General features: G+C 45.8%; 2 protein-coding genes across 6 annotated transcripts; one reads left to right on the top strand and one right to left on the bottom strand.

Annotated features, from left to right (window-relative positions):
• Window positions 1-11855: 11855 nt before the first annotated feature.
• Window positions 11856-33263, top strand: LOC132387111 (NACHT, LRR and PYD domains-containing protein 3-like). 5 transcript variants are annotated; one of them, XM_059959464.1, is made up of 11 exons: window positions 11856-12054; window positions 15267-15363; window positions 19604-19770; window positions 22659-22830; window positions 22929-22994; window positions 27071-28808; window positions 29619-29705; window positions 31081-31251; window positions 31775-31945; window positions 32101-32268; window positions 32433-33263. In XM_059959464.1, exons 2-11 carry the CDS (start codon window positions 15354-15356, stop codon window positions 32521-32523), a joined length of 2841 nt encoding a protein of 946 aa, XP_059815447.1. In that variant the 5' UTR covers window positions 11856-12054; window positions 15267-15353; the 3' UTR covers window positions 32524-33263. The 5 variants fall into 5 exon arrangements, with proteins under 5 accessions (XP_059815447.1, XP_059815446.1, XP_059815445.1 ...); XM_059959463.1 differs by having other exon boundaries at window positions 11856-12079; XM_059959462.1 differs by lacking the exon at window positions 11856-12054 and adding an exon at window positions 13586-13920.
• Window positions 33264-57205: 23942 nt separating this feature from the next.
• On the bottom strand, window positions 57206-66519 carry LOC132387112 (zinc finger protein 229-like). Its single transcript, XM_059959465.1, has 2 exons — window positions 66465-66519; window positions 57206-62608 (listed from the first exon to the last, which is right to left on the bottom strand). Exon 2 carries the CDS (start codon window positions 62278-62280, stop codon window positions 60889-60891), a length of 1392 nt encoding a protein of 463 aa, XP_059815448.1. The 5' UTR covers window positions 62281-62608; window positions 66465-66519; the 3' UTR covers window positions 57206-60888.
• Between the last annotated feature and the right edge of the window lie 5570 nt (window positions 66520-72089).

Raw genomic sequence — 72089 nt, 5'->3', positions numbered from 1 at the left:
TCCTGCAGGTAGTTGAGCCCAACCGTACACAATATTCCAAATTAAGCCCCAATAAAGCCTTAAGCGACAGCAACCTAAGATCCAAACTCCGGTACTCCGTACTTTGGTCCAGGAAGGCCAACGTGCGAAAAGTTCAGGGCGCTCTCTAACTGTGCCGCAAATTCCATTGAATTATGGTCCTGCATTCCCAGATTCGTTTGCTCTATCGTACTCCTCAGTGCCCTATTGCTCATTGTGTCAGACCAAACCTGGCTGGTCCTCCCAAAGTGCAACATCTAACAGTTGTGTGCGTTAAATTCGATCTGACAGTTTTCAACCCATTTTCCCTGCTGGTCCAGATCCTGACTTATGCTCCGGTACTCTTTCCGCCCTCGACTACACCCGTAATGTTGTTGTCATCGGCCAACTTGCTGATCCAGTTGATGACATGATTATCCAGATCGTTGATATAGATTACAAATAACAACGGACACTGCAAGGATCCCAATTTACTTCCTCATTGTGAAAGCCAATCGACTGACCCATCCCGAGCATCCTCCCATGTGAAACCTTTCAAGTTCCTCGCTGAAGTCCCTGCAGACGGTATCCACTGCCTTACCGTCAACACCATTGCTGGTAACTACCTCGTAAAACTTTGTACGTTTCGGTAGACATGACCTACTACACACTGGCCCATCCCGACTATCGCTAATGTTCCTGTCTGTTCATATACTTCCCTTCATACCCCATGACCAGGGTAGATTTAACACCGAGGACAATTCCTCCTTACGTAGAACTTGACGAGTCCCTTCGCGGCAAAACTATCACTATCATCCTGTGGCTGTCACTGATATTTATGGCCTATTGATAAATGATCCTGCAATATTATCAGGCGGATTGAGAGTAGTCTGGAAACGAAGGTGTCGTAGCTTTAAATAAATAATCGACTGGACTTAAATAGTGAGATGCGGTACAGTAGATGGAGCACAGAACATAGAATATTACAGCACAGTACAACCCTTCATCTAACGAGGTTCTGACATACTTTCAACTAATTCAGAATGACACATCCCCGCTGCAAGTGAATCAGAATTAGAAACAAATTTAATATCACAGGCATACGTCGTGAAATTTGTTAACTTTACGGTAGCAGTACAATTAATCTCCCTCCCGGTGGTAACACTGTGTCGAGGGCATGTCCTGTTGGTGGGCAACTTTAGTGATGGACGCCACTGTTACAAAAATCATCCCTGTAATAATGATAAGTGATGTACAGAGAATCTGCACTATCAGCAAGTATATTTTATTATTTCAGCTATAAAACACGAAGGTTCAGACGCCGTCTTCACTCCACGACACTCCATGAGCAGTCAATGAACAGAAAAGTCATTACCCGGGAACCGATTAGAGGCTGGCCAGAGCGAGGGACTCGGGAGAAAGAGACGGGGACAGAGACTGGAGAGGTAGCGAGAGAAAGACCCTGGGGAGTTCGAGGTATCTGATGTAGAGAGAGATCAGGGTTTCGAGACTGACATTAGATGTGGAGTGAGATCGGAGTCGGGAATTTGGTGTCGGTAGAAATCGGGAGGGGGATAGCTGGGAGAGAGAAACGCGACGGAGAGGGGGACGGAGCAGATACCAGAGGCCGATAAAAAGACTGAATGACAACCAGATTTGCGGAGTGAATCTCCAGAGGAGGTCGAAGGGTTGGGGTAGGTAGAGACAGAGAGAGAGAGAGGCAAGGAAAGAGAGGCCGTGGTTACGGAGGGATCGGTTAGAGAGAGTGTGAGAGACTGGTGGGGTGAGAAAGAGACTGGCGAATGTAGAGAGACGGCGGCGAGTGTCTGAGAATAGAAGGATGGTGGGGGGGGGGGAGAAGAGAGATGCCGCCGAGATTCTAGGAGAGGAGAACGGCAGAAGTAGAGGGAAACTGAGCGAGACAGAGTGGGGCGGGGTAAAGTGAGAATTGTATGACAGAGATGAGGCAGAGACTTGGGACGAAATGACTGAGGGGAGAGTCTGGGAGAGAGACCGGTGAAGTAGAGAGAGATCGACGGGGAGGGGGCAGGGGAAGTCGAGAGTTCTGGGGTGAGGAGCGATATTTGGGAATCGGGGTGTGGAGGGAGATTCGAAGAGAACTCAGAAGGGGAGATTCCCAGACGCGGCGGTGTGATGGGTAGAGTAGGTGTGTCGGCATGTAGAGAAAGAAACTCGTGTGAGGGAGAAACCAGGATTGGGGAGTCAATGGAGAGAGGGAGGAGGGAGAGGTGGCTTTAGGTACTGGTGGCCAGAGGAGTTCGGGAGATGGGTGAATACAGGGAGACGGAATATTATAAGAGCTGGGGAGGGAAACAGACACTGGGGTTGAGAGAGAGAGAGCGAGAGAGAGAGAGAGAGAGAGAGACAGACAGAGAGAGAGAGAGAGAGAGAGAGAGAGAGAGAGAGAGAGAGAGAGAGAGAGAGAGAGAGAGAGAGAGAGAGAGAGAGAGAGAGACTTGGATGAGGTAGGGAAGTGTGAGTCAGAGAATACTGTACATAAATACACTGAGCGATTTTGACTTTCCCCCTGCGGGGTATTCTGGGATTACAGCGCTTACGTTCTATAGTCCCTCTGAAACAAGCAACCCGTGCCATCTCTCTGACCTCTCCCACCCCGCCTGCTTGACCCGAGTCCTTCCCACACCGTATCCGCGATCTCACTTTCTACAACCGGTCTTCGCGATATTCATCCTCCCTCCCCGTCTCTGTGACCACAAAATACTGCTGATGTAACGAAAGCGCAGAGTGGTATGATGAAACTCTCATACAGAGTCATGTTAGTAACGGAACACTCTGGGCAATTTCTAGCGTTGGAGGCAGGAACCGAACCCACCCGAGAAGAAAAATACGGAGACTCGAAAGCCGGCACAGAGACAGCGCCTAGTACGCGCAAGAGGTCCAATCGACCATGGTGGTTCAACTCTGCTTTGCTTCAGAATTTAAATTTTGTTAATTTCATTAAAGAACAAATTGTATTTTTCTTTTCAACTAACTCAACGGAATAAATTTCCAGTGGAACATTATGGGATACCTTTAAACTATATAGCCGTGGGCAAATTTTTTCTACTTTGCAGGAAGAAAGCAGAGGGTAGCAGTGGAAAGAAAGTATTCTGCCTGGAGGTCGGTGACTGGTGGAGTGCCGCAAGGATCTGTCCTGGGATGCCGGCTGTTTGTGATTATTATAAATGACCTGGATGAAGAGGTGGATGGAAGTTTGCAGATAACACGAAGATTGGAGGAGTTGTGGGTGGAGCTGTAGGTTATCGAAGGTTACAGGATGCAGAATTGGTTGAAAAGCGGCAGATGGAGTTCAATCCGGGAAAGTGTGAGTTGATGTATTTTGGAAGGACAAACCAGAAGGCTGAGTGCAGGGTTATTAGTCGGTTACTTAAGAGTGTGGATGAACAGAGGGACTTTGGGGTTGAAATCCATATATTCCTCAATGTCGCTGCACAGGTTGATAGGATGGATAAGAAGGCCTATCGGATCATAGGGGGATTGAGTTCAAGAGTAGAGAGGCCATGTTGCAAATCTACAAACCTCTGGCGAGAGCACACTTACACTATTGTGTTCAGTTGTGGTCACCTCATTACAGGAAGGATGTGGAAGCTATGGAGACAGTACAGAGAAGATTTACCAGGATGCTGTTTGGATTTGAAATCAAGTCTTATGAGACAAGTTTAGCAGAGCTGGGACTTTTCACTTTGGTGCGTAGAAGAATGAGAGGGGACTTGCTAGAGATTTACAAGATTTTGAGAGGTATAGATCATATGGATATTCAGTAACTGTTCCCCAGGGCACGAATAGCAAACACCAGAGGGCATATGTACAAGTTTAAAGGAGGGAAGCTTAGGGGAGATATCGGGGGTAAGTTTATTACACAGAGGTTTGTGAGTGCCTGGAATGACTAGCCAGGGATGATGGCGGAGGCTAAAACATTAGGGGTATTTAAGAGCCCCTTGGACATGCACATGGATGAAAGAAATATAGATTACGGGGTAATGTGTGTTGAGTACATTTTTAAGGAATATATGGGTCAGCACAACATCGAGGGCTGAAGGGCGTGTACTGTGCTGTATTATTCGAGCGTCTAGTGCCTAGGAGTCCCACTCATAGCAGATAATTCAGAGGTTAATTTGTTATCAAAACATGTATCCATATACACCTCCGATTTTTTTCTTCTTCAGACAGCCATGAAACAGAGAAAGAACATGAACGACGTTCAGAGAGGAAAATACAACCCCCCCCCCCCCACACACACACAAACATAAATAGAATGACAAACCGATCGTCAACCTCAAAAAACTCCTCTCCCCGCACAAAACGCAACAACTATATCGACACCCCTCCCCGCAAAAATAAAACCTAACGCCGCACAAATGTGGAGGAGTTGGTGTCACCAGTGTAGAGGAGGCTGCATCGAATTAGGCGACCCCAGGGGGATTCGCAACTGAACTGTTGCCTCATCTGGAAGGATGTTTGGACAATGGAGAGATTTCAGCCGTCCGGCCCTTTCACTGTGACACCCCGAACTCAAAACTAAATTCTTCCAACCAAGTCTGGGCGAGGTTTTATGACCAATAAACTCAATTCCTTTCTGCTCTCAGCTGTCCAAAAGATTCACTGACTTTTAGATTAAGGGGTATCTATCGTCCACATGTTACGGTTGTTGAGTTTACCAGGAGACAAAGGCTGCAGAGACGAGAGGTTTTCTGTTGACTAATACACTGTGTGTGGAGCCAGCTGGCAATTCTGGTGTTGTGACCCGAATCGAGACAAACACCACGCTGCCCACTCCACCATCAACACGGCACAGCTGGACACATAACAGTTGACTTTACATCCCACAACACAGGATTCAGTGATGAAACCCGTGATTAATGTTGTTGTCCCACTGAAATCATAAGAATCTTCCATTCAGGTGTTTTTAAATACGAGCTCTCTCACACAAGTGACTTCACTCATACACGGCCGTCAAAAGAGGATTCTGGGGCTGAGCTATCCCATTGGTGCGAAGTGTTGTCAATCACTGGTTAAACCCAATAGCGGATGGAGAGCATCCAAGAGGGCGGTAACCCCGCTGAATCCGTCTCCCGCTCCCTCAGCGAGCACCCCGTCAAAGCGGAGTCAACCCCAAAGTAAATGTCCCTCTTTTTGATTTATTTCCATTTCCCTCCCAGGGAATTTCCGGCGCTTGTGAAGTGCCTCCTGAGGCCGGATTTTGATGTCTCGCTGATAGGTTGGAGGAAACAGCTCGGCCCATCGGCTTGAATCAGCTCCCGGGGGAGTTAGGGATCCCGGCAGAAGACGGAGGGGAGGGGATTTTATTGAGAGGATACCAGTGGTGTGAGAAGGAGCAAACACGATATTTGTCCCGGTGGGGATAGGAGGGGTTCAGCTGTGGAAATGTCTGAGACCATGGTGGTGGTGAGCTGGTGGACAAACACCGAAAGACTGTTGACCTCCAAATCCGGCCAATGGTTTTAGAAAAAGTGGGGATGGGAGTGCAATGATGGACTGGCCCGGGATCTTATTGAATGAAAGTACAGGCTGGAAGGGCCGACTGGCTTGCTCCTGTTCCTGTTGTCTCTGTCTTTAAGGAGATGGGATAACCAAATCCTTCCTGAGTCTGCAAGATGTTTCAGTGTGTGTTGTAAGGACCGGTGGTTGGAGCCCAGTTTTTCCCAAACTCTATCAGCAATCTGACCGAGGGACCAAATCCAACATTTCTAAGTCTGTTACAGACACGAAAGTATAGTTATATACTGATAATGACACAAATGTATATTAAGATATTGTTAAGGACATAAAACTCATATATCTACTTTGTTAATGAGATTTCTAAGTCTGTTATTGATACAGTGTATATATATATATATATATATTATATAATATCATTGCATACAACCTGTATTTAAAAACATAAAACATATTTCGATATTGTTAATGACAGAGAATCGTATTATTTGTGTTCCGTGTGTTATCTGAATGTACTTCCCTGTGATGCTGCCACAGGTCAGTGTTTCTCTGTACCTGTCCCTTCCCGTACTTGTGCACTTCGTTATGAATTCCACAGGACCCCACAAAACTCAGTGAGATTTGATTATATTCTTGTCATCTCAGTGGGAGAAATGTAAAGAGACAGTACACTGATAAATACAAGAACCTGAACATTGTTGATGAGTGGTTGGATCCTGGAGTCCAAGTTCACCGCTCCCTAAAAGTGACTACTCAGATCGACAGAGAGGTTAAGAATGCAAACGGCATGTTTACCTTTACAATCAAGGCGTTGATTTCAAATGTCAGGAAGTTATGTTACAGCACGACATAGGCCACATCTGGAGTATTTCATACAGTTCTGGTAACCTCATTCTCGGAAGAATGTCGAGGGTTTGGAGCGATTGCAGACGAGCTTTACCAGGAAATTTCCTGGATTACAAGGCATGCATAATTTCAAAGGGCATATGCCAAAGTGTACATTGGTTCGTTCTATCTTTTTCACTTTAGGATCATTTATATCATAGTATGTACTGTTAATTCAGTAACTGTCTATTTCTGTAGGACCATCAGTGATTGTCCTTGATGTGTTCTTCCACCAAGTTATATCTGCTCATTCCGTGCTATATTGTTCATATTGTACCTGTATCTTATCAATAATTATATATCAACAATCTTTCTCCTACTCTCACCTCATTGTGAAGTATTCTGCCTTACTGAGTTAATTCCGCGCTCAGTGCTTGTCACCTAGAACTAGAAGAGGATTTATTGAATGCAGCATGAGGTAGGGTAAAAGCAGCCATTTCAAATTTTAGTTTCAACGGTATGAAATGGCAGCAGTGTTAATTTTATATAAAGACACTTTACAGGACAATGTCAGGGTAGCAGTTTGTCACCTGAAGTTTAATTGAAGTTGGATAACGCAACAAGACAATGTCCGAAAGACAAGAGTAAATAAATAAGACAGTAATTTCAAAAGAAAATTGCGAGTTTTGGAATGGCTGAGCCAAAGCCCTAACAATAATCCCACAGGACAGCCTGTATCCCACCACATCAATAATACATATCAGCTATCATGTTCAAACTCTGTACAGCATTTATCCCACCACCTCAATGATATATATTAACCATCTTGTTCAACCCATGTCCAACCTGTATCCAACCACCTCAATATGTATCAAGCATCTTGTTCAACCTCTGTCCTTACCGTTGATGGTTAGACCAAAATCTGCACTTGTTTGTACTGCTTTGTCTAGGAGGATTTGTAAGCATTCTGCAGCAATTGCTATTAGGGTGGTATCATCTGCATATCTTATATTGTTGATGTAAACATCTCCAATTTTTATCCCATCTAGGTCTTCTATTTCTCTGAGAATCATTTCAGCATAGATATTAAATAATTCCGGTGAGGCAACGCATCTCTAACTCCCCTTTGAATATTAGTCCAACTGCTTATATTATCAACAATTTGTACAGCCACTGTTTGATTCCAATATAAATTTTGAATAAGTTGTTGGTCCCTTCCGTCAATGTTTAGTTAAGTGAGAATTTGAAATAGTTTTTCATGTTACACTTTGTCGAATGCTTTAGTGAAATCAATAAAAAATAAAAAGACATCATTTTGACATCAATTGCCCTTTCTGAAAGCGTTCGTGGTATGAAAGTTGCGTTCCTGGTTCCTCTATCCTCCTTAAGCCCATATTGCAGTTCAGAAGTTTCTGGCCTTAACTTGTTTTTAATTCGACTCAGAACAATTATCAACAAAATCTTTATTATGTGACTCATCAGACTGATTGTTCTATAATTTTCGCAGTCAATAGTTCCAGGAATTTTAGGCAGAGTTATAAATACTGATTTCAAGAGATCGTCAGGCAATACAGCAGACTCATATATGTCATTAAGCTCTTCAAAATGAATATCTACTCCCAGATCTTCTGGGGCTTGTATCATTTCCACTGAAATTCCATTAGGTCCAGAGACTTTACCATGCTTCATGCCTTTCATTGTTTTAGTTCTTTCTTCTTTGGTAATAGGTGGGCCAGGATTAGGATGTTTATTTTATGGGGTTCCCCTCTATTATCTTCAAAAATCTGATCTATATACTGAATTCAACTCTCACATACTTTATCTGGGTCTGTTAGGATGGATCCGTCTGCTGATCCTGTGCATCCTGTAGAGGAGGTTTTCTAAATTGCTGTAACTTCCTTAATTTTCCTGTGCATTTATTTGCTGTTGTTAATATGACCTTCTACTTCATTGCATTTTTGATTCAGCCATTCTTCCTTTCCAATATTGCACAATCGTCTGGTCTGTGACGTTGATTATCTGTCTATAAAGTGACATTAGGCACAGGAGTGTATAGAACTGTCAGGGAATGTTAACCTAGTAGTGGGTGGGGTGTGGAGGGTGTGGTTACTGAGCAGAGGTGTTGATCAGGCTTACTGCCTGTGGAAAATAACCGTTTTGAGACTGCTTGTCCTGGCGTGGATGTTACAGATCCACAATTCCTTTGAGGATTGAAAGTTGCGTTCCTGGTAATACCAGATTTGTAAAGAGATTTTTGGGCTTATTGACCATTAGGAAGAAGTGACGGGATATTAACGCTAAAGTTGTAAAAGTCACAGTGATTCCAAAATATGCAGAATTGTGTGCAGCTGTTGTCCGAACTTGGAGGAAAGATATCGATGAGAGTGGAAGTGTGCAGGGAAAATTACACGGACATTGCTGGTGTTTCAGGAAATAATTATAGTGATAGTTTGAACAGGTTAGGGCTTGATTACCTGGAATACAGGGGAATGAGGGGGTATCCGAGCAGGGTTCCAACTTTTCTACGCCATTTTCCCCTACAATTAAAGAAAGGGTCCATGGGCCCGAGGTTCCAAACCCCCGCTAGAAACATAGAAATCGATGATGGTATAAAAAGGGTGAATGCAGGTATGCATTTTCCCCTCATGTTGAGTAAGATAGTGAACTTAATTGAGAATGTGACACATTTAAAGGGGTTCTGAGGGGGAAGTAAGAGATGAAGGTTCAATTGTAGTATTTGAGAGATGGCTGGGTAGTTACATGGATGAGGGAGGTTTGGAGGGCTATGGTCTAGGTGCAGGGGGCGAACATGACACGGACTGGATGGGCTAATAGTCCCGTGTCTGCGCTCTGAGGGCTCTGTGAATTTAATTTGATCGTTCGACACATATTCGACATTTGTTGCCGACAGATGGTATCCAACAATGTGTTTTTATTTTGGACCAGCGTCTGCAGTGCCGAGAGTTCTGTAGAGCCGGAACCACCATGAGATTTGCTGAATGCCCCTCGTCAGGGTAAAAACAACCAGTGGAATTTTAGGATCACCATCACAAAATGGTTGAATGTTCAGTTCATCTTTGCCGTAATGTCACACTGAGTTTGTTATTTCCCCTCTCGGTTATCTTTGCGAGCCACCTCCTCTGTCACCAGGGCAACAGCTCGCTGGAGCTGCAGAGAGTGTTGAACATGTTACTGACTCTCAGCGGAGAGACAGGGGCCTCAGCAGCCGCGGTTGATACGAGGATGCTTTGAGCTTTCACTGGGCGGGATGGATGATGTCTGTGTTGGAATGAAGAAAGAACTAATGATTGTAGAGATTGCATTTATGCAATTTTGTTCACTGTGTCAAACATCTTGCAGGCTGTCAGTGTTTTGTGCATGAAAAGAACAAAAATATCTCCTATACTTATTATTTTGAAATTTATATTTACAACATTTTGTTCCTGTTACGTAATGGGAAAGTGGCTGCTAATTGACCCGGGCTACAGCGCACTCAACAATAAAAAAAGTAATGAACAAGTGTGCTCAGAGTAACAGTGGAGACAAGTTGAAATGTATCAGCACCCTCTTCGTGACCCAATGCCCATGTTTCCCGGCTGATCCCCGTCCAGAACAAGGATCAACAGGCTCCAGTTCTGTCACGGGTTGGTGTGGGAGGGTAAGTTTTTGAATTGGGATTAGCTGAGACGCTGCCGCATATTACCGGCAGCAAAGAGCTCTGGGAGAGTTGGTGCTTCAGATACAATCTTGGGATGTGGTTTCCAGGAATATGGGACTGTCAGTGTTTGGGCTTCGGTCTACGTTGGTGCTTTTACAGAAGCGGCTGGATGTCCCTCCTTCCGCAACGAAGCAGACGTCTCCGGGGGCTGGATATTGGAAGCGGCTTCTCTCAGTGTGAAACGTGGGAACACCCACCTTGAGATGTGGAAAAGATGTGCGAGGCGGGAGTCAAAGAGAAACTCGAGATGCTGAAGATGGAACAGAACATAGAACAGTACATCACAGGAACAGGCCCTTCGGCCACAGTGGTGTGCCAGACAAGCTGAAAAGTAAATCACCCCCCGCCCCTCAAAAAATCTAATGACTCCTACCTACACAATGTCCAAATCCGCTCAATCTTCCTCACACCCACGTGCCTATCTAAACATCTCTTAAAAGCCTCCGATGTATTTGCTTCCACCACCATAACAGACAGCGCATTCCAGGCATCCACACCTCTCTGAGTAAAACAACTTACCCTCACATTTCCATTGCATCTACTCCCTCACACGTTCATTGCATGTCCTCTGGTATTAGACATTTCAAAAACAGCGAAAAGATACTCCCTGCCTATTCTATCAATGTCTTTCACAATCTTATAAACCTCTATCAGATCTTCCCTGATAGAGAACAACCCGAGATTTTACACAGAAGAAATGGATGACGTTTGAAACCATTCTGACGAATGGTCAGGAAACCGAATCGGTAACTTTTTCCCTCTCCCCGCAGCTGCTCCTTACCTGCTGAGCGTTTCTAGTGATTCCCGTTTCTCTTTATTACATTCACCCTGGAACATTTTAAATCTCCTGCCAATGGATCAGCGCACCAGCGCTCGTTTTGTGACAGTTGATAGAAAAGCGAAGAAACCACCGCTTTTCCCAGTACATTATCCTGGTCCCAATTGTCCTGTTTTCTCCCCTGAAAATGCATTCAGTATTGTTGTTGATAACAAGGTTCAGAGAATAATCCGAGGAATGATAAGCATTATGCATGTGGAGCATTTGATGGCCCTGGGCCTGTGTTCAGTGGAGTTCAAATGGTTGGCGGGTTAAGACGGGGGTGATTATTTACACCGACTGAATGACAAGAAGTTTGGTTGCAGTGAGAATAGAGAGGGTGTCTGGATTAGACGGAGAGTCTGGGATCTGCGAATAAAGAATCTCAGAATAAAGAAGCTTCACTTTAAAACTGAGATGAGAGCAATTACTTTAGCCAAATGTTGGTTGATCTGTGGAATTTGATGCCACAGAGGGTGGTGGAGGGTGTCGTTGGGTACATTCATGTTATGGATTGCTAAATACGTTGCGTGCTATAGTAGGGAAGCAAGAATACGGTGTTGGGAAAAAATCATCCATGATTGATTATGCAGCAGACTAGAATGACCGAGTCACCTAATTCTGCCTCTATGCATAATGATTTTTTATCTTATACCATGACTGAGTGATGACTTCTTTTTATCCCATCACAGACAAAGGAAGATCTTCAGATGCTACCAAGCAACACACACAAAATGCTGGAGGAAATCAGCAGGCCAGGCAGCATCTGTGGAAGAGAGTAGAGTCGACATACAGATGCTGCCTGATCTGATGAGTTCCTGCAGCAATTTTATGTGTGTTTCTTTGTATCCCATGTCAGGTTTTGTAAAGTCGAGGGGCAGTTACAGATTTCTTCACTCGCATCATTACATATGAGTTCAAGATTAAGTTCCAATAAGCTTAATCCTCTGTTCTACTTTGTATGAGTAACATGCTTCATTATCTCTCTGGTTAAAGGTTGACCTGACCTGCGAGATTTATTGGAGGAAAAGCCCACGACTGGAAGAAAATCACAACTGAAGACGAGGGAACAGCAACAATGAACCAGCCCGAAGACGGAGAGCACCAAATGGAGAGAACCCATCTGACTTGGCGTTTCCATTGATTCAGTCAGGGGAAAGATTGGAGAGTCTTATTTACCCGAACACCGGTCCTTTTGGTATTACATTTTTGTACCAAGGAAGGTAGGAAATAGCTGGAGTGGGACTGAATCAGCCTAGGAATACCAATATGCGTCTGTCAGACCCAGCTGCACTCACTGCAGATTTGCTAATTACTCTGTGAAGCCACGCACATTCCCTCATATTGTTTGCTCATTTCAAACTCTTATCAGTTCTGCTTGTTTATTTGCTTGCCTGTGTTACGTCACATTAATCTGAAAATGTGTTGAGAATTTCCTCCCTTTATAAGAGGCCACAGTTTTTTTCCTGTTCTGTTGATTGCGGAAATGTGGAATTACCGTGAACTGCAGCAACATGTCATTGACTCCTCTGTCTATTGCAAGCTGCAATGATACACTTGCCCTCGAGTATATCGTCGAGCAAGCCTCTGCTAAGAGCAAACCCTCTTGAAGCCAAATGTCCCAGCACCATATTTCAGTCTTAACTAGCAAATGCCAAACAATAATTTACATTTGTATACCCTGTCGCCATCAAGTGCTTTTCTACTAATAAATTGTCAGAACGTACGAACCTGTGATTAAGCATATTTAGGTTTTATAATGAAGTTATGTTCCCATTTGGCCCTGTACCAAAGGCATGGGTTATATCTGTACTTGGGATGAATAAATGTCCCTGCAGCCAGGACTGCTGGAGCTGCCGAGGTCGGATTAAACTCAGTGGTTGCGGGTTGGGAAACAGAGCGTTTGGTCAGGTAATAGCAGAGTTGATATAAAGGTAGATGCAAAGTTCACAGAGACTGGTGGAAAGGTCGGATGTGGACAGGACATCATGTAGTCAGCTGGAAACGTGTTTAATTCAATACAATAAGTATTAAGAATAAGAGTAACTTAGAACATGGATGGTGCATATTATCACCATTACACAGACCTGACTGTTATAAGGGTAGGATTGGTGTTTGATGCTTCAGTTTTTAGTTGTTTCAGAATACATATGGAGGATTGTCTTTACTAATTAGGAATGGTATCACAGCTACATAAACAGAGAACATCAACGTAGGTGAAAGTCAGAAACGGGAAGGAGGCTATCAATCTGGGAGCATTCTGTCAGCCTTCCCGAAAGCCACTGGGATAATGAGAGCAGATAACTCGGCAGTTTTGGGAAAGGTGCAAAAGCAACAAGGTTGTTGTCATTGTTGACCTCAACGTTCCTGATGTTGATTCCATCTCCTTGTTCCAAAATGTGTCAAAGGGCCAGAATGCGTTATGTGTCCTGGATGAATTCTTGACATAGTATGTGGCTGGGCGAACTGGAGGAGCTGCCATACTCGATCTAGTATGAGACAATGATGCTGGTCAGGTGACAGATATTACGATGCGTGACACTTTTGAGATAATGACCACAACACCTCAACTTCTATCATGGTCATGGACACGGATGGTAGCGGACGATACGAGGCAGTATTTAATAGTTGCAATGGTATTCGAAGCATCTTGGGAGTGTAAATTGGGAAAAACAGTTTCAAAGGGAAATGCACAATGGAAATCTGAAGTTTGTTTCAGGAACACTTGAATGCGGTTCGGGGAAGATTTGTTCCAGACACCGTGAAAGAATGTTTATATAAACGAACCGTGGTTCACAAGAGATGAGAGCATTTAAGCAAGAAGGAAGCATTATTTAGGTTTAGGAAGCAACATTCAAGCAAGGCTCTAGAGAATTATAAGGTCGCCTGGATGGAACTTAAGAAGTGATTTAGAAGTCGAAGGGAACTTGAGAAGTCCTTGGGAAGTAGGATGAAGGAAAGCCCAAGGCGTTCTACATGTGGGTGAAGAAGAGGAGGGTGAATCGATTGAGTGTAGGACTACGCAGGAGCAAAGGTGGAAACGTGCCGGAGGATACGGTGACAGGTGAGGTGCTTAACGAATGCTTTATTTTAGTGTTACCAATGAGATGGACAGTGATGGTGACGATAGCATAACATTGTCATTCTGCTAAGAAAGAGATGTTGTTCATTCTGCCAATAAACACCACGTTACTACAGGAAGTGACGGGGGGTGGTTACGGGGCACTGATAATGGTCATTGCATCCTCTCTGGCCACAAGGGTAGCAACACATGATTGGAGGCTGTCAAATGTTGTTCTGTAATTCAATAAACACAATGGGCTTAATCCAGGGGATTATAGACCAGTGTGTGTTACATCGGGGGTTGGAAAACCCTTGGAACGGATACTTGAGGACAGGAATTTTGAGCATTTGGAGAAGCATAACCTTACTACGGGTTATCATTTTGGATTTTTGATGGTGAGTAGATAAAATGGAAGGGGATGTGCCCGAGACAATTTTCCACAGTACGGACCAGTCACACACAGAATATCTACCAACATTTGTGTCGACAGAGACTGAGTAGGAGTCACCATGGCATGGTGCATGGAAAGTTGTGTTCAACAATACTTTTTAAGGTTTTTGAAGATGATTGTCAGTGAGGATGGGCGAGTGGATGTTGTACATTGAACTTCAGTAAAGCCTTTAACAAGGTGCCTCATGACAGCTTGGTCTGGAAGACAAGGTCCCATGCGGTACAGAGAGAGAAAGTTAGATGGATTCAAAAATTGCCTTGAAATTAGTAAGCAAAGAGTGATGGATGAAGGTTTCTCCTCAGAATGGAGGCGCGTAAGTAGTGTTGTACCGCAAAGCTACAAGTTGCAATATTTGATATTTGTTATTTGATAGCAATGAATTGAATGCAGGTGCACAAGGCTTGACTGGTAAGTTCGTGGATGACGCAAAATTAGTAGATGGTACCCACGGTGAAGAATATCGTAGCTTGTAGGGGATCTAAATGGGCAGATGAGTGGTATATAGATTGCAAAACCAACATGAGCAGCAACGGTTTCATGCAGCGGCTGGTGATTATGTGCAGGGACCTGCCAGAGGAAGTGGATGAGGCAGGCACAATTGTATAATTCCAGAAGCAGTTGGGATGTGAAGATGGAATAAAGAGGCCAGGGGGGAAATGGGCTCAACACAGGAAATTGGGACCAGCTCTGTGGGCACTGTGGTCGGCATACTTCATCAGTAGGATGAGCCAGATATCACTGGACAGACGTACAGGCATGGTGTGGGAAGTGATGTTAACAGGGAATGTTTGGTTCCTAAACGAACTGCTGCTCAGATGCAGAGGATGCAGATACTGTCACATTTGCACATTTGCACATTTGCTCTCTGACACACTGCTTGTTTTGTGTAATTCAGGGCATCACCAGCGGGTGGAGCTGTCGTGCATCGCGATCAAAGTGTAAACAAGACGACGAAAATCGACAATCATCAGTCAGAATAAGAATGGCTACAGGTATGATCACCGGGATCTTTATAATTAAACTTCTGCCCTGTTGGTGCACAGTAGTTCAGATGAAGAAACTTACACAGGCGCTAACAGGGCAGAGAAGTTTTATCAAACATTGATCCCACTGGTAAAACGGCTTTGTGTTCCAGTTCCAGCGCAGGGACCTGACACCAGTAATGGTCGAATGACTCCGCTCACCAGGCCAAGCTTCACCTGAGTGAAAGGAGCTGGAGACCCTGAATCAGCAGGTTGAGAGTGAAACACATACAGGAATGAGACAGCGGTGTTGTTTGTTACGTAAAAGTCCAGGTTCAGGGTTTGTTGTACATCAGGGCCTGTTTAGAGATGAAAGACATCTCCAATTTTCATTTATAAAATTCAGAGACAGGTGATAAGTGCATTTCCGGGATTTCAGAGATTCTGTGATAACAAAACATTTCAGGATTCGGCAGGGCAGCTATCAACACCCCTCTTGTTGACAAAGTAGATGAGGGGAATTTTCCAAACTCTGTTTTCTGTAGCCGAGCCGAGAACTTTGCCAGACTTGGAAATGGCTGAGGATCAGGAGACCCTTCATTTTAGATAGACTTGTGGTCAGCTTCGGAGCATCACTGTCTGGTTTGGAGGGGCTACTGCACAGGACCGAAAGAAGCTGCAGAAATTTGTAAATCTACTCAGCTCCATCTTGGGTACTAGCCTACAAAGTTCCCAAGACATCTTTGGGAACCAGGGTCTCAGAAAGGCAGCGTCAAATTATTAAGGACCTCCAGCACCCCAGGCATGCCCTTTCCTCACTGTTAGCGTCAGAAAGCAGATACAGAAGCCTAAAGGTACACACTCAGCGATTCAGGAACAGATTCGTCCCTTCTGCCATCTGATTCCGAAATGGACATCCCATCTTTGGACACTTGCTTACTTTTTTTTGATATAGAGTCTTTCTGTTTTTGCATGATTTTAAAGATCTACTCAATATACGCAATTGGTTTATTTGTCTTCTTCTTCTTCTTCTTCTTCTTCTTCTTCTTCTTCTTCTTCTTCTTCTTCTTATTATTATTATTATTATTATTATTATTATTATTATTATTATTATTATTATTATTATTATATATTTTTTATTTTTTTAATATTTCTTTTCCCTGCTAGATTATGTATTGCATTGAACTGCTGTTGCTAAGTTAGCAAATTTCACGTTACATGCCGGTGATAGTAAACTTGATTCTGATACTGTTTTAATACCCCAATCCAGATCTGGTCTGTGACCAAATGGGGAACCTGAGGTCTCATAGTCCCTCATGAGATGATCTGCTACTTGAATTTAAATTCCAAGTATCTCTGATAGGAGACCCGGTATAACCTGTGACCAATTGTCTCTGTCTCCTGTAAGCATTGTGATTGTGCTCAGCTCTGTGATTCCAGGTGGAATAAAATAGAGATTACAGCCTTGAAACAGGTCCTTCTGCCCAAATAAATGCTGTTCTAAATGTCTCCGAGCTTGTCCGATTTCACAGCTGCCCAACTAAATGCTGTTCTAAATGTCTCTGAGCTTGTCCGATTTCACAGCAGCTTTTCCCATGTTTCCCTTGCAGACTTATTCTATCTTTTTTCCTGCCCACATCTTTTCTCAACTTTGTAATTTTATTTGTTTTTACTACCTCATCTGGCTGCATGGGTAATTTATACCCATCACCTACCACGTGAAAAAGTGTATATACCACCTTCGGTCCATTTTAAATTTCTGCCCTCTGGTCTCAGACTCCCTTACCCTGGGAAAAACACTGTCTACACCCTGATTATTTTATGTACGTGTGTAAGGTTTCCCTTCAAGCTCCCGTGATATAACCAGATAACCATATAACAATTACAGCACGGAAACAGGCCATCTCGGCCCTTCTAGTCCGTGCCGATCACTTACTCACACATATCCAAACTGACCTGCACTCAGCCTATAACGCTCCATTCATTTCCTGTCCATATACCTGTCAATTTTTACTTTAAATGACAATACCGAACCTGCCTTTACCACTTCTACTGGAAGCTCAATCCACACAACTACCACTCTCTGAGTAAAGAAAATACCCCTCGTGCTACACTTAACCGTTTGACCCTTAACTCTCAAATCATGTCCTCTTGTTTGAATCTCTCCAATTCTCAATAAAAAATACTATCCACGTCAACTTGATCTATCCCCCTCATTATTCCCTATCAAGTCCCCTCTCAACCTTCTAAGCTCCAAAGAATAAAGAACTAACTTGTTCAAACTTTCCCTGTAACTTAGGTGGTGAAACCCAGGTAACATTCTAGTAAATATCCTCTGCCTCTCTATTTTGTTGACTTCTTTTCTATAATTCAGTGACCAGAACTGTACACAATACTGCAAATTTGGCCTCACCAATGACTTGAGCAATTTTACCATTACATCCCAACCCCCATACTCAATGCTCGGATTTATAAAGGCCAACATACCAAAAGCTTTCTTCACCAGCCTATCCACATGAGATTCGAAAAAAAAATATTGAGGCTCCAGTCGGTCTTGAACTCACAAACTCGTGGTATAACAAAACCAGTGCTTTAATTCACAAAAAAAACAAACAGCCCCATCCAGTAACGTACTTGTCAATCTCCTCCTCACTCTTTCGAGCTGAATACCATCCATCCTCTAGATTAACAATTGCAACTGTATGTAAAGCTCTCTCAGCGTGTCTTTAAGTTTAGCTACTAGAAATGCACGCAAGACTCTTCAATTGCCAATGACTTGTATAGTTGTTCCATGACGATCATCATCCAGGAGACGGGACGGGACCCAGGGGACCAGGCTTCAGGGGCTCAATGTTATGGTCAGTCTGTAACCCAGGGGAATGGACATTGTTCATCACAAGGCAATGGTCAATCTTTGACCCAGGGGACTGGACATTGTTCGTCTCAAGGCAATGGTCAGTCTGTGACCCAGGGGACTGGACATTGTTCGTCTCAAGGCAGTGGTCAGTCTGTGACCCAGGGGACAAGACAGTGTGTGACAAAGCAAACAGAGAACGTGTTACCTACAGGATCGGACCATGAGTAATGCAATGGCGTGTCTGTGTGTGACACAGGTGACTGGACAGTTTGTGATCCAAGAGATTTATGTTTATTTATGCTTGATGATCCCAGTGATAATTCCCGGTATCACCTGATGCCGTTCCATTAATAACCGTTGGTTATCAGGGCATTCAACTAATGCGTATTCCGATAACAGTATTACTGTGTCTATACACTTCTTTTTCTGGGAGTGGATGTGTCCAGACACTGGTTTGTCGTGATGGTCACCTAGCAGGAAGTGTGGTTCACATTCACCAGCACAGTCCCACTCCAAATCTAGTCAGTCAGAGTCTCGGCTTCATTGCAGACACCCATTGTGAAACCTTGTTCGAGTATAAATCACTCCGAACCTGCTATTCATCATTCACTTCCGATGGGAAATTAAAGCGGGTACGAAAAGTAGTCAAGAGGTTTTTACTAGGCAACTCACCGAGGGAAGATCATCGGGACGCGGGAAGCAAGGTACCAAAACAGGGTCAGATTGAGAGCAATGTCACAATGGAATGTGACAGCCGCAGCGGAGGAGGAGCAAAGTCAGCCCGTAGACAGTTACGTCAGAGACACCGAGCAGGACCTTGGAAATGGCACAAGCGAGGCGACTGCCTGTCAGCTCGGAAGCTCACTGAACACGGAGTTGTCAACTCCCAAACAAGAAGCGGGTGAGTGAAATATGAGGGTGATGTGTTTGCAGATTGAATCAGGAAGCAGGTAAATGTGATTCCTTGTTGGAGGGTTATTCAGAGAGGGGAAATGTGTTGGTGTGGTGTATGTGGTGTAGTGAGGCACCCGTTACCCCACAACATGAAATGCAGCTATCTGGATAAGTGATTAGTTCCAGGATTTGAGTTATGGGAAATGTATCTGCCAGGATAGAGAGAGTATATCTCTGGGAAGCGACTATTATGGACAGTCCCAACATTTATTGCCCATCTTAAACTGAAATCAGTGAGTGGGTGGGACGGTAGGAGAGACAGGTTACTACTGAATGTGGTCTTTCTGGTAACGTCATGCCCAGCGCATTGATGGATCGGTTTTAAGGGCGATACGTGTTTTCAGCTGAAAGCAGGTCAACACTGAGATTCAAGACGTGACTGGTTTGTTGAGCAGGGCCAGAGCGGTGGAGACAAGCGATATTTGAGTTTGTGACTACATTCTCTTTTTATATTCACAGAGCCAGAGTTTACAATCTCCGACCTCCTGGCAGAGGGGGGCGAGTATCGACTGTACCAGCTGACAAAATTCTACAGGGACAGACTCAAACAAGCGATTGAAGAAAAGGTTGAAAGACTCGGTTGGATGTTGACAAAGGAGGGACATTTCAGTAGAGAAGAAAATGAGGTGAGTGTATTTAGTGTATTGTCACTGAACTGCTGGTATCAGAGGGAATAGTAATCGATATTAATCTCCTGCACATTCTAGTTCTACATGGTAATGGAAAATTTGCTCTCTGACTTGTCTTCAGCAGATCTGTTTTCAGCTGCTAAGGTGGGGAGCACTGGGAACAACAGGTTCAGCGTCACATTTTCCTCTCACACCTGCTGCATTTATCAGTGTGAAATAAGAGCAGTGGCTGCATATCTGGACTGTTGAACAGACATTCAGTCTAAATTTAATATTGCATCTTATCAGGACCATTGGTCAAATTCGCCTCAGCTTATTAATCCAGGATGAATATTAAACTGTCAGATTGTAAATTGGACCAACCGGCTTCACTGTGGTACTTGAGGGAGGGAAACCTGCTAACCACAGCTGATCTGGTCTCCATCTGAGTTCCCAACGAGTGGCCGACTTGTTATAGAAATAGAAAAGTACAGCACAGAAACAGGCCCTTTCGCCCATCTATTCCATGCCACACTACTGAAACTGCCTATTCCTATTGACTGCACCGTGTCCTGGCGCTCTATACCCTTATCATTCTTGTATCTATCCAGTTCTCTCTTAACCGCTTGTACCATTTGCACTGCTACCTCGTTCCACACTGTCACCACCCCCTGAGTGAAGAAGTTTCCGTTCATTTAACCTATCTATAACGCTCATAATTTAGTGAACCTCTATCAAATCGCCCTTTAATCTTCTGCGTTCCAAGGCTTAAAGCCCTAAACTGTTCAATATTTTCTTATACCTCAGATCCACCAGTCCTGGCAACATTCTTGTAGATTTGCTCTGTACTCTTCCAACATTCTTTGCATCTGTGCTCTAAGTAGATGATTGGATCTGCACACAACGCTGAAAACTAGACCTCACCAACGTTTTATACACGTTCAACATCACATCTCATCTCCTGTACTCAATACCTTCATTTCTGAAGGCTCATGTGCCAAATACTTCCTTTCCGATCTATCTACCTTTGCTGCCACTTTTAATGATTATGGACCTGCATTCCCAGATCACTTTGTTATACCACACACCTCAGTGCCCTACTGTCACTGTATAAGATCGATCCTGCTTGGTCATTCCAAAGTGCAACACGTCTCACTTGTCTGCATTATATTGCATCCGTCATTTTCCAGCCGATATCTCAGCTGGTTTAGACACCACTGCAAGCTTTGGCCGTCTTCTTCACTCTCCACCACACATTCCCACTCTTGGTACCAGCTGCAAATTTGCTGATCCAGTTAACCACATGTTCATCCAGATCGGTGATGCAGATGACAAACAACAAGGGACCCAGCACTGATCCCTGTGGCACCGCACGAGTTACAAACTCCCAGTCAGAGATTCAACAGTCTATAACCACTTTCTGTCTTCTTCCAAATAGCCAATGTCAAATTCAAATTACCATTTTACCTTGAAACCTGAGCAACTGAACATTCTTGCCCACCCTCCTATGCAGTAGCTTGTCAAAGGTCATGCTAAATTACATGGAGACAACACCCACTTCCTTGAATCCGTGAATCCATGCACTTTCCTGGTCACTTCCTGGAAGAACTTTAAGATTGGTTAGACATGAACTACCGCACGTAAAGCTGATATCTTATTGCCCCAAAAATCAATAGGTTGTCCTAAAAGAGTATATATATCAGACAAACCTTTTGATGAACCATTTTACGTTATTAGCTAGCCTACCTTCACATTTCATATTCTGTCCACTTATGGCTTTTTTGTTGTTTTCTGCTGGTTAGTAAAAGCTTCCCAGTCCTCCAGCTTTCGACTATATTTTGCAATATTCTCTGCCCTCTCCTTTGCTTTTGTGCTGCATTGACTTCCTCGTCAGCCACGTTTGATCATCCTCCCTTTGGAATAATTCTTCATCTTTGTGATTATCTACCTCTACCGACGCCTTCCGAATCGCTACGAGAATCTTCATCTACTCCTCACCTACTTTGGTGTTTCCTCTGCTAGTGTCATCTTCCAATTTATTTTTGCCCAGACTGTAATTCCTTTATTCCACTGTAACACAGATGCATCTAAATTTACCTTCTCCCTCCCTTTCTGTTATTTTATGATCAATGCTTCTTATGGGTTTATTTACCTTAAGCTTCCTAACAAATCTGCTGCAATACACAACACCGGATCCAGATCCGCTTTTCCTATAGTGGGCTCAACCACAGGCTTCTCTCAAAAGCCATCTCATAGGCATTCTATAAATTCCCTCACTTGGGATTCAGCACCGACCTGATTTTCCAAAGCTATCTGCATATCGAAATACCCCATGACTATTTTAACACTGAGCTCTTTATTTGCCTCTTCTCTTTCCCACTGGAATTTGTAGCCCACATCCTGGTTACTGTTCCGTCAAGGTCATTTTTCCTGTGCAGTTTCTTAACATCTACATCATCCAATCCAATATCACCTCTTTAGAAGGACTTCTATTTTTCGACGAGAACGGAGTCAAGCCAACCGTTTCACCTACCCGCTTGTCCTTTTGATTAAGTATGTATCCATCTTCTTTTCGCCACAATTCAGTGATGCCTGCCATCCTCTCACTCTCCCACTCTTCCGTTCTTGTTGTCGCATCTTTTTTGATGTAATGTTGCACACTTATGTAAGTTAATCACGTTGAATATACAGCAGGGTGTCAGTAAAATCTTATACTTACAGAATATTGATGTAGAATTTCCTTCAGTTACTGTTTCTCTGTTAATGACTGAACCCAGGGAGGATGAGACAGCAGCCCAGTGACTGCATCTGTTCTGAAACTACCGGGACCATGAACAGATATTTTCCTCCACATTCCCCATGTCTGTCTGTCTGCTCCACAATATATTCATTGTTTTCTTTTATAGAAAGTCACTGAGCTGACAGAGAAGGGAAACCGGGCAGAGAGTTCCAGACTCTTCCTCAGTTTGGTGATGGGCAAAGGCTCCCGGGCCCGGAGGGCGATGTGGGAATCCTTTGTGACATGGAGGACTGAGTTACCGAAGTTGGACAAAATACTGAGGGAAGTACAGGAGCTCGGTATGTTAAAACCACGCACTGAACACAAAGGCACATTGAAATAAACAGTTTTTATTATTCTAGCTCTGTTTTCATGGACATTGTTTTGATTCAAACAGGTCCTGATCCACAAGAATACATGGACATCGGCCAAGTGTTATCTGAGTTACCCTCTCATCTGATAGGTGAGTGATGAAATGCAGAGTTCAAACCAGATCTCAAATGTTTGACTGTGAATTGCTGGAACCTGGGAATCAAAATTCACCATTAATCATTCGCTGATCTCTGGTTCGGTGTACAATTCAGAGAATATCTCGCTGCAGCCTGAATATCCTACATTGCATTTTTCTATTAATCCAGCTGTTGGGTGGGTGTGCTGAACCCTTCACTCCTGTTTCTAATGCTCAAGGAATGCCCACACACCTCAGGCGGGCTCCTGATACACTTTATCGTCCAGCTGAGGTGTCTTTTCTACATTCAGACCTTTCAGATTCCGAAGCCCCTTGCCCTTCGTAACAACAGCTACACTCAATTATGTCTGCTGATGCTCTTTACATTTTGTAATTCCCCTAATGACTTCTACAGAGTGTGTCTGCCATTTCCTTTTCACCCATTACGACATCTACAACATCATTTTTCAGCGCTCCGATATCGACCCTCTCACTGTCTTTTACTCTTTATATATCTGGGAAAGAAAAAAAATACTTTGGTATCCTCTGTTTTTTTATTGACCATACCCTTGCATTTACTGCGCATTTCATGTGTAGACCTCGGAGAATCTATATCATAGTTGCATCCGACATGACGCAGGCAATAAATTCCAGGCACCCACCACCATGTGAAAACTCGACCAATGTGCTGTAACTTTACCCAGTCTAACCCTCACCAAATGCCCTCTGGTACTAGACACCAGTCACATGTGAAAAAAAAACAACAAAATACAGGCTGTGTACCTAAACTCTCATCTCTCAAAATTGTACTCCTCAGTCAGATCTCTATTCTAACTCCAGAGTAAACAAACCAAGTTTTTCAAACCTCTACTTGTAGCACATGTCACCGAATCCAGACAACACCCTGATGAACCTGTTCAGCACCCTTTCCAATCCTTCCAAGAGCTGGACAATCAGAAGTGAATACAATACTGCAGATGCTCCCTAAAACCGTAAGATCCAGGGGCAGAATTAAGCCATTCGGTGCAGTAAATTTGCTCTTCAATTTCTCCCTACTCCATTATCCCAGTAAACATTGACACTCTTCCTAATCAGGAACATATTGACCTGCATTTTACATATACCCAATGACTTGTCTTCCTCAGCTGTCTATTGCAATGATTTCACAGATTCACTACCCGCCAGCGAAATAAATTTCTCCCAATGTGGGTCCCCGGCAGCCAGGACAGTTCACACAGTACTCAAGCATGTTAATTTTCTGTATGAGCCTCCCATGTGGGATCTTGTCAAACATCCGACTAATATTCAAGCAGAAAATATCCATGTGTAACTTCATCCATCGCCTTTGTCACCTCCTGGAGGAACTCAATCAAGTTAGCAAGAAACTACACCCCCCTCCCCCAAAGCCTCACTGCTGAACCCTAACCCACCTCAAACATTCTCTCTTTCATACTCCCATGGGGCAGAAAATATAAAAGGCTGAAGGTATGAACCGACAGCCTCAAGGACAGCTTTAATTCTGCATTTATAAGACTGTTGAATGGTCATCTACTATGTTATTATTGGCTTCTTAATAATAAATCCAATATGTATGTATGTATGCATGTATAATTGTAACATCGTTCATCTCGTCACTAATTACCACTCACATGATAACCACAATAGACATAGAGAAGTGCAGTAAGAATACAGTGTTGGTATGAACGGATTTAAGGAACAACTGCTAATAGATTATGTAATTCGATAGCAAGCCCTGGGGTAAGCAGAAATCTTTCAACATTATATTGTTTATCAAACACCGGTTGATTCTGAGACAATCCTGACGGAAGTACTCGGCCCGAAACGTCGACAGTGCCTGTTCCTGTAGATGCTGCCTGGCCTGCTGCGTTCCACCAACATTTTGTCTGTGTTGCCTGATTCTGTCCCTCGTGTGTTTAAGAGAAGTTCCTAATATATATAAAATGCAACAAATCTTTGTGAAATTTCCACAACGTCTGATGAAGCATCGGCATGAAATAATCGCCCTATTAACATCCACAGAGGAACAGCCACTGTTATAAAAATAAATGGAGGTGTATTCCAGAGCGACTTCCACAGCTCTCTGTGGTTTTGTCTAGTTGTAAACCTGCTTTCTAATTTACTGAAACGGACAAAAATCAGGTATCAAATCTGAAGAAAAAATAATAAACGAATTATACTTTGACACAGCTGTACAGGGATGATTGGAAATTAGTTGTTCTTGCATCAGTAAAGCTAAAACTATTAATTCAAATACTGGAACTAATTTCCAAAGAAACCGTATATAGTATATATAGCTATGCATGTCTGTGTGGTTCTATAAAATATTAAACTACTTGTGTAGAAATAGAAATATAAAAGAGATTAGTGAGTCACTATCGACGGGTTCAATGTCCATTCAGAGACTGGATGGCAGAGAAGTTATCCCTGAATCGTTGAGTGTGCGCCTTACTCCGATCCTGTACAGTAGTCCCCATGAACCAGACGGTGATGCAGCCAGTTACAATGCTCTGCAAGTTACACCTGTAGAAATATTCGAGTGATGTTGGAAAGTCCTGATGAAATATAGCCGCTGTTGTGCCTTCTTTTAGCTGCATCGATATATTAGGCCCAGGTTAGATACTCATAGAACATAGAACAGTACAGCACATTACAGACCCTTCGGCCCACAATGTTGTTCCGACCCTCAAACTCTGCCTCCCACATAACCCACCACATTAAATTTCTCCATATACCTGTCTAGTACTCTATTAAACTTCACCTGTGTATCTGCCTCCACCAGTGACTCAGGCCGGGCATTCCATGCACCAACCACTCACTGAGTAAAAAAACTTCCTCTAATATCCCCTTTGAACTTCCCTCCCCTTAAAGCCATGTCCTCTTGTACTGAGCAGTGGTGCCCTGGGGAAGTGGCGCTGGCTGTCCTCTCTACCTATTCGTCTTAATATCTTGTACACCTCTATCATGTCTCCTCTCATTCTCCTTCTCTCCAAAGAATAAAGCCCTAGCTCCTTTAATCTCTGATCATGATCCATACTCTCTAAACCAGGCAGTATCCTGGTGAATCTCCTCTGTACCCTTTTCAATGCTTCCATATCCTTCCTATAGTGAGGCGACCAGAAATCAGTGTGGCCTAACTGAAATCCACAATTAGCTCTAAGGTTATATTTTCATCAACGCAAGGAGGATTCAGCACTCCGGACAAGCATATGCAGTTCTGATAAAGGGTACGCATCACTGAACGGAAATAAAAGCAGAATCCATAAAAATGAAGGAACTATCATAGGAGAAGGAAGTTAATCAATGGAAGAGTGTCCTGGCTTGCGTATCTAGTCATCCGGGCCGCAACGTCCATGGTCGACTCTGATAGGCGGAGGCATCATAATACAGTGCCCCACACTCCACCTGCCAGACTGATCAGTAGCAGTTGCCAAGACTTCACCACCTTCTCCACACACACGATGTACACCACTGATACGCTTATGGTCTCTGCCATTCACGGAGATTCCTTTCCATCTTTCCTCCGCTCCTCCATCACTCCATCCTCCTCCATCCATTTTCATTCTTGTCGTTCTGATGGGTTATCGATCCGGAACTTCACTGTCATTCTTCTCCAGATGCTACCCGACTTGAGTATTTCCTACATATTCTGTTCCTGTTTAGATGCAAGAGCAGTGGACACCTCTGACGCCCCAGTGTGCAGCTTTGTCAAAATGCACAGTGTCCTGCTCTCCATATTTCCGCACCAGATCACTATTAACATCGACTGTTAATGATGCAAACAATGCTTTAAATATAGTGAAATGTTGTTGTAACATAAGTACAGTCAGGATTGAATTAGGATATCGGGGGAATGATTACCTTCACAAGTCATTAGTACCAGAATTTAAGGATTGGACATTTTCTCTCAGTTCTAGTGTCTGTGAAAATAATTTTGCTTTCTGTCCTAATTTCCATGGAAGCATTGAATTAATTCATGTAATCTCAAACACTGAATGTTGAAATGCAGTTATGATATTCTTTGTCAGTTGAACAATTTGATATATTGACAATGTTCTCTGTTCCCATGGAAGATGTTCAGCAGAAACACAAGGAGACTCTGAGGGCACAAACTGAAACACTGAGAGTGAACACGATCCTGATGAGGGAGAAGGTGAAGGTTTTCAAGCTGGTTGATCGATACGCTGAGCTCACGGTCATTTCTACTGTTCGAGATCGGACACTGGTGGAACATGAGCTGCTGGCAAGAGGCAGAGACCATGAGGAATTGAGAGAGAACCATCTCCGCCGAAAGCTGGAAAAAATCCGGACTGATCAGTTGTTCCAGAGTAGCTTTTCCCGGAGTAAATCCAAATCTGGGAGCTCGGCAGCAGTGGCTGGAGTCCCGGGGATTGGGAAAACAACAATGATACAAAAGATTGTTTATGACTGGGCCACGGGGAAAATATACCAACAGTTCCAGTTTGTATTCAGTTTCAAATTCCGGGATTTAAACACCATTAACTGCAGAATAAACCTGAAGGAACTGATTCTGGATCAGTATCCTTACTTTGGGAATATCCTGAGAGAGGTCTGGAAGAACCCAGAGGGATTGCTGTTTATATTCGATGGTTTGGATACATTCAATGACAGAATTGATTTTTCTGACAGTCGCAGAGACACAGAAACTCAGTCCACATGCACAGATCCTGAATTCAAGTGCAAGGTGTCTGACATTGTGTACAGTTTAATCCAGGGCAAGCTGCTCCCAGGGTGTTCAGTGCTGGTGACCACCCGTCCCGCTGCGTTACATTTATTGAAAAAGGCTCGGATTAGTGTCTGGGCCGAAATTCTCGGATTTGTTAGTGAGGAACGGAAGGAATATTTCATCAGGTATTTTGAAGAACATACGATGGCAGCAGCTGTTATCAAACACGTGGAAGAGAACGAGATCCTGTACACCATGAGCTACAACCCCTCCTACTGCTGGATCCTTGCTCTGGCACTGGGCCCCTTCTTCACACAAAGAGTCAGGGACCCGCAGCGAGTACCCAAGACCATCACCCAACTGTACTCCTACTATATTTACAACATCCTGAAAAACCACGGCCGTGAGATTGAGAACTCCCGCGATGTGTTTCTCAGGGTTGGTCAGATGGCCTTCAGAGGAGTGTCCGAGAAGAAGATTGTGTTTACAGATGGAGATTTGATCAAGTACAATCTGCAGTCTTCCCAGTTCCTGTCCGGGTTCCTGATGGAGCTTTTGGAGAGAGAGGATTCTGCCCGGGGCATAGTGTACACATTCCCACACCTCACCATCCAAGAGTTTGTAGCTGCAGTCGCACAATTCCTGAATCCACATCCCGGGGATATCCTGATATTCCTTACTGAAGCCCACAACACGACAGATGGGCGATTTGAAGTATTTCTCCGTTTTGTTGCTGGTCTTTCCTCCCCAATGATAGCTCGGGGCCTGGAGGAGTTTCTGGGTCCATTTACTCATGAAACAACCTGCCGGGTGATTGACTGGGTGAAGGAGGAGGTTAAACGCCAGAGTGGAAACACGAGGAGTGAATCTGGTAAAAGGAGCCTCCTGAACATATTGCACTACCTGTTTGAGTCTCAGAATCGTGGACTGGCTCAGGCCGCACTGCGATCTGTGGAAACACTTTCATTCAGTGGAATCACACTAACCCCGATTGACTGCGCGGTCCTGTCTCATGTCATCGGACTCTGTGATACAATAAAATACCTCAACCTAGAGTACTGCCACATTCAGTGTGAAGGAACCCAGCGGCTGGGACCCGGGTTGTACAAGTGCCGGGAGTTGAGGTAACTTGATTTATCTCTCACTCTGAACTGCGAAACTGTTCCATTGTGTTGTTTCAATGTAAAGTTTTTTGGGTAAAACTGTAGTAATTCAGATTGCCAAGACTTCTGACAAATGCCCAACGATGGGAAGGTTCCTTGTGAAGGGATGCTGGAGACTTCATCAGATCAGTGAACAACGGACATTAGTTTAATGGTAGTAAATCACAGGAATGGCCGTGTTTCTCGCTGCCTGTGACACGTCCATTGACAATATTCCTTCTCACTGTTACTGACACCCAGACCGACACTGACTGCAGCAGGTGGGTCAGAGATTCACACCCCCTTCCCGGTGAGGGACAAGAGACCGTCTGCAGACTGTCCCAGTGAGAAGGAAAGAAATACCATTATGAGATTGTCCTTGCCTGCCCTTCCCCGTGTGTGACTATCACCATCAGTCCACCTGTGTGACTGTGCTCACTACCAGATACCCAGACCCCACGGGCGCATCTCCTCTCCCGATTGTGGACATCAGTTCAGACCCACCCATCTCCTGCAGGATCTGTCTTCCTATCCCTTTCTCTCAGGTGGGATCACTTCCAACATCTCCCATTAATACTTACCCATTTACAAATCTTCCTCACTGTGGGAGTAAATTACTGGCATTCCGTAAATACCCTGGAGTTGGGCAGTGAGGGACATTGACAGTGACGGGAACTCCGATTAGCGATTTATTGAAGGGTTTAATGTTTCCTCAAATATCCGAGTGAGAGAAATTCCCTCAGAAACATGGCTTGAATCACTTTGATCATCAATTTGTCTGTTTCTGTTTAGACTTGGGGGGAATCAGCTGGGAGATTCAGGACTGAAACTGGTGTCTGCGGCTCTGAGGAACCCCGAGTGTAAAATACAGAAACTGCGGTAAGTACCAGACTGTGGGAGATTGTGTTTACAGTCACAGGGTGTCTGACACTGAACATTATTGTGATCAGTGAAACAAAGAAGCATAGAAAACAGACAGCGCAATACAGGCCCTTCGGCCCACAAAGCTGTGCCGAACATGTTCCTACCATAGAAATACCTAAGCATTACCCTTAGCCCTCTATTTTTCTGAGCTCCATGTAGCCATCCATGAGTCTCTTAAAGACTCTATGGTTTCCATCTCCACCAGCGCTGCCGTCAGCCCATTCCACGTACTAAATAGTCTCCGTGTAAAAGAAAACTTACCCCTGACATCTCCCCTGTACCTACATCCAAGCACCTAAAAATATACCCTCTCATGCTAGCCATTTCAGCCCTGGGGAAAAGCCTCTGACTATCCACACATTCGATGCCACTGATGATCTTGTACACCTCTGTCAGGTCACTTCTCATCATCGGTTCCTCCAAGAGAAAAGGCCGAGTTCACTCAAGGTATTCTCATAAGGCATGCTCCCCAAACCAGGCAACATCCTTGTAAATCTCCTCTGCACCCTTTCTATGGTTTCCATGTCCCTCCTCTAGTGAGGCGACCAGAACTGAGCACAGCATTCCAATTGCGGTCCGAGCAAGGTCCTATATAGCAATACATTACCTCTCGGCTCTTAAACTCAATCCCACGATTAATGAAGGCCAATACACCGTATGCCTTCTTAACTACAGAGTCAATATGCGCTGCAGCTTTGGGTGTCCAATGGACTCGGACCCCAAGATCCATCTGATCCTCCACGCTGCCAAGTCTTACCATTAATACTACATTCTGCCATCACATTTAACCTACCAAAAGTAACCAACTCACATTTATCTGGGTTGAACTCCATCTGCCACTTCTCAGCCCGATTATGCATTCTATCAATGTCCCATTGTAACCTCTAACAACCTTCCACACAATCCACAACCTTTGTGGATAACCTTTGTGTCACAAGCAAACTTACTAACCCATCCCTCCACTGCCTCATCTAGGTCATTAATAATAATCACAAAGACGACGGGTCTCCCACATCTGACACTAAGCAGAGACAACTAGCCTCACACACATACTCTCTGTCTGTATTGTAAACAGATAACCTACCTCGCCTCGACCCTTTATCGCCGAAGCCCCGTTGAGCCAAAGCCTTCCTACTCTGTCTCCCGCTCCTCTGACGCTCGCTCTGTAAATCGGTCTTCCTTTTAAACTCTTCTCGCTGTTCTCACTGGCCGACCTGCACAATCGTGCTGAAGAAAAAAACATCAGTAATTGTGTTACTGATAAACAGTGGGGATTTGTACCGTCTCCTGTCTCTCTGTGTCCTTCACCCTCACTCTCTCTCATCTCCAGGCTGGACAATGTCGGTCTCACAGATTCTGGTGCCGAGGAACTCGCCTCAGCTCTCAGTACAAACCCATTACTGTCGGAGCTGGACCTGAGTTTTAATAAACTGGGAGATTCAGGAGTGAAACTGGTGTCTGTGGCTCTGAGGAATCCGGAGTGTAAAATACAGACACTGTGGTAAGTACCAGACTGTGGCAGATTGTGTTTATAGTCACTGAGTGTCTGACACTGAACATTAATGTGATCAGTAGAATCAAAGAAACATGGAAAACATACAGCACAATACAGGCCCTTCGGCCCACAAAACTGTGCCGAACATGTTCCTACCTTAGAACTACCGAAGCTTTACCTATAGCTCTCTATTTTTCTGAGCTCCATGTAGCCATCCAGGAGTCTGTTAAAGACCCTATGGTTTCTGCCTCCGCCATTCCACGCACTCGCCACTCTCTGTGTTAAAGTCTTACCCCCGACACCTCCACTGTACCTACTTAAAAATATGGTGTCTGCGGCTCTGAAGAACCGCGAGTGTAAAATACCGAAACTGGAGTAAATGCTGGACTGTGGGAGATTGTGTTTACAGTTACTGGGTGTCTGAACTGAACATTAATGTGATCAGTAATTGTGTTACTGATAAACAACGGGGATTTGTACCGTCTCCTGTCTCTCTGTGTCCTTCACCCTCACTCTCTCTCATCTCCAGGCTGACCCATGTCGGTCTCACCGATACGAGTGCCAAGGATCTCGTCTCCGCTCTCAGTACAAACCCATCACTGACGGAGCTGTACCTTAGTGATAATAAACTGGGAGATTCAGGAGTGAAACTGGTGTCTATGGCTCTGAGGAACCCGGAGTGTAAAATACAGGCTCTGCGGTAAGTACCAGACTGAGGGAGATTGCGTTTACAGTCACTGGGTGTCTGACACTGAACATTAATGTGATCAGTAATTGTGTTACTGATAAACACTGGGGATTTGTACCGTCTCCTGTCTCTCTGTGTCCTTCACCCTCACTCTCTCTCAACTCTAGTCTGGGGAGTGTCGGTCTCACAGATTCTGGTGTCGAGGATCTCGTCTCCGCTCTCAGTACAAAACCATCACTGACGTGGCTGAACTTGGGATCAAACTCGCTGACAGACCGATCTGTCCCCGCTCTCCGCCACCTCATACTGACCCTCCCGAGTCTGGAGTGGATCGGGTGAGTGTTTGTGTTAATGTTCAATGTGATAAAATATCAGCGGATCCGCGGGTTTTCTGGTGATATTTGTCTGTGAGTGTTGTTGAAACATTAACCCCGGTCCCCTGTTACTGACACTGTTGTGTAATCTGTTTATTTCACCTTTATTCCTCCATCTGTTTCAGGCTGCACTGGAATCGGTTCAGTGAGGCCGAGGGGAATAAACTGAGATCTTTGCGGGGACTCAGACCCGGACTGATAGTAGTGGATCTGTGAACATCTGGCCTTTAACCTTTATCTTACCTGGAACCCAGACCCGGACTGATGGTGGATCTGTGATCCTGTGAACATCTGAATGTGTGAACATCCCCGCTCGCGGGATGGGGACATTTTGACAGATTCCACACCCTCCATTTTAACTCCCGCCGTTACATTTAATGGCCGTGATCCAGGTGTGATTCCCAACGGTTTTAACGGAACTGGCTCCAGTCTCGCGCTGTGTGTTGTTCGTTGTGATCCTGCACTGACGTATATCTCCTCCGGTCCAGCACCAGCTTCCGCCGGATGTGCGGGTTCAAGACTCCCCCACGCGAGACCCCGGGGTATTACACAGGCAGGAAGAACCCGGGGGCGGGGCTTAGTCTGGGACACCGGTATCCCAGGGTGGGATTATCCCCGGAGAGAATCCTTTTGCTCCCTTTGCTGAGGACGGTGCATTCTGCAGCCTGGCCGATATAATGATGTTAAATGGACAAATCCCTCGGCAGTGACCCTGGATCTGCAGCGATCCCGGACACGGCCCTGAAGTGTGATTTGATAATCATCGGTTCCCCGATGCAGAGTGACGGTGAGAAACGGGACTGATTATTCAACCGGTCAATCGTTGTCGCCGGCCAGTTAATTGTGTGTGAGTGTGAGTGAGTCGGGAGCAGCTTATTTATTCCCGCACGTCAGCAGCTCACTCGTTGTTTAATTTATATTTGTCATGATGAAATCAATAAACCGCTGTAACTTTCCGTCTTGGTGTCGGACTTGAGTCACTTGAAAGGAGAAACAGTGACCTGGGGTTACAGCTGCCCCCGCACCCTGTGCAGTGTAATAGTGGGTCTGAGCTCCTCAGCAGCGTATCAGAGTCTGGGTGCCCAGGATCGCATGTCCACCCTACCCCCATTGTGGCTGATTGCCCCCGCAGACAGTTAAAATCGACTGTAATGTCAGACGTGATTTCACTTGGGTCCCGAGTACGATAGGGATGGGGGAAGGCACACCGGCGTTGAGCCACATTATTCCATCATAGACTCCCGGGGTCAAACACAGAGTGAAGCTCCCTCCACACCGTCCCATCACACACTCCCGGGGTCAGACACAGAGTGAATCTCCCTCCACACCGTCCCATCACGCACTCCCGGGGTCAGACACAGAGTGAATCTCCATCCACACCATCCCATGACACTCTTCTGAGGTCTGACACGGGAACAAAAAGGTCTGCAGTTCTCGAGTCAAAACAGATTACAGAGGAGACTCTCATTGTGTTCATTTTGGAACTGTAGCACAGGGAACTACACACACACACACACACACACACACACACACACACACACACACAGTGCACAAACCAGGAGAGGGTGGGAGGGGGCACAAACAGGCAGGGGACTACAGACGGTAATCATAACCATAGCGGTTAACAATCACATTTGACTTCTAGGTTCCAGAGGTAGACCAGAATGAAATCAAAGTTGAGGATAATTTTGCAAAGTGGGACTCCACCCCTTCCCGTCCCTCCCGTCCCTTCCCGCCCACTCACACGGACCGTGATCCCAATCAAATGTCATTCTTTCCCATTCCTTCCCACCATCCACACTCCCAATGGACCCCACCCATTCCCATTCAGTCCAACTATCCGCATTCCTAACGGGACGCACTCTGACCCATTCGCTTGCATCGTCCAAACTTCCAGTGGGCACCGCCCCTTCCCATTCGCTCCCACTATTTGCCTACCAGTGGACCCGCCCCTTCCCATTTACCCCCATCGTCTTCACCGCTTCCTATTCACTCCTGTCGTCCGATCACCCAGTGGCATCTGGCCATTCCCACCGTCTGCCTCCCAATGGAACTCCTTTCAGTTCATTTCCGACAGGAATGGGATGCTGGAAATTGTCGGGGACGCCTGAATTCTGTATTTGACAGAACTCGGAGAGGATTTAGGAAATTTGACGAGAACGCCGATGGGTTTATTAGTTACTCGGAAAGTCGAGGGTGGTGCGGATGGTGACGGCTTTGTAACACTGACGATGCTCATCTCCTGGCGGAGACGGCGGATAGGATCGGACTGAAGGACATTCGACACATCTATCTGAAGATGGCGGGGGGTGGGGTGCGTATGAGAGAGGTTTACCCTTTCCGTTTCCCCACGTCGGGAGATTCATTGCGCCCGGTTCCCTGTGTCCACGTAGCACACAGGAAGTTATACACGGCACGGTTCCCGTCCTCAAATCCCAAATTGGGAATTTTGCCAGGCAGAATTTCCGATCTCTGTCTCCGCACTGAGAGTTTTACCGCGCACCGTGTCGGGTCTCTGTATCGACACCGGGAGTATTACCGCACACGTTACCTGGTGTCTGTATCCTCCTCTCTCCACGACACTCGGAGTGATGACGCACAGGATCCGGAGATGAGGATGTCGGATGGGTCTCTATTGTTTGCGATATATTTATTATTTGTGATAAACAGTCTGCGCAATCGAGTGGAGGGTGGTCGAGAGTGTCTGTCCTGCGAGGGGCTCCTGATGGAAAATGGTGACATGGGAAGGAGCGACAGAAGGATTTAGAATGGTCACTGGGGAGGGAGTGAAAGGTTGACTGAAAATGGTCTCCGCGGAGAAAGTGATGGGCTGAGTGATAATGGCCGACAGAGTGAGGCTTGTGCACTGACTGAAAATTATCACCGGGGGCGGGGAAGGTTATGTGCTGATTAACTATTGGATTCTGGATTAAAACCAGAATATAGAATTAATAACAGGGAGAGAGTGACGCGCCAATATAACATTGTCAATAGGGAGGGGGTGACGCGCGCTTTGAAAATGGTTTACATGGAGGAAGGGAGGGATGCACTGAGAGAAAATGGACGCCAGGAGGTGACAAATCCGAGGGAGTGGCGACCCGACCTGAAATAGTCTCTGATACCTTTGTTACAATGGCCGACAGGGAGAGAGTGATGGACAGACAACAGAGCAGGAGAGACGCACCGGGTAAAATGGCCGAAATGGAGTCAGTGGCATATTGAGAAGGGAGAGGGGGTAATGGGGCGATTTAAAATGACCTATTGCTCTGACATAAAATGGCCGCGGCTTCGCTTATCCTGTCTGACGGGGCAGTTTACTGTTGTGATAACTTGTTTAAATTGAACGCCGGGAAAGGAGTGGGTGAGACGGCGATTGAAAACGACCGTCAGCATCGTTAATTTTATTGATAAAAAGGAAGAGATGTGGTGACTGAATGAGACCCCGTTCGGCCGGGTCGAAACGTAACCAAGGAGGGAGCGACGCCTTGGATAAAATGAATGGCAGAGAAGGAGTGAAGGACACGTTGAATTCAAATAATCCAACCCTGCAAAATCTCATTTCAAGGCGGTAGCACCATCAATTTGCGGGATACTCCCGGAATTCCCGGGAGAGGTGGGATGTCTGCAATAGAGTAGCTCCTTAGCGGCAAGCCAGCTAGTTTAAATAGCGTTAGCTGTGCTGATGAATGAATGACACCCGTTAAACTCACCTCAACAGTGATTTAACCCCCCATGGGCAATAGAAAATTCACTGTTGCAAACAGTGCAGCGAGCAACACTGTCATTATTCCTGACCCCTATTAGGCAGGGGAACACTTCAGTGTAGTCTGGGGTGAAGTACGTTTTATATTTTTTTTTGGAACACTCTGCCATGGTTTCTCTCTCTCTCTCTCTCTCTCTCTCTCTCTCTCTCTCTCTCTCTCTCTCTCTCTCTCTCTCTCTCTCTCTCTCTCTCTCTCTCTCTCTCTCTCTCTCTCTCTCTCTCTCTCTCTCTCTCTCTCTCTCTCTCTCTCTCTCCCTCCCTCCCTCCCTCCCTCCCTCCCTCTCCTCTCTCTCCTCTCTCTCTCTCTCTCTCTCTCTCCCTCCCTCCCTCCCTCCCTCCCTCCCTCTCTCTCTCTCTCTCTCTCTCTCTCTCTCTCTCTCCCTCCCTCCCTCCCTCCCACCCTCCCTCCTTCCACCGTGATATTTTATATAAATTACGGGCGTCAGGGAGTCACTATCAATATACGGGAGACTCCCAGAACTTCCGAGAGAGGTGGGATCTCCGGCGCTTCACTTGAAATGGCCGCTGGAGAGGTGGGACGGCTTTGGTGGAAGTGAGCACAAGAGAGGGAGGGACGCGCTTATTTAAAATGGGCGAATCCTTGGTTAATGTGCCCGCCAGGGATGGAGTGAGACACTGACTTACAATGGCCACTGTCACATACAGAATCTATGGCGAAGGAACATGCGGTGCCCATGGATACAATCCCGGGATCGAGTGTGTTATTGATGGTAATAACAGTATTTTAATTTGTGTTTTATATAGTCTTGGGTATTGTATATATGTTTTATTTCTAATGATGTTGTCATTGAATAAACTATATATCTCAGATATTCAGACATACACATATACACGTGGGCTTTGAGGAGGAGGGATGAGGGGTTTGGGAGGAAGAGGAGTGACGGGACGAGGAGTGGACTGATGAGACGGTGAGCGTGGCGAAGTCACTGACTCAATAGGGGACGGAAAGCTCCTGTCACAAACTGGTGACCGACATGGAGAAGAGAAAGACGGGGTGAGGAGGAGTGAAACGACAGGAAGGGAGAGGGAGTGATGGGACGGGGAGGGAGGGGAAGTGATTGGACGGGGAGGGAGGGAGAATAATGGGACAGGGTTGGGAGGAACAGGATGGGATGTGTGCGGGAGTGGCTTACTCAATAGAGGAGAAAGGGTGGGTGGTGACATTTCCTTCGTAAACAAGACGGACGGCAAGAAAGGGGAAGGGTGTGCTTACACTGTGACAAAATGGCTATTAGCAGAAGGTGAAATGGAGAGTTGGAAGAGCGAGGAGGGAGAGAAAGGAGAGGAAAGATGAGGAGTTGCGATTGAATAAACAGGGAGGGGAGTGGTAGGTGAGGAAATGGGTCTGCCCCATTCTAGGAAGCTGGGAGAGCGGTTGTCAATGGTAATCATCACAAAAATGGCCGCCAGCCAGGGTGAGATGTGCAGTGATAGAGGGAAGAGCGAGGGGACAGAGAGCGGAGTGTTTCAGAAGTGACGGGAGCTGAGGATGGGATAGGGCGACTCATAACATGGGAGCTGGAACTGGGGGGTTCCCACGGGGGGGGGGATATAACTAGCACTGTTACCCTCCTCCCCCCTTGGTCTCCAAAATCCCGCCTTGACTTTTCTCTCGGGCCGAGTCTCAGGTCGGTCGGTCCGAATCCCTCAGGCTGTCCCGTGGAGTAGGGGGACGTGTCGTCACTCGGGCCCGTCAAAGGCAGAAGTGGGCGCCGTTTTGCCGGAGAAGACGGAGGTGAGGTCTGGCAGTGCGGGCTGGTTGGCGTGGATCACCACCATTTTCTGCAGGGTGGGGGAAAGGGAGGTGTCAGATTGAGGAGCGGAGAGGAGAAAGAGGTGAGAAGAGTAGACGAGATCCACTAACTACTCCCTCAACTTCTCTCTCCCACCCTCTGTCTCCTCTTCTCTCTCCATCTCTTTACCCCACCTCTCTCTCCCAACTCTATCCTCCTCTCTCTGCACCCCTCTCCCCACCCTTTTATTCCTTTTCTGCCTCATCTCTCTGAACAGTCTCATCCATCAGCAATAACAAGAACGATTCTCTAATTCCCTATAAAGTATGAAATTAAAAGTATTATCTCGGATAAATTCCCCCGTGGAAAAGACAGTGACATGCGAGTTTGCATTTGAACAATCGTTGTCAGACGAAAAATACAGATGTTGGCAACAAATTATTCTTTTTTAGGGTAGCAGTCAATCACATGTGCGGTACCGCACAGGATGGAACCCGTCTGTCACGATATAGACTGTATCGATTATGTCGATGAGAACGGGACCGGGCGTTTTATTCTTTTCTGCCGTTCACTGCGAGGTGAAATTGGGCGATGTGAGAATTATGAGGACGGGTTTTATTGTTCCCGGCGAGGTGAAATTGGGCGATGTGAGAATTATGAGGACGGGTTTTATTGTTCCCGGCGAGGTGAAATTGGGCGATGTGAGAATTATGAGGACGGGTTTTATTGTTCCCGGCGAGGTGAAATTGGGCGATGTGAGAATTATGAGGTCGGGTTTTATTGTTCCCGGCGAGGTGAAATTGGGCGATGTGAGAATTATGAGGACGGGTTTTATTGTTCCCGGCGAGGTGAAATTGGGCGATGTGAGAATTATGAGGACGGGTTTTATTGTTCCCGGCGAGGTGAAATTGGACGATGTGGGGAATTATGAGGACGGGTTTTATTGTTCCCGGCGAGGTGAAATTGGGCGATGTGGGGAATTATGAGGACGGGTTTTATTGTTCCCGGCGAGGTGAAATTGGGCGATGTGGGGAATTATGAGGACGGGTTTTATTGTTCCCGGCGAGGTGAAATTGGTCGATGTGGGGAATTATGAGGACGGGTTTTATTGTTCCCGGCGAGGTGAAATTGAGCGATGTGAGAATTATGAGGACGGGTTTTACTGTTCCCGGCGAGGTGAAATTGGGCGATGTGAGAATTATGAGGACGGGTTTTATTGTTCGCGGCGAGGTGAAATTGGGCGATGTGAGAATTATGAGGACGGGTTTTATTGTTCCCGGCGAGGTGAAATTGGGCGATGAGAGAATTATGAGGACGGGTTTTATTGTTCCCGGTGAGGTGAAATTGGGCGATGTGAGAATTATGAGGACGGGTTTTATTGTTCCCGGCGAGGTGAAATTGGGCGATGTGAGAATTATGAGGTCTGGTTTTATTGTTCCCGGCGAGGTGAAATTGGGCGATGTGTGAATTATGAGGACGGGTTTTATTGTTCCCGGCGAGGTGAAATTGGACGATGTGGGGAATTATGAGGACGGGTTTTATTGTTCCCGGCGAGGTGAAATTGGGCGATGTGGGGAATTATGAGGACGGGTTTTATTGTTCCCGGCGAGGTGAAATTGGGCGATGTGAGAATTATGAGGACGGGTTTTACTGTTCCCGGCGAGGTGAAATTGGGCGATGTGAGAATTATGAGGACGGGTTTTATTGTTCCCGGCGAGGTGAAATTGGGCGATGTGAGAATTATGAGGACGGGTTTTATTGTTCCCGGCGAGGTGAAATTGGGCGATGTGAGAATTATGAGGACGGGTTTTATTGTTCCCGGCGAGGTGAAATTGGGCGATGTGAGAATTATGAGGACGGGTTTTATTGTTCCCGGTGAGGTGAAATTGGGCGATGTGGGGAATTATGAGGACGGGTTTTATTGTTCCCGGCGAGGTGAAATTGGGCGATGTGGGGAATTATGAGGACGGGTTTTATTGTTCCCGGCGAGGTGAAATTGGGCGTTGTGGGGAATTATGAGGTCGGGTTTTATTGTTCCCGGCGAGGTGAAATTGGGCGATGTGAGAATTATGAGGTCTGGTTTTATTGTTCCCGGCGAGGTGAAATTGGGCGATGTGTGAATTATGAGGACGGGTTTTATTGTTCCCGGCGAGGTGAAATTGGACGATGTGGGGAATTATGAGGACGGGTTTTATTGTTCCCGGCGAGGTGAAATTGGGCGATGTGGGGAATTATGAGGACGGGTTTTATTGTTCCCGGCGTGGTGAAATTGAGCGATGTGAGAATTATGAGGACGGGTTTTACTGTTCCCGGCGAGGTGAAATTGGGCGATGTGAGAATTATGAGGACGGGTTTTATTGTTCCCGGCGAGGTGAAATTGGGCGATGTGAGAATTATGAGGACGGGTTTTATTGTTCCCGGCGAGGTGAAATTGGGCGATGTGAGAATTATGAGGACGGGTTTTATTGTTCCCGGCGAGGTGAAATTGGGCGATGTGAGAATTATGAGGACGGGTTTTATTGTTCCCGGTGAGGTGAAATTGGGCGATGTGGGGAATTATGAGGACGGGTTTTATTGTTCCCGGCGAGGTGAAATTGGGCGATGTGGGGAATTATGAGGACGGGTTTTATTGTTCCCGGCGAGGTGAAATTGGGCGATGTGAGAATTATGAGGACGGGTTTTATTGTTCCCGGCGAGGTGAAATTGGGCGATGTGAGAATTATGAGGACGGGTTTTATTGTTCCCGGTGAGGTGAAATTGGGCGATGTGAGAATTATGAGGACGGGTTTTATTGTTCCCGTCGAGGTGAAATTGGGCGATGTGGGGAATTATGAGGACGGGTTTTATTGTTCCCGGCGAGGTGAAATTGGGCGATGTGAGAATTATGAGGACGGGTTTTACTGTTCCCGGCAAGGTGAAATTGGGCGATGTGGGGAATTATGAGGACGGGTTTTATTGTTCCCGGCGAGGTGAAATTGGGCGATGTGAGAATTATGAGGACGGGTTTTATTGTTCCCGGCGAGGTGAAATTGGGCGATGTGAGAATTATGAGGACGGGTTTTATTGTTCCCGGCGAGGTGAAATTGGGCGATGTGAGAATTATGAGGACGGGTTTTATTGTTCCCGGCGAGGTGAAATTGGGCGATGTGGGGAATTATGAGGACGGGTTTTATTGTTCCCGGCGATGTGAAATTGGGCGATGTGGGGAATTATGAGGACGGGTTTTGTTGTTCCCGGCGAGGTGAAATTGGGCGATGTGAGAATTATGAGGACGGGTTTTATTGTTCCCGGCGAGGTGAAATTGGGCGATGTGAGAATTATGAGGACGGGTTTTATTGTTCCCGGCGAGGTGAAATTGGGCGATGTGGGGAATTATGAGGACGGGTTTTATTGTTCCCGGCGATGTGAAATTGGGCGATGTGGGGAATTATGAGGACGGGTTTTATTGTTCCCGGCGAGGTGAAATTGGGCGATGTGGGGAATTATGAGGACGGGTTTTATTGTTCCCGGCGAGGTGAAATTGGGCGATGTGGGGAATTATGAGGACGGGTTTTATTGTTCCCGGCGAGGTGAAATTGGGCGATGTGAGAATTATGAGGACGGGTTTTATTGTTCCCGGCGAGGTGAAATTGGGCGTTGTGGGGAATTATGAGGACGGGTTTTATTGTTCCCGGTGAGGTGAAATTGGGCGATGTGGGGAATTATGAGGACCGGTTTTATTGTTCCCGGCGAGGTGAAATTGGGCGATGTGGGGAATTATGATGACGGGTTTTATTGTTCCCGGCGAGGTGAAATTGGGCGATGTGAGAATTATGAGTACGGGTTTTACTGTTCCCGGCGAGGTGAAATTGGGCGATGTGGGGAATTATGAGGACGGGTTTTATTGTTCCCGGCGAGGTGAAATTGGGCGATGTGAGAATTATGAGGACGGGTTTTATTGTTCCTGGCGAGGTGAAATTGGGCAATGTGAGAATTATGAGGTCGGGTTTTATTGTTCCCGGCGAGGTGAAATTGGGCGATGTGAGAATTATGAGGACGGGTTATATTGTTCCCGGTGAGGTGATATTGGGTGATGTGGGGAATTATGAGGACGGGTTTTATTGTTCCCGGCGATGTGAAATTGGGCGATGTGAGAATTATGAGGACGGGCTGTATTTTTACTGGCGTTCCTGGCGAGGGGAATTTAGGCGATGTGGGGAATTATGAGGACAGAATTTTTTTTTCTGGCATTCCTGTCGATGTGAAATTGGGCAATGTGGAGAATTATGAGGACGCCGGGATGATCCAGTGCCATTTAGTGAATCTCGTTGTGTGCAAAAATCTATGGCAATTTTAAAAAAAAAAGTAACGTGGATAAATGTAATGTATGGCGGAAATTAAAAGCGAAGTGCTACCAAAATAGCGTTTTGAATAATATATTGGAAATTTCTCGTGTGCCAATTCTCAGGTCACCTGGAACACTGTTCACTGTTCACGTGTAAATAGGGCAACCAGTCAGATTCAGAGATGGTCAGTTGATATTCTCGGCAAGTAACATTTATCCCCCGTCAAAGTAATGTTTTCCTACTCCATATTCGTCTCGACATTATGAGACAAAAACTGTTCTATTGCATGCACCCTGTGCTCCTTGCTTAAGAAATACCGACTCGCATTTGAGGAATGTTCACCATCTTGGCTTCTGACGTGGCTGTACTGTGACGGGGATTGGATCACGTGGACTGGACGCTCCGTCACGAAGCTTCTTCATTCAAACAATGACCTGTACATTCATTCACACCGAGCAAGACGAATGATTTGCAAATATTGCAGATAATCTCTGTCTGAGATTACATGGTCGGCACAACATTGTGGGCCGAAGGGCCTGTAATGCGCTGTAGATTTCTATGATTCTATGATTGACAGTCTGGGTGCAGGGAATATGTATCCTGTACGGTGCCGTCGAGGCCTAGGAGGCAAAATTTCAGAAAAATGAATACACTGCTCACGACGGATATCAGATGAAATTCTTTACCGCTCGTGATCGGTGAATCATTGGAATCGGAGAGCCTTGAATCTGAGGTTAACAGTAACTCAACCTTACCCTTGATGGGTTGTGGAGGGCGGTTAAGTTGGGGGTGCCTGACTGCGAATCATATTTTTATAATGTCATTCCGTTCTCTTTCTCCAGTGAATTTAGTGGCAGTTGTCATCCTGTCCCGGGGAAAGGGCGGCCTCTCCTTCTGCACCACACGGTACCTGGATGCCTTGGCAGCGGCGGATCTACTGGTCATTATCACTCAGGTCGTTTTATATCAACTCCATAGGACCAAAGGTCAAAGGAGCAGAGGTCGGCCGTTCGGCCCATCGAATCAGCTTCGCCATTTCATCATGAGCTGATCCAATCTCCACTTCAGTCCCATTCCCCCGCCTTCTCACCATAACCTTCGATGCCCTGACTACACAGAACCTGTCAATCTCTGCCTTAAATACACCCAATGACCCGACCTCCACTGCCGTCCGTGGTAACGAATTCCACAGATTCACCACAGTCTGGCTAAAATAATATTTTCGCATCTCCGTTTTGAATGGGCGTCCTGCAATCCCCAAGTCATGTCCTCTCGTACTAGACTCCCCCACCATGGGAAACAACTTTGCCACATTCACTCTGTCCATACCTTTCAACATTCGAAATGTTTCTATGAGGTCCCCCCTCATTCTTCTAAACTCCAAGCAGTACAGTCCAAGAGCGGTCAAAGGTTCTTCATATGTTAACCCTCTCATTCCCAGAATCATTCTAGTGAATCTTCTCTAAACCCTCTCCAACGTCAGCACATCCTTTCTTAAATAAGGAGCACAAAACTGCGCACAATACTCCAAGTGAGGTCTTACAAGTGCCTCATAGAGCTTCAATATCACATCCCTGCTCCTATACTCTATTCCTCTAGAAATGAATGCCAACATTGCATTCGCCTTCTTCTACTCCGACTCAACCTGGACTCAACTTTCCGACATTCTAATTCATTTGCCACTTCTTTGCCCATTCCCCCAGTATATCCAAGTCTCTCTGCAGACTCTTTGTTTCCACCTATTTGTGTATCATCAGCAATCTTGGCCACAAAACCATCTATTCCACAATCCAAATCGTTGATATACAACGTAAAAAGAAGCGGCTACAACACAGAAGCCTGCAGAACACCACTGGTAACCGGCAGCCAGATTGAATGGGATACCTTTATGACCACTCTCTGTTTCCTGCCAATCAAACAGACCTCTATCCACGTATGTAACTTTCCTGTAATTCCATGGGCTTTTAAATTCCATGGGCTCTGAACTCACTTATCATTATTTTCCCGTTTGTTTCCTGAACGTCCCCTCTGTGTGTACTGTTATCCGTGTCCTGTCCCGCATTGCCGTGAACTGTTCCGTCTGGTTCACCGTCACTTTCACCTTCGATCGGTTTGTTGCCATTTGCTGTCAGAAACTGAAAACAAAGTACTGCACGGGGAGAACGGCGGCCGTGGTTCTAGCGCCATCTAGCGGTCCGTTCTGTCTGAAAAACGGCCCACTCTCCTTCACTTACAGAGAGATCATTAACAATGTACCATGGTTCTGTTAACCGAACCCAAGTTACTTCACTGAACCGGCGTGGGTGGCGTATGACTGTCTGAGATCGTTTTGACTCCGTTCCTCCCATTCGGCGTAATTCCGCTGCTCAATGCTCTGACAGTCAGGCACATTTTAGTGGCCAGTAGGGTCCGTAGGGGCTGAGGGGTCAGAGCAAGTGGGGGAAACAGCAGTGACCCGGAGATGGAGAGCCGGAAGAGGGTCTGTGGTTCTGCTCTTCACCGTCTCCGGCAGCTTCATCCTCCTGTGGCTGACGAATGTTACAGAATTTATCTACTATCACATCACCAGGATAGGAAAACAGGAGAATGACTCGGAAATTATTTCCGCCTATGCCGGATATTTGCTACGGAATTTCAGCTGCTGCACGAACACATTCATTTACTCCGCCACTCAGTCCAGATTCCGAGAGCAGGTGAAAAGCGCGCTGAAATATCCGTTCATTTCAGTACTCCGGTTCACTAACAGAGCAACCCCCAAACGAAGCACAAACCTGTTCACCGTCAGCCTCGCTGCTCCCGACTTCTACCCAATCTTCCCTAAGGTGGCGCAGCTGGCTGAATATCGACAGACCGTACAGCTACGGTGTCCATACAGTAAGCGTTGTCACTCTCCTTCGATCGCACGTCTGGGAACGTGACGCTGTATATCAATTTCCCATCGGTGACAGGATTCTCATTCCCCAGGTCAATGTGTCCGGTGCGTGACATCATCCTGCAATCTCCGAAAACAGTGACACTCCCCCCACACTGCCCTCTGTCGGAGACCCCGTCCTCTCAGTGACAATGGGGAGGTCCCACTTTCTCCTCAGTGCCCAGATACAGTGACTCTGCGCCCACAATTTTCAATCATTACGAAGCAAGGATACAAATTACAGCGATTCGCTGATGTCTGATGGTGGTGGCCCTGCATCCATTCATCCCGTTAGGTATGAGCAACCATCCCTTGTACCCGATGGTTGGCCATCCATCTATTGTAGGGGTGACCAGATCCCATACATCCCAGTGGCGCGGAAACTCCATATATTGTTCCCGGTGGTAGTGAAGCCTCAGCCATTGACCCGTGTGGTGTTGACCCTCCATTCATTGTTCCCAGTGGTAGTGAAACATCAGTCATTGACCCGTGTGTTGTTGAACCTCCATTCATTGTTCCCGGTGGTAGTGAAGCCTCAGCCATTGACCCGTGTGTCGTTGATTCTCTATCCAATATTCGTTGTGTGAGTGACACGCAATCTATTGATCTCGCCGGGCTGACCATCCGTCCAATTGCTCTACATCACTAATCCCGGTGGGTGTCCAGCCATCTATTGTTCCCGTTGGAAGTTCCACCTCCATCCATTTTCCTGGTGGACTGACCCTCCATACACTTTTCCCAGTAGATTTGATCCTCATTCATTTGTTCCCGGTGGAGGCGACGCTCCATCCACTGTTCCTGACGGAGGTTCATCTTCGCTTATTTTATCTGATACAATGTCTGTCGCCATGGATACGACGCCCGCAGTATCGGCCGTCGCTAACACTGAGCCTTTCCTGTTGTCCGACTCGCTGTTCCCTTAGTGCCACGGATTCGTGTATGGATAAAAGGGTATTTACAGGCCTGAACAATGACACTCAAATCGGCAAAATAGATACCTTAAACAAAAAGTACTCTATAGTCCAAAGTCTTTCTTTTTTTCTCTCTCATAGGAATTCTCTGTCATTGCTGGTCCCACTGTCCTGTTTGGTCCGTGCCGGCTCCCGTCTGCATTGTGCGCCGACTCCCCCGGCTGAACTGTTTTCTTTCACGTCAACGGATTGTTACCGCACAGATGTGGGTATTCCCCCCCACCGGTTTTCTGCCCGTCCCCATAGGTCTATCCCATCCTTCTCATTGTCCGACCAATAACCCGTTCCCCTGCGTGTGGTGCGCTGAGCCGCACAGACTGATGGGAAAGATAAAGGAATAAATGGCTGGGAATGATGACGTGTAGTGGTCCGGCTTTCGCTTGTTTGGATGGATTCGGTTTTCCACCAACACGAAGATTCAAGGGGGAGCCTGAAGAGACGGAGGATGGATTGTGCTCGTCATTTGGACGAACGGGCAGGGAGGATGTCCGCTTGATCTGCCGAGTGAGGGGAAGACTAAAGGGAAATCATGTTCAGACTTCAAACTTCAATATCAATTTCCCATCAAAGTACGTGTATATCACCGCAATATGAGTCTCCGGTTCATTATCTTCCGGTCTCTCACAGTAGATACCAATAATTATAATAGAATCAGTAAGAAATGAAAGAACTACACACACAGACGAATAAACAGCCACAGTGGCAAAGAATAGGAACGGCATCCGGAGGCAGTCTTCGGACGGTGACTCTCTCAGCCGCATCGACTCTGAGGACAGGTGAGGAGCCGGAGCTCGGTTTCCAGCTCTGCAGTGAGGTCTGGGTTCAGGGGCATCGGGTCCGGGGAGAAGATACCCACTAGGGTAAATCCAGCCCGGCACCCCTCCACCTCCACTACCCTCCCCCAGTCCTGAAGCAAACCCAGACCCGTCTCTACCCAGATTAGGCGGTGCTCCGGTCAGCGTCTATTCTCCATGTTCGGGGTGGCTGAACATCCTGTCTGTCGGTATAAAAGGCAATACCCTTTGGCTTGAGAAATGGAGGGATGTCAATGGAGCAGACTGACACGGGCGCTGCCTGGGGATCGCCAGGGGATGTCTGGAGCTCGGGCTGGGCATGACAGTCAGCGAACCGCTAGTGATGCGATGCTGAATAGGCGGCAAGCGCTGGGAAACCTGAACTAAAAAGATCCTGTCAGGATACAAAGTGGGCCCTTGAGACCAAAGGCTGCGACTGTTGCCCGTGTTTCTCAGGAGAGCAGTCCACTCACAGCGGAAATCACCAAAGCGGTTCAGAGAAGAGAGGCCCGTGTTTCTCAGGAGAGCAGTCCACTCACAACGGAAATCACCAAGGCAGTTCAGAGAAGAGAGGCCCGTGTTTCTCAGGAGAGCAGTCCACTCACAACGGAAATCACCAAGGCAGTTCAGAGAAGAGAGGCCCGTGTTTCTCAGGAGAGCAATCCACTCACAACGGAAATCACCAAGGCAGTTCAGAGAAGAGAGGCCCGTGTTTCTCAGGAGAGCAGTCCACTCACAACGGAAATCACCAAGGCAGTTCAGAGAAGAGAGGCCCGTGTTTCTCAGGAGAGCAGTCCACTCACAACGGAAATCACCAAGGCAGTTCAGAGAAGAGAGGCCCGTGTTTCTCAGGAGAGCAGTCCACTCACAACTGAGATCACCAAGGCAGTTCAGAGAAGAGAGGCCCGTGTTTCTCAGGAGACCAGTCCACTCACAACTGAGATCACCAAGGCAGTTCAGAGAAGAGAGGCCCGTGTTTCTCAGGAGAGCAGTCCACTCACAACTGAGATCACCAAGGCAGTTCAGAGAAGAGAGGCCCGTGTTTCTCAGGAGACCAGTCCACTCACAACGGAGATCACCCAGGCAGTTCAGAGAAGAGAGGCCCGTGTTTCTCAGGAGAGCAGTCCACTCACAACTGAGATCACCAAGGCAGTTCAGAGAAGAGAGGCCCGTGTTTCTCAGGAGACCAGTCCACTCACAACGGAGATCACCCAGGCAGTTCAGAGAAGAGAGGCCCGTGTTTCTCAGGAGAGCAGTCCACTCACAACTGAGATCACCAAGGCAGTTCAGAGAAGAGAGGCCCGTGTTTCTCAGGAGAGCAGTCCACTCACAACTGAGATCACCAAGGCAGTTCAGAGAAGAGAGGCCCGTGTTTCTCAGGAGAGCAGTCCACTCACAACTGAGATCACCAAGGCAGTTCAGAGAAGAGAGGCCCGTGTTTCTCAGGAGACCAGTCCACTCACAACGGAGATCACCCAGGCAGTTCAGAGAAGAGAGGCCCGTGTTTCTCAGGAGAGCAGTCCACTCACAACTGAGATCACCAAGGCAGTTCAGAGAATAGAGGCCCGTGTTTCTCAGGAGAGCAGTCCACTCACAACGGAAATCACCAAGGCAGTTCAGAGAAGAGAGGCCCGTGTTTCTCAGGAGAGCAGTCCACTCACAACGGAAATCACCAAGGCAGTTCAGAGAAGAGAGGCCCGTGTTTCTCAGGAGAGCAGTCCACTCACAACGGAAATCACCAAGGCAGTTCAGAGAAGAGAGGCCCGTGTTTCTCAGGAGAGCAATCCACTCACAACGGAAATCACCAAGGCAGTTCAGAGAAGAGAGGCCCGTGTTTCTCAGGAGAGCAGTCCACTCACAACGGAAATCACCAAGGCAGTTCAGAGAAGAGAGACACACATGATATGGTCATTAAAAGTAAACACGTTTATAATGCCTGTATACTATTGAGTAATGGGACTTAATATTCATATGACAGGAGATAGGGGCAAACTTAACATAAGAAACATGAGAAATAGGAGCAGGAGTAGGCCATCCGGCCCATTGTGCCTGTCCAGCCTTTTCAATAAGATCAAGGCTGATCTGTCCGTAAGCTCAGCTCCTTCTACCTGCTATTTCCCCAGAACCCTTAATTCCCTTACTATGTAAAAACCTATCCAGCTATCTCTTAAATATATTTCGTAAGCATATTTAGTGAGGAAGCCTCAACTGCTTCCCGGGGCAGAGAATTCCACAGATTCACCACTCTCTGGGAAAAACATCTTCTTCCCTGAATCTTGAGACAATGTCCCCGAGTTCTAGTCTCACCTACCAATGGAAACAACTTTCCTACTTCGATCTTATCAATCCCTTTCAAAATTTTGCATGTTTCTATAAGATCCCCTCCCATTCTTCGGAATTCCAGAAAGTATATTCCCAAGCGACTGAATCTCTTCTCACATGTTAACCCCTTCATCCCTGGAATAAACCTAGTGAACCTCCTCTGCATTGTCGTCAATGCCAGAATATCCTTCCTCAAGTATGGACACCAGAACTGCACACAGTACTTCAGGTGCTGTACCCTGTATAGTTGCAGCATGACCTCCCTGCTCTTGAATTTAATCTCTCTAGCAAAGAAGACCAACATTCCGTTTGCCTTCTTAATAACCTATACCTGCAAGCCAACTTTTTGCGATTCATGAACAGGAGCTCCCAAGTCCCTTTGCACAACAGTATGCTGCAATATTTCACCATTTAAATATTAATCTGCTTCTGTATTATTCCTTCTAAAGTGGATGATCTCGCAGTTATCAACATTGTATTCCATCTACCGGACATTGGCTCACTCACTTAACCTATCTTTTCGCTCTGCAGACCCTCCACGTCTTCTGTACAATTTGCTTTTCCACTCAGTTTAGTATCATCGGAAATTTTTGCTACGCTACACTCAGTCCCCTCTTCCCAATCATCAATATAAATGTTACGCAGGTGAAGACCCAGACCCGACCCCTGCGGCACCCCACACACCACAGACTGCCGACCGGCGAAACACCCATTTATACCAACTCTCTGCCACCTATCGCTTAACCGATCCACTATCCATGCCAATACACTTCCTCCGAGTCCATGCATCCGTATCTTATTCATAAGTTTCTTGTCCGGCACCTTATCGAACACCTTCTGGAAATCCAAGTATCCAGCTGTTCTCTCTATCCACTGCACTCATTATGTCCACAGACAACTCCAGTTAGATGGTCAAACAGGACTTGCCCATTCTGAATCCATGCTGCTTCTGAATAATGGAACCACTCCTTTGCAAATGCCTCGTTATTTCTTCCATAATGACGGCTTTAAGAATTCTCCTGACATCAAATGTTAAGCTGACGGGCCTATAGACAATAGCCAATAGATGCAGGAGTAGGCCATTCGGCTCTTAGAGCCAACATCGCAATTCAATGTGATCATGGCTGATCATCCACAATCAGCACCCTGTTCCTGCCTTCTCCCCATATCCCTTGACTCCGCTATTGTTAAGAGTTCTATCTAACTCTTTCTTGAAAGCATCCAGATAATTGGCGTCTACTGCCTTCTGAGGCAGAGCAGTCCATATATCTACAACTCTCTGGGTGAAAAAGTTTTTCCTCAACTCAGTTCTAAATGGCCCTACCCCTTATTCTTAAACTGTGGCCTCTGGTTCTGGGCTCCCCCAACATCGGGAACATGTTTCTTGCCTCTGGCTTGTCCAATCCCTTAATAATCTTATATGTTTCAATCAGATCTCCTCTCCTCCTTCTAAATTCCAGTGTATACAAGCCCAGTCGCTCCATTTTTCAACATATGACAGTCCCGCCACCCCGGGAATCAACCTCGTGAACCTGTGCTGCACTCACCCAATAGCAAGAATATCCTTCCTCAAATTTGGAGACCAAAACTGAAGACAATACTCCAGGTGGGGTCTCACCAGGGTCCTGTACAACTGCAGAAGGACATCCTTGCTCCTATAACTCAGCTCCCCTTGTTATGAAGGCCAACATGCCATTAGCTTTCCTCACTGCCTACTGTGCCTGCATGCTTACTTTCAGTGACTGATGAGCAAGGACACCTAGATCTCGTTGCGCTTCCCCTTCTTCTAACTTGACACCATTCAGATAGTAATCTGCCTTCCTGTTCTTGCCACCAAAGTGGATAACCTCACATTTATTCGCATTAAACTGCATCTGCCATGCATCTGCCCACTCACCCAACCTATCCAAGTCTCAAGTTCAAGCAACATTCTCCCTAACATTTTCTTCATAATTCACACGACCAGCTGTGTGTCATCTGCAAATTTGCTAATGTTACTTTTAATCCCTTCATCTAAATCATTAATGTATATTGTAAATAGCTGCGGTCCCAGCACCGAGCCTTGCGGTACCCCACTGGTCACTGCCTGCTATTCTGAAAAGGACCCGTTAATACCTATTCTTTGTTTCCTGTGTGCCAACCAATTTTCTATGCATATCAGTACCCAACCCCCGATACCATGTGCTCTAATTTTGCCCGCTGATCTCCTATGTGGGACCTGATCAAAGACTTTCTGAAAGTCCAGGTACACGACATCCACTGGCTCTCCCTTGTCTACTTTTATTGTTACATCCTCAAAAAATCCAGAAAATTAGTCAAGCATGATTTTCCTTTCGTAAAGCCACGCTGACTCGGACAGATCCTGTTACAGCCCGTCTTTTGCCAATATTCTTTCTTTAAAAATGGCGTGTGTTATGTACACCTAGGGTTTATATTTTCTGTAGATAATCGCTTTAAAATGTCGGGAGAATGAGACTGACTTCTGGACACTGTTTAAGCTGTTACAAATAGAGAGAGGGAGGGAGGGAGGGGGGGGAGGGGGAGAGAGAGAGAGTGAGTGAGAGAGAGAGAGAGAGAGAGAGAGAGAGAGAGAGAGAGAGAGAGAGAGAGAGAGAGAGAGAGAGAGAGAGAGAGAGAGAGAGAGAGAGAGAGAGACGGAGGATACTGCTCGAAAGATTGATGTTATGGTTTCTCTGAAAGTTCATTACCTTTCCACAAGGACAGTTGCCTGCTGGTAAAACTTTTAGAGAGAGGAGAACGGAGCAGGTTGATGGACAGCTGGTGATAAATACCAGGTCCGCTGAAACACAGACAGACACACGGTTTCGGACACTGAACGAGCTTTGATGCTCCCACAGGAAGGTGGGGTTTTTGGAGGATCGATTCGGGGAAATCAATCAGTGGCTCTAGCCAGTGAAAAGGTGAGATCGGTGGGGAATTATCTGTGTGCCCACCCTAGCCTGGGTGATAATTCCACACTGAATAACGGTCGTACGTGTTATGGTCACAGTCGGTGAGTTCAACAGGATTTCGGAGGACAACGGGAAGATCGACGGGATCAGCTCTCCTCTCACCTTTCTCAATCTCCAACGTTACTCAACTAACTACCTCGAACTGAACTGAACTCTCTTCATCATCGTAAGACTGCATCCATTCACCCCTAGGTTTGAAAGAGCCTAGTTTTGTTCCTATTTCCACACTTATGTACATATATATCATTGCTAACCTGTGTAATATATTTGTATTTATAGTACTGCATTGCGTAGCCACTAATAAACACTATTAGTTTATAGCAATACCAGACTCCAATGTGTTTTCCATTTCTGCTGGTTCTTTAACCCGTCACGGGTTACGTAAAATTATTGGGGGATTGTCCGGGATATTAACAATTATGCAATATCTTATTTGAATTGATTGGGGGGAAATCCCTTATTTGATTTGTTTGTGTGGACAAACAGAAGAAATGGAAGTTGATATTTTTTTTGATGCTCCAAACTCTGAGGCTTTAGAGGACGCCAGAACGTTTGAGCTTTTGACTGTTGCAAAACGGTTGAAACATACAAAGGTGAAATCGGCAACGAGGTCGTCACAGATGCAGAGGGTCATAGCCGAGTTTTATGTATCTGAGGGGTTGTTTAAAGTAGAGGAGTTTGAGTTGTTTCCTGGAAATAAACCTAGCGGGTTTGAGACCCAGAATCAGATGGAAAGATTAAGGATCGAGGCTGAGGAGAGGTGAAGAGTGCAACAGCACGAGTTTGAGCTCCGAGTAAAACAGCTTGAGGCTGAGGAAGCTGAAAGACAGAGACAGTTCGAGAGGAAGATGTGGCAGCTGGGAGGTCCAGTGCTGGACCCTTGTGATTTTTATAGCTTGAAAGAGCTGGTTGTAATTGAAGAATTTCAGAAGTGTGTTCTCGATGATGTAAGGGCATACCTAGATTAAAAGGATGCGGGAGTATGCTGGGTTACCAGACGAGGTTGTTTTAACCCACAAGGTTGAGTTTGCTCCAGATAGGAGTTTCCCAGAGATTAGCTGGGAGTATCAGGGGAACCCGGAATCTGCAACTGGGAATGGTGTTGAAAGCCTTGGAGAGGCAGCTGTCCCGTTTGCCTGTGTTCAGGTTGTTGAAATACCCGAGGATTCACAGGGTTCTGAACCTTGTGTTGAGACTCAGTTAAGATCTGAGTTGTCTGACTTGGCTAAAAAGGAATGCAGTCCTTTTGTGTCAGATGCACTTGGTTCAGTGAATAATGGGTTAACCCTGGTATCAGTGGAAATTGAGGATTCTCAATCACTCGTGTTAGTTTGTGATGGGATGAAAACTGGTGAGGTGAATTTTATTGAAGATATTGGGAAAAGTGTTGTTCCTGGATTTTTGAATGAAGTCTGGATTGGTTTCAAGACCTTTGACTTTGCTGAGAGATACAGCTCTGTCAGGTGCTGAGACAGTACATGCTAATTTGTTAAACTATATTTTGAAATTTAAGGATAAGCAACTTGGTGATATTGTTCAAGTTTGTGATTTTGAGAGACCATCGGTAGGTGTTATTATGGAAACATTTGGAATTAAACATCTTGGAGATAAAACTAATGACTTGTTTGGAACAAAGGACTTGTTTGCAAATTTAATAAATCGGCTTAGTTTGGAAAACATTGGTGATAAGCTAACACATGTGCAGGCAGTCTTGACAGCCCTGTTCGATCTGATCACGTGATGGTTTTGTTCTGTTTCGAAAAGGGACAATGGTTGGCCAAACGCCACTTGGAATAAAGGATCTGGTTTTGCAGGAATTTGACTTTTTTTGTAGCAAAGCATGTGAAAGATAAAGACAATATCAGGGTAGCTAGACTGTTTGAATGTTAAGTTTAAAAGTGAAATAGAGATTAGTATTTGTATACGCTTCTGTAATGTATTACGATAATCACATATGTATTACTTTATATACTAACATGTAGTTAAAAAAATTTCCTTTGTAAAAAATTTTCTGAAAAGGAAGGAGTGTATGTATCCCTAGGGTTAATATTTTCTGTGGACCATCACTTTAAAATGTCGGGAGAATGAGACTGAGTTTTGGACACTGTATGAGCTGTTAAAAAGAGTGAAAGGGAGGAGAGGGAGTGGGGGGGGGGGAGAGAGAGAGACGGAGAGGGAGAGGGAGAGGGAGAGGGAGAGGGAGAGGGAGAGGGGAGAGGGAGAGGGAGAGGGAGAGGGAGAGGGAGAGGGAGAGGGAGAGGGAGAGGGAGAGAGAGAGAGAGAGAGATCCAAAGATTGACATTATGATTTCTCTTCAAGTTGTTTACCTTTCCACAAGAAAACTTGCCTGCTGGTAAACCTCTTACAGAGAGAGGAGGACGGAGCAGGTTGATGGACAGCTGGTGTCCAACATGTGGGGATAAATACCAGGTCCGTTGAGACACAGACAGACATACGGTTTGGGACACTGAACGAGCTTTGATGCACCCACAGGAAGGTGTGTTTTTGGAGGATCGATTCGGGAAAGTCGATCAGTGGCTCTAGTCAGTGAAAAGGTGCGATCGGTGGGAATTATCTGTGTGTCCCACCCTCCCGTTTGATAATTCCACCACTGAAGAACGGTCGTACGTGTTACGGTCACAGTCGGTGTCTTCAACAGGATTCCGGAGGACAACAGGGATTTCAGAAGACAATGGGAAGATCAACGGCATCAACTCTCCTCTCACCTCTCTCAATCTCCGAAGTTACTCAACTAGCTACCTCAAACTGAACTGAACTCTTTTCATCATCGTAAGACTGTATCCATTCACCCCTAGGTTTGAAAGAGCCTAGTTTTGCTCCTAATTCCACACTTATTTCCTCAGGACCCTGGTGCAACCACAAAACCTATATCACACACAACAGACAAACCAATATATTGTGCTCGAAACTGGTTAATTAAATACTAAACGCGTGTAGTAAAGCACAGCACTGGGAAACAGTAAACATTTAGTAAACAGCTCTCTGTCCAAGTGACGAGACCTCATTGATGGCGAGATATTCATTATTCTCGCAACCCGAGGGAACAAGTTATTACCCGGGCATTCCTAGTGCTGATATGCATGCACCCTCATCCTGACCACCGCGTGTCAAAGAGATCATGGGATGGGTGGTAGGGATTCTCAACAATGCTTTGGACCCTTCGTCTGCAACGTTCCTGGAAAATGCCACAAACAGGGCCGAGTGAGACCCCGATCACCCTGTCGGCGGGTTTTACTCTCCCTTGTATTGTCTTGTGGTTCGATACCTTGCAGCTTCCGTACCCTACAAAGATGGCGCCGGACATGACACTCTCCATGGTGCTCCAGTATACGCTGCTGTGGCTTCCTGACTACTGTGGAGGTGTTGTGGGTCCAGGTTAGATCGTTTGTTATGTGCACACCGAAGAACTTGGTCTTTATTGGTATCTACTTATAATATAGTAATTTAAGCAAGATGTGTGTAAATATAACTCCCAAACTATTGAGATCGGCGGGGGGTGGGGAACAGAATCAAGGCTTAGAGTCCTGAGATGGTAAAGTATGAAAGCTTAGTTCATTCACGGAATAAGGGATGGGAGAGAGATATTTTTAATGCAGGGTAAATGTAGGGAGAAGGCAATTACGCCGAATTCCACAGGTTCCACGTGGTAAAACGAGATAACAGTCGCCGTAGATTTTATCCGGCATCGTTCCAAATCCATAAGAATGATCACCGAAAGTGACCTGTCACAGGGATATCATCTTCAAGTGAATTGCACACCACATACCCAGGCAAGGGTTAACACGTAAGTGGTCTCCACAGGATACCCCAAACAAATTCCACTCCTGTGGATTATTCGAGGTGACAGGCACATATTTGCTGTGTACTGGATTGATAAGACACCCACCCTTGTGGGCACTTGAGAGTTCCAAACAGTGACCCTTAGCCTCTGGCTTCCTTGTCTCAGTCCTTTCGTTCACTTTCTTTGTCTCCTTCTGACTGTGTCTCTGTCCTCGCTTAAAACTAAACAAATTGTGAGTAATGTAAACAAGCTGCAAGTCAGGCAGTCCCGCCTCCTTGAGCTCTCTCTCTGTAAAAATCAAAAATGAGCTGAGAAAGTAAGCGGCTGACGTCATTGTTAGTCCCCATCTCACTCTGGCACTCTCTTAAAGTGACAGTCCACAACAAACAAAACCGAGGGACTCATAACACTTTCCCAAAAAAACTTTGATCTAAAAGTGCAAAATTTTAACTGCAAACTACAGTATGTAAAATAATGCATGTATGGTTATCATGTAACACATTGCAGAATCGTATACAAATACCAGATTCTGCTTCACTATTAAAACTTTAAGCTCAGCATCTGGAAAAACAATCAGCAATGATATTGTCCGTGCTTTTTATATGCGTTATCACAATATCATATTCTTGCAAAATCAGACTCCAGTTTAACAATCTTCTGGTTTTGTCATTTACCTTACTCAGAAACACTAACAGATTATGATCAGTATAAACTACAAGTGGTATCTGCGCAGGACAAAGACAGACATCGAAATGCTGCAAAGCCAAGATGAGTGACAACAACTCTTTCTCTATGGTGGAATAATTTCTTTGATGCTCATCGTATTTTCTCGAAAAGTAAGCTACAGGATGTTCAACATCATCATCATCTTTCTGTAGTAACCCTGCCCCGGCAGCTTCATCACTGGCATCCACAGCTATAGAAAATGGCTTTGTAAAGTCAGGTGCCCTGAGCACAGATTGATGACATAAAAATGGCTTTCAATCGATCAAATGCCTACTGACAAGGCTCGGTCCGAACAAACTTTTCAACCTTCTTCAGGAGATTAGTCAGAGGAAAGGCGATATCAGCAAAGTTCTTGCAGAACGTACGATAATATCCAACCATTGCCAAAAACCTTCGAAGAGCCTTCTTACCAGTCAGAATAGGAACTTGAGAAATTGTCTGGACTTTTACCCGAACAGGAGCCCACTTGCCTTGACCTACAACAACACCAAGATAGGTCACAGTGTCATGGACATATTCACTCTTAGCTAAGTTAACTGTAAGGCTGGCCTGGGAAAGCCTGTCAAACAGCTTCTCTACTGCAGAGATATGCTCTTCCCAAGTGTCACTCCCTGTGACGAAGCCATCAATATAGGCATCTGTGTGTTCTAACCCTCCAATTACAGAATCAAACATTCCCTGGAATGTTCCTGGAGCATTTTTCCTTCCAAAAGGCAAAACATTGTATTCATTCAACCCAGATGGTGTCACAAACACAGAAATGTCTCTACCTCTGTCCGTCAATGGACACACCAATACCCTGTCAACAGTTCAATCTTTGTAAGAAATTTAGCTTTTCCAACCTTATAGATGCGATCATCCACCATAGGGATAGGATAGGCATCTGTTTTTGTTACTGCATTTACCGTCCTATAAACAGTGCAAAATCTAACACTACATCAGGTTTGGGCACAATAACGCAGTGTGAGCTCCAATCTGATGCTGAAGGATTAATAATACCATTTTCCAGCATATAGTCAATTCCTTGCTCAGCCAATTTACACTTTTCTATGTTCAAGCGATATGGGTGTTGTTTAATCGGTTTGGCTTGACCAATATCTACATCATGTACTGCGACCGTGCTTTGCTTGGGAACATCGGGAAATAAATCTTTAAACTTCAGAATTAATTCCTTCAGCTGTTGTTGTTGTTTTGGCTGCAGATGAGCCAACTTGTTATCAATGTTTTCTGGAACAACCGAGTTCATTAGTCTTACTGGGGCCATGTTTGGCTTGTGAAAAGTCTCAGACGAGTCAATGGTTTCATTCTCAGGGTTGCCAAATTCATATATTTTGACAACAACACTCACAGTTTGTGCCTGCTTGTCAAAAAAGGTTTTTTCATATTTATGTGCACCACCTGTGTTAGTTTACGTCAGTCGGGTGTTTTAATAACATAATTCACATCATTAATTTGGGAGACTATTTCATACGGTCTATTGAATTTCACCTGAAGTGGATTCGTCAAAATAAGGCAAGCACCTTATCTCCCACCCGGTATTTTCTTTCGTGAGCCCTGTTGTCAAACCAACACTTCATTTTGTTTTGAGAAATCTTTTTGTCTCGCTAGACTACAGGTTTGGTGTAGTTTATTTTTGAACCTCAAAACATAGTCTAACGAGTTAACATCAATCCACTGTTCCTTTTAACAAGGTCTAAGGTCACTCTGCGACCAAATACGAGTTAAAATGGAGTAAAGCCCAATGATTCCTGTACTGACTCTCTTTCTGCGGACGAACGCAAATGTATTCCTTCATCCCAGTCTGTTCCATTTTCAACAGAATATGTCTTAATCATTGTTTTGAGGGTAGAATGAAATCTTTCTAAAGCCCCTTGTGATTCTGTATGTTACACAGATGATGCAATTTGTTTTGCTCCCAGTTCAGAAATTACCTGCTGGAATAACCCAGATGTAAAATTACATCCTTGATCAGACTGGATTTCTTTAGGCAAATCAAATAAAGTGAAAATCTTGGTAAGAGCCTTCGCCACAGTTTAAGCTTTAATATTTCGGAGAGGTATTGCCTCTGGGAATCAGGATGCAGTACACATAATAGTTAGCAGATACTGATGGCTAGCTTTAGTCCTTGGCAATGGGCCAACACAATCCACTATAACTTTGGAAAAGGGTTCAGCGAATGCAGGTACAGGCCACTGGGGTGAGCTCATTAGGTTTACCCACAACTTGATGAGTGCCTTTTGGAAACTCTTATTCAGGGTAAACATAACTTTATGAGTTAAAGCAAACTGATCTGACCATGTGGTTAAGGTGTTGAACTAGCGATCTGGAAGTCATGATTTTGAGCCTCAGCCGAGGCAGCTTGTGTGTCCTTGAGCAAAGCACTGAACCACACACTGCTCCTGCGCAATTATAGCCCAGTGGCAATGATTGGGGGGTGGGGGGGGGGGCGGGGCACCATAAATAAATAAATAATAAGCTGCTTCAGCAACTGTCAAAGCAGAATAGGCTTGCTAAGCCTTCCCCTTAATTACACTTTGTAAGAGAATTTTCTTTCTGCTTTTTTGCCTCTCCAGCCTGAAACTGCCTCTGCCTTTCCCGAGCCTCCATCTTTAATTTTTCTCACTTGTACTGGAGCTCAAGCTCATGAGGTTTACTTTCAGGAAACACCTCCAACTCCTCCACTTTAAACACACCCTCAGATACATAATGTTCAGCTATCACCCTCTGCATCTGTGCCCTCCTCATTGTCAATTTCACCTTAGCAAGTATTAACGTTTTAGCAATACTCAATAACTCAATCCTTCTGGTGTCCTCTAATGCCTGAGAGGTTCACACTTCCAGATATCTATCAACATCCATTGCTGCTGATTTTCCACACACAAATAAATCAAAAGGGATGAAATCGATAATAAATCAATCCTTAAATCTGTTCATATGCCAGATGCAGGCCCCATTTTGTTACAAACTGTAACGCTTTAGAAATGAACCAGCAGCAACAGACTACTCCCAATGGCCACACATTTTATTTCCACGTCCCATTCCCATTCTGATATGTCTAACCATGGCCTCCTCTACTGTCAAAATTAATCCAAACTCAGGTTGGAGGAACAACACATTATATACCGGCTGGGTAGCCTCCGACCTGATGGGATGACATTTACTTCTCTAACTTCCGTTAATGACCCTCTTCCCCTTCTTACCCCAACACTGACATATTTAATTGTTTGCCTGTATTCCATGTCTCTCTGGTGCTTCCCCCCCCCCCCTTTCTTTCTCCTGAGGCCTCCTGACATATGATCCTTTCCCTTCACCAGCTCTGTATCACTTTCGCCAATCACCTTTCCTGCTCTTAGCTTCATCCCACCACCTCTGGTCTTCTCCTATCATTTCGCATTTCACCCTCCCCCCACTACTTTCAAATCTCTTAATATCTTTCCTTTCGGCTAGTCCTGACGAAGGGTCTCAGCCTGAAACGTCGACATTTCTTCTCCTTATAGATACTGCCTGGCCTGCTGGGTTCCACCAGCATTTTGTGTGTGTTGTTTGAATTTCCAGCGTCTGCAGATTTCCTCGTGAGTGTTATGTGTATAAATGTGTATAAATATAACACGCAAACTATTGAGCTCCGGGGAAACAAGGCTTGGAGTCTTGAGATGGTAGAGTATGAAAGTTCAGTTCAACCACAGAATAGGTGATGCGAGAGATAATTGTAATCCAGGGTAAATGTTGAGAGAAGGCAATTATGTCGTATTCCACAGGTTCCGTGGTGGTAAAACGAGACAACAGTTGCTGTAGATTTTATCTGTCATCCTTCCAAATCCACATACTAATTATCACCTGAAGTGACTTGCCATAAGGGGTATCATCTTAAAATGAACTGCCATACCACAGCCAGGCAATGGTTAACACATAAGTGGTCTCCGCAGGATACCCCACATCAGATCCACTGCTATGGATCAAATGAGGTGACAACCACACTTACGATGTATGGTGAATCGATAATTAGCCCACACTTGTGGGCAAAGGAAAGTTCCAAACAGTCACCCTTGGCCACTAGTTCCCTGGTTTCGATTCCTCCATTTTTCCTCCTTCATCTCCATCTGACTCTGAGTGTCTGTGTCCTCGGTTAAAACTAAACAAGCAGCACGCAATGTAAACAAGCATAACAATGGCCACTCGCCACCGTGAGCTGACAAGTGTGCCAGTAGGTGGAATGACTGAGTGAATCCTTTCCCACATTCTCAGCAGGTGAATGGCCTCTCTCTAGTGTGAACTTGCTGATGTCTCTGTAGGGTGAATGACCGAGCGAATCCCTTCCCACAGATTGAGCAGGTGAATGGCTTCTCCCCAGTGTGAACTCGCTGGTGTTTCTGTAGGTGGGATGACTGAGTGAATCCCTTCCCGCATTCTGAGCAGGTGAACGGCTTCTCCCCAGTGTGAACTCGCTGGTGACTCTGTAGTTGGGATAACCGAGAGAATCTCTTCCCACAGTCCGAGCAGCTGTACGGCTTCTCCCCAGTGTGAACTCGCTGGTGTAGCAGTAGGGTAGATGACCGAGTAAATCTCTTCCCACAGTCCGAGCAGGTGAACGGCTTCTCCCCAGTGTGAACAAGCTGGTGCCTCTGTAGGTGGGATGACCGAGTGAATCTCTTCCCACAGTCCGAGCAGGCGAACGGCTTCTCCCCAGTGTGAACTCGCTGGTGTTTCTGTAAGTTGGATGACTCAGTGAATCCCTTCCCACATTCTGAGCAGATGAATGGCTTCTCCCCAGTGTGAATTTGCTGATGACTCTGTAGGTGGGATGACTGAGTGAATCCCTTCCCACAGACTGCACAGGTGAACGGCTTCTCGCCAGTGTGAACTCGCTGATGTACCAGTAGGGTAGATGACAGAGTGAATCCTTTCCCACAGACTGAGCAGGTGAATGGCTTCTCCCCACTGTGAACTCGCTGATGTAGCAGTAGGGTAGATGACAGAGTGAATCCCTTACCACATTCTGAGCAGGTGAACGGCCTCTCCCCAGTGTGAACTCGCTGATGTACCAGTAGGGTAGATGACAGAGTGAATCCTTTCCCACATTCTGAGCAGGTGAACGGCCTCTCCCCAGTGTGAACTCGCTGATGTCTCTGTAGGTGGGATGACTGAGTGAATCTCTTCCCACAGACTGAGCAGGTGAATGGCTTCTCCCCAGTGTGAACTCGCTGGTGTCTCTGTAGGGTGGATGAGTGAGTGAATCTCTTCCCACAGTCCGAGCAGGTGAACGGCTTCTCCCCAGTGTGAACTTGCTGATGACTCTGTAGTTGGGATGACTGAGTGAATCCCTCCCCACAGACTGAGCAGGTGAACGGCTTCTCCCCAGTGTGAACTCGCTGATGTACCAGTAGGGTAGATGACTGAGTGAATCCTTTCCCACAGACTGAGCAGGTGAATGGCTTCTCCCCAGTGTGAACTGGCTGATGACTCTGTAGTTGGGATGACTGAGTGAATCCCTTCCCACAGACTGAGCAGGTGAACGGCCTCTCCCCAGTATGAACTCGCTGATGTCTCCGTAGTTTGGATGACTGAGTGAATCCCTTCCCACAGACTGAACAGGTGAATGGTTTCTCCCCAGTGTGAACTCGCTGGTGAGCCATTAGGTCAGATGACTGAGTGAATCCTTTCCCAGAAATTCAGCAGATGACCAGCCTCTGCCCAGTGTGGTGTGAACTGACTGCTGTGTCCACAGGTGGAAAGACTGTCTGAACCCCTTCTCACACACAGAACAGGTGAATGGCCTTGCCCAGTGTGAACATGCTGATGTACCTTCAATTGTGATAATCGAGTGAATCCCTCCCCACTGTTTGAGCAGGAAGGGTGGTCAATTGGATCCCTGGCTCCACTTCTTAAATATCCAAAGAGAGACAACAAATCTGGCGTGCCATGTTTGAGCTTCCTGGAGACGAATTCGTTCTCAGTTTTAACCTGTAAAAAGATTTACAAAATCCATCAATGGGTGTAAGACATTTCAGATGAGATTACTTGAGCTGCCAAGGTTTGATCTGGTATCACACTGTTACAGTGAGGTTAAACCCAAGTTGGACAGAGAAATCATCTCCTGACTGGGCAGACTGCTGGTATCTGGAATGACCATCAATTCCCTGACGCTCTTCCTGTTTCTATATGAATGGGGCATTCCTGCCGTCTCCAATCTGTGACCTGGCTCAGTCTGACTCTCTCCATTGGTATTATTCCCTGTTCCTGCTGAGCTTCATGGGTGCCTGGCCCCACAGTAACTGAAACACTCTCACGCAAGTAGTCTTCCTTGACGTGCAGCTGGGATCTTCTTTTATGTATTATTAACTTAAAGTGCCACAGTTTTAACGCCATATAAAAAATTCCTGCTGAAATGACTGGTTGGTTCGCACGACTGTCAAAAGGGGTTAGAGTGAATTTTTGTATTATTCCAGGTTCTTGTCACGATCATAGAAAATTTCAACACAGAAACAGGTCCTTTGGGCCATCTAGTTTGTGCTGAACTATTTAAACTGCTCACTCCCACACCGCTACCATCCAGGTACCTACACGAACCGCTTAAATGTTGAAATCGAGCTCTCATGCACCACTTGTGCTGGCTGCTCATTCCACACCCGGATGACCATCGGTATGAAGAAGATTCCCCTCATGTTTCCCCTAACATTTCACCTTTCACCTTTAACCCATGGCCTCTGGTTGTCGTTCCACCCAATCTTCATGGAAAAAGCCAGCTTGCATTAACACGATCTGTGCCTCTCTATCACAATCAAATCTCCCCTCAATCTTCTACATTCCAAGGAATAAAGTCATGATTTGTTCAATCTTTCCTTCTAACCCAAGTCCTCTAGACCTGGCAAAATCCTTGTGAATTTTCTCTGAACTCTCTGAACCACTTTTACATCTTACCTATAGGTTGGTGACCAAAACTGCACAGAATTCTCCAAATTAGGCCTCACCAATGTCTTCTCGAAGTCAACATAACAGCCATCTATTGTTATCAGTACTTTGGTTCATGAAGGGCAATGGGCTGAAATCATTCTTTCCATCCCTATCTACCTGTGATACCACCTTCAGTGAATTAAGGACTTGTATTCCCAGGTCCCTTTCTTCCACAACACTCCTCCGTGCCCGACCAGTCACCGTGAAAGACCTCCCTTGGTAGGTCAAACCAAAGTGTAACAACTCACACTGGTCTGCATTAAATTCCATTTTCCATTTCTCAAACCATTTTCCCAGCGGGTCCAGGTCGCACTGAAAGCGATGATAGTCTTCCTCACTGTCCACTACACCACCAGTCTTGGTGTCACCCACAAATTTGCTGATCCAGTTAACCACACCATCATCCAGATTACTGATATAGATGACAAACAACAACAGATCCAGCACTGATCCCTGTGGCACACCACCAGTCACAGGCTTCCAGTCAGAGAGGCAACCATCTGCTACCACACTCTGTCTTCTCCCAAAGACAGTGTCTCATCCAATTTACTATCTCATCTTGAATGCTGAGTGACTGAACCTTCTTGACCAACCTCCCATATGAGACTTTGTCAAGTACCTTGCTAAAGTCCATGTAGACAACATCCACTGCCTTGTCCTCATCCACTTTCCTGATAACTTCCTGGAGAGACTCTATAAGATTGGCTAGAGCCATGCTGTCTATCCTTTATCAGTCCACACCTATCCAAATACTTACAGTATATACTTGGTTCCTGCACACAGATTCCAATAACTTTCCCAGTACTAATGTCAAGCACACCAACGTATAATTTCCTAGTTTATTTTTACAGCCTTTCTAGTACAGTGGAACAACATTGTCTGTCCTCCAATCCTCCAGTACCTCACCTGTCACTAAGAATGATTTAAATATCGGTGCTAAGGCCCCAATAATTTCTGCACTTGTCTTCTGTAGGGTCCAGGTGAACAACTTGTCAGGCCCTGGGGATTGATCCACACTAATTTGCCTCAAACCCCTCCGCCTCTGTAATCTGTACAGGGTCCATGAAGTTGATGCGGCTTTGCCTCAATTCTGTAGACTCTGTGTTCATCTCTTGAGCAAATACGGATGCAAAAAAAATCTCCCCAAGTTTATGCTATCCTTTCATATGGATTACCATTCTGATCTTCCATAGAATTATTTTTTTCCCTGGCAATCTTTTTGCTCGTAACATATCTGCAGAATCCCTGAGGATTCTCCTTCACCTTGGCTGCTGGGGAAACCTCATGCCTTTATTTCTTTCATGAGTGTTCACTTGAATTTCCTGTATTTCATAAGTACCCCATTTGTTCCTATCTGCCTGTACCTGGTATGCACCTCCTTTTTATTGATCTGTGAGAGGAAAGCCAAAGGGGTTATAGATCTGCATGGTGAGAGGTGGGGGTAAGGAAGGTTAAACGAAAGTTGCAGGGGGAATGGGAGCCTGAATAACAGAACAGAGAGTGAAGAGGTTGTGGAGACAGATGTTGTTCAGGCATCAGACAAAGTCAGGAATGAAAAAGTTGAGCATGGTGCAGTGAATATGCTGAGCCCTGTATATTTCAATACAAGGAGCAGCGTAGGAAAGGTGGATGTGTTCAGGGATGGATCAACACTAGGATCTGCCAACTGTGGACTGGGACAGGCTGCTTTATGGCAAAGGTGTGCTTGGTAAATGGGAGGCCTTCAAAGTGAAATTTTGAAAGTAGTAAGCGGGTATGTCAGAATAAAAGGTAAAGATAGAAACTGTAGGGAAACTTGGATTGGAAGAGATATTCAGACCCTGATAAAGCACAAAATGGAATTGCATAACAGGGATAGGCAGTCAGTTTCTTATGGAGTATAAGAAATGCAAGAGAACACGTAAGAAATCAATCAGGATGGATAAAAGATGGCATGAGGTTGCTGTCACAGAAAAGGTGAAGGATAATCCTCAGGGATTCTAGTGATAGATTAAGAGCAAAAGGATTGCAAGGCACAAAGTTGGTCCTCTGGAAGACCGGAATGGCAATCCACGTGTGGAACAAAGCAGATGGGGGAGACATTAAATATTTTTCAAACTCTATTTACTCAGGAGATGGACAAAGGGTCTATGGGAGTGTGGAAACGTGGCATTAACCACTTCAACCCTGGGGGAAAAAAACACTCCTCTGGCCACTCACACACTCAATACCCCTCATCATTTTATACACCAAAAAATGTCTAAATATAAACAAGGAAATTATACATTGCACAATCTACTTTCCATGACTCAGTACATTTACACAGACAGGTGTGTAAAAAGGGCCCAACGAATATCAGGGACAAACAGGCCCAATTCACCACAACCACAAACTGTTCCTGCTGCTACCATCCAGGAAACGGTACCACAGCAAAAGGAGCAACAGGCCCCGGGACATCATCTTCCACCAGGTTTGATGTCATTACGTACCCAGAGAGAATGGGACAAAACATGTCCTCACCGATAGAAAAGTCCAGCGCAAGAGGAGGTAGAGGAAGCAACACACACAATATACAGGCCAGGCAGCATCTATGGAAAAGAGTACTAATGCCGATTTTCTCAACTGTTGATGTAAAAGATTTTGTTGCCTTTCTCCCAGTTCCTAATCCTTGCATTTCGATAGCTGGAGCTCAGCTCTGTCTGAGAGATCCATCGGTTCCCATTCCCTCATCAGCCGGAAGCTCCCCGGGGTCCGTGTACGGATCGTGGGGCTGAGAGAGAGGGGAGAGAGCAGGACTGTCCCGGGATTGCTGGCCACGGTGTCGGAAATTCAGAGGAATTATCCCGAAGTCGGTGTTTAAGATAAAAACACGGAGAATCACTCTTACCTTCGACCGACATTTTCAAAGGCTTCTGTGTACTGTGCGCATGCGTGAAAGTCAGGGAGGCCTCAGCCTGACGCCTGCGCATTTCATCGGCACTCAAGCGCCGGCGAAATTCTTAACTCATGGCCCTATGGGTAATCAAGGTGCCATTAAACATTTCTGCAAGCACCGGTTCAATGTCCATATCTCTTTTTGTTTTATCTTGGGTATAGGAAAAATCTGCAGCTGTTTTAACGCAGAAAGCGGCTCCCATAAGTAATATACTCAATATCAACGTGTCTCTAATGCCAAAGTAAAATGCAGATATAAAACACAGGAGATTCTGCAGTTGCTGGACACACACAAAACGCTGGAGGAAATCTGCGATTCAGAGAGCAACTAAGCAGCGGAGTACACAGGCTAGGCATGCGGAAGGGGCTCTGCCTAAACGTTTTCTATTTATTCCTCTCCAAAATTTCTGCTTGATCTGTTGATTTCCACCTGTATTTTGCAGAAATTAACCACCTTATTTTTTTCGATCAACCAGTTTCCAAATGTTTCTAATCTTTCACTTTTAACCACATCCTGCTGGTCTTATTCGTCCTCCTCCTCTGGACCCCATTTCTCCCTGGAGCCCCTGATTCAGCCTGGCAACTCTTTTGTTTCTGACTCTGCACCATCGAAGATTCACTCGCTTACCGCCTGTCAGATTTTAGAGGTGCATTGTGTTACAAGACCGCAGGTTCGTTTACTGTGAGTGTCGCTTTAAGTGCCTGAGAGAGGAGGGCTGTGACGTCAGACACAAGCTGAGGGAAAGGGAGACAAGCTGTTGGAACTTCAGCGTGTGACTGCTATAGGCTGCAACACTTCCATGCCCAAAAGGTACGGTTGATCTGATCATCGGCACGCAGTGCACAACGGATGTGTGACTGTCAGTTCGTATCATCAATATGTGTGGATTTGCTGGAGTACCCGTGGTATCACTTTTGTCGGCCCTTACCTGGAATCGGGGTGTTCTGTGGTAACCACTTGAAGACGATATTCCTGTGACTGTCACCTGGTGATATTTCTAAGTGGATTTCGGAACTAATCGACGGATAAGATCTTTGGCGACTGTTATTTCGTTTACTCAGCGTGGAATATGTGTGGAATTCTTCGTAATTGCCTTCTCTCTATATTTTCGTGTGGATTTACAACTCTCTTCTCCCACTCACTTATTCCGTGGATTACTGAACTGTTCTACTTTAACATCTGAAGACTTTAAGCATTGTTTCCCGAGCTTCGTCCGGAGACCTGAACAACGTCACAACCACAGTGAGCTCATCGTCTTGTTCAGCCCGGAGAAAATCATGCAGGAAATTCATGCAGGTGTATAAGATGATGAGAGGCATCGGTCGTGTGGATAGACAGAGGCTTTTTCCCAGGGCAGAAACGGGTAACACGAGGGGGAATAGGTTTAAGCTGCTTGGAAGTAGGTACAGAGGACATGTCAGAGCTAAGGTTTCAAAGCAAAGAGTGGTGTTTGTGTGGAATGCATTGCCAGCGATGGTGGTAGAAGCGGATACAATAGTCTTTTAAGAGACTCTTAGATAGGTACATGGAGTTTAGGAAAATAGGTGGCTATGCAGTAGGGTAATTCTAAGCAATTTCTAGAGTAGTTTACATGGTTGGCAACCTGTCATGTCAGGGAGAGTGAGAGCGGAACGGCCCGGGTAGATTTTGATATACTGATATGGAACAGAAATGTGGGCAGGGACCAGATGGGCCGAGTGGACTCCCTAGTTTGCATCGTGAGTGTGGTAGTTTCAATAACTACCTGAGACACGGGATTTGATACAGAATTGATTTATCTTTCACAGATCCACAATATTAAACACCAGTCTAGTTTAAGGCTAACATCAGCAGAACAGACTCCTCCAATGCTCAGTGACCAGGGTTCAGTCCTGGGTGCGATGAGCAGCCGCAAGAACTGCAGAATCTGACAGTAACAGTCCCTCATGAACCTGCAGCTGCTTTCAGTCACCGTGATGGTTAAACATTTAACACAGGATTCCGCCTCCCGCTCACTGACATGTAAGACACAGTCGATTTCTGTCCGCCATTAGTCTCTCCCTTTTCCGACTTAAACTTTGAAATTTCAACTTTATTCAGTGGGATCTGTCGAGCAACAGTTATGATTATGGCCCCGAGAGGAACAGAGGATTCAGGCGCTGTGTTATCTCCATTGGTGCGAAGCGATGTCAATTACTCGTTACACCCAATAGTACAGGCGAAACAGCCGAGAGATCGTCTCCCCCGCTTCCTCGGCGGGATAAACCTCAAAGTAAATGTCCCGCTTTTTGATTTCTTTCCGATTCCCTCCGAGGGAAGTTGGGGGCGCTTCTGAAGCGTCCCCTGCGGCCTGAGTCTGATGTATCGCCGAGAGGTAGGAGGAGAACACTTGGCGAATCGGCTTGTTGCTGACTCCCCGGGGACGGAGGGAATGAACCCAGTGTCCATTCAGTGTCCAAAACCATGCGTCTGGAGGTCTATCAGCGGACCTCCTACTTATCTCACCGTGCTGAGCCCCAGCTGTCCATCAAACAGTTCCTCCCTTCTCTCTCTGTAAGAACACAGAAGCTGACAGTGTCCTGGTAAAAGTGTAAACAAGCTTGCAGAGAAACCATAACACCATCTCCGAGCAGTCTCAGTCTCAGTCTCAGTCTCTCTCTCTCTCTCTCTCTCTCTCTCTCTCTCTCTCTCTCTCTCTCTCTCTCTCTCTCTCTCTCTCTCTCTCTCTCTCTCTCTCTCTCTCTCCTCTCCCTCTCCCTCTCCCTCTCCCTCTCCCTCTCCCTCTCCCTCTCCCTCTCCCTCTCCCTCCCTCTCTCCAACAAGGTGTTCGGTATTGAACAACTCCCTCTCTCTTTTCAAAATCACAGTTCATAGGGGTAATTCAGGACCCCGTCACAATACTAATAAAGATAATTGTTTTAACATCGAAACCAGACTCCGTTAGTGATCTATTGCTGCTGGTATGTAACAATTGCAACAACCCAGCTGACTGAGGCATAGTCCTTTAAAATTGGTGAAAATGGCCCAAAACATTGAAAAGAGCAGGGAAGAAGGAGTTTTACCAACTTCGTCCGGAGCCCTGAACAACGTCACAACCACAGTGAGCTCATCGTCTTGTTCAGCCCGGAGAAAATCATGCAGGAAATTCATGCAGGTGTATAAGATGATGAGAGGCATTGGTACCGTGGATAGTCAGAGGCTTTTTCCCAGGGCAGAAACGGCTAACACGAGGGCGAATAGGTTTAAGCTGCTTGGAAGTAGGTACAGAGGACATGTCAGAGCTAAGTTTTTTAAACAAAGAGTGGCGTGTGTGTGGAATGCACCGCCAGCGACGGTAGTAGAGGCGGATACAAATGGTCTGTTAACAGACTCTTGGATAGGTACATGGAGCTTAGGAAAATAGTTGGCTATGCGGTAGGGTAATTCTAAGCAATTTCTAGAGTAAGTTACATGGTCGGTACAACATTGTGGGACAAAGTATCGATAATATGTTGTAGATTTCTGTGATTCTATGACATTCAAGGGAAATCTCCTATCCCACGGAGTGGTGACTAGTTGCAACCTGTCATCTCAGGGAGGGTGAGAGGGGAACGGCAGGGATAGATTTTCATATACTGATATGGAACAGAAATATGGGCAGGGACCAGCTGGGCTGAGTGGTCTCTCAAGCGAGACACGGGATTTGATACAAACTGATTTATCATTCACAGATCCACAATATTAAACACCAGTCTAGTTTAAGGCTACCATCAGCAGAACGGACTCCTCCAATGCTCAGTGACCAGGGTTCAGTCCTGGGTGCGATGAGCAGCCGCAAGAACTGCAGAATCTGACAGTAACAGTCCCTCATGAACCTGCAGCTGCCTTCAGTCTCCGTGATGGTTAAACATTTAACACGGAGCTGATTTGAACTTCCTCCCTGATGTGAAGTTGCTGGTGTTGCAGCATCTGGGATGATTGAGTGAAACTCTTTGCTCACTCCGGACAGAAATGTGGCCTCTATTTATTGTGAACTCACCGGAGCATCACAAGGTGGGTTAACTGAATGAGTCTCTTCACACACACGGAGCAGCTGAACGGCCGCTTCCCAGAGCGAAGCTGTTGGTGTATCTGCGATGGCCGACGGAATCCTTTCCAAAATAAGAGCCAGTGAATGACGTCACACTGCTATAAACGTCATGGCGATGTATCCAATCAGATCATGGATATGGACACGTGTTCGAGCTCTCCTTGTAGCGAATGGGGCGCTGTCTTCTCCAGCATCTCCGCCTCCACATTCAAGGATCGGCGGCTTTCAAGCGCTGGTGAACTGACAGATACAGCGGAACTAACGTGTTGTTGTGTTTGTGATTCCCATACACAAATCCTTTGTCTTTTCTACACTGTTAAAAGCTTACAAAGCACGTCGGTAGGTGAAGGACAATATTTCCACTCAGATTATTTAGTTTCCATGGTGCCTTCTGAGAAAAACACTGTCACAACTCAAAACAACTTGGGGGGACAAGACTTCATCTTCTAACTGGCCACAGTTCCGGCATCAGGAACAATATCAAACTCTCTGCCTCCCTCTTTGTATCAAAATGGATCATTCCTCCCCTTCATCAGTCTGTGACTTGGCTCAGTTTGTCTGTCTCCTTCGCATTCTGAGCATGCGCCACACACCCACTGAGATCACATTTTATTTACACGGCTGTGACTAGAGACTTTCTGATTATTATGTCCCTCCCGGCATTTGACGGTGGTAAACTCAGAGTCAGCAATGGTATTGACCCTCAGGAGTAGATGATTAGTCTTTTTCGTTGGAGGTCGATAAACTGCCGGTAGTGTGTGGCTGGATGAGTGGGTCGCTTTCAGACTGGAAGGGGGTAGCGTTTGGAGTACCCCAGAGATCAGTCCCTGACCACAGTTGTTCACAGTTTAATGTCCTGGCGGAGGCAGCGAGATGTGAGATGTCCCAGTCTGCTGGTGACGCAGAAAGAGTGGAGTTGAGGGAGGGGAGGCTATTCACATGCAATTTCGTAGCTTTGCAATCACTACATAGTGCAGTGTGGGGCTGCAGTGGCGGGTTCCAATCTGCTAATTAGATTTGCTGACCACACTACATTGATCGGCCGAATACCAATTAATAACGAGGCAGCGTACAGAGAAGTCATCACCCCGACACAGTGGTGTCAAGAAAACAACCTCTCCCTCATTGTGACAAAAACAATGGAGCTGGTTGTGGATTACAGGAGGAATGGAGAGACAGGGACCAAATTCAACATTTCCATGTCTGTTATTGACACAAAATGCACATTTTAATAGTGATCATGACGCAATGTATTTTATATATTGTTGATGACATAAAACATATTTATAGATTGTTACTGACAGAGAATCGTATAATTTATGTTCCGTGTGTTATCTGAAAGTACTTGCCTGTGATGCTGCCACAAGTCAGTGTTTCTCTGTTCCTGTACCTTCCCGTACTTGTGCACTTGGCAATAAATTCAACAGGACCTGAGAAATCTCAGTGTGATTTGATTAGTGATGATCATCTTGGCAGCTCGGTAGGTCGAATGTATGAGACAGTACCCTGTTAAATGCAAAACCCTGAAC

Source organism: Hypanus sabinus, unplaced genomic scaffold (genome assembly GCF_030144855.1).
Source record: "Hypanus sabinus isolate sHypSab1 unplaced genomic scaffold, sHypSab1.hap1 scaffold_1538, whole genome shotgun sequence".
Lineage (NCBI taxonomy): Eukaryota > Metazoa > Chordata > Chondrichthyes > Myliobatiformes > Dasyatidae > Hypanus > Hypanus sabinus.
The sequence above is the reverse complement of the archived record's forward strand: the minus strand, read 5'-3'. Positions and strand labels throughout refer to the sequence as shown.

What these genes read in the sequence shown, in the direction of transcription:
- LOC132387111 (XM_059959460.1), top strand. Translation starts at nt 18,923, where the DNA reads ATGTCACAATGGAATGTGACAGCCGCAGCGGAGGAGGAGCAAAGTCAG. An exon ending in TCAGTAGAGAAGAAAATGAG is followed by an intron (nt 19,771 to 22,658) that starts GTGAGTGTATTT and finishes TTTCTTTTATAG; the next exon opens with AAAGTCACTGAGCTGACAGA. An exon ending in TACAAGTGCCGGGAGTTGAG is followed by an intron (nt 28,809 to 29,618) that starts GTAACTTGATTT and finishes GTTTCTGTTTAG; the next exon opens with ACTTGGGGGGAATCAGCTGG.
- LOC132387112 (XM_059959465.1), bottom strand. Translation starts at nt 62,280, where the DNA reads ATGGCTCACCAGCGAGTTCACACTGGGGAGAAACCATTCACCTGTTCA.